This window comes from Rhododendron vialii, chromosome 12a (assembly GCF_030253575.1).
Source record: "Rhododendron vialii isolate Sample 1 chromosome 12a, ASM3025357v1".
Taxonomy (NCBI): domain Eukaryota; kingdom Viridiplantae; phylum Streptophyta; class Magnoliopsida; order Ericales; family Ericaceae; genus Rhododendron; species Rhododendron vialii.
The window spans coordinates 22,261,290-22,333,378 of record NC_080568.1 but is presented as its reverse complement, the minus strand read 5'-3'; the positions used below and the strand labels follow the sequence as shown (position 1 = coordinate 22,333,378).

General features: G+C 38.1%; 2 protein-coding genes across 2 annotated transcripts; both read right to left on the bottom strand.

Moving 5' to 3' along the window:
* Window positions 1-34,634: 34,634 nt before the first annotated feature.
* Window positions 34,635-38,304, bottom strand: LOC131311710 (uncharacterized). The gene is made up of 4 exons (XM_058339265.1): window positions 37,020-38,304; window positions 36,728-36,922; window positions 35,620-35,711; window positions 34,635-35,508 (listed from the first exon to the last, which is right to left on the bottom strand). The coding sequence occupies exons 1-4, from the start codon at window positions 37,845-37,847 to the stop codon at window positions 34,854-34,856; spliced, it is 1,770 nt and encodes a 589-aa protein (XP_058195248.1). The 5' UTR covers window positions 37,848-38,304; the 3' UTR covers window positions 34,635-34,853.
* Window positions 38,305-53,538: 15,234 nt separating this feature from the next.
* LOC131309570 (uncharacterized) lies at window positions 53,539-56,506 on the bottom strand. The gene is made up of 3 exons (XM_058336186.1): window positions 55,393-56,506; window positions 54,156-55,120; window positions 53,539-53,661 (listed from the first exon to the last, which is right to left on the bottom strand). Exons 1-3 carry the CDS (start codon window positions 56,504-56,506, stop codon window positions 53,539-53,541), a joined length of 2,202 nt encoding a protein of 733 aa, XP_058192169.1.
* Window positions 56,507-72,089: the final 15,583 nt, after the last annotated feature.

Sequence of the window (72,089 nt, the reverse complement as noted above, 5' to 3'; positions counted from 1 at the left end):
TAAACCAATCTAGCGCACTATCATGCAAAGATGCTGGGAATACATGAAAAAGACTCACTTCATCGCTAGCAAAAGCTTTCTCAAGGTCATGAACATGCATAAAAGGATTTTCTGAGACCAAACCATAAAATATAGGAAGTGACTGTTTGGGATATACTTGTTCACTCTACTAGCCATCGTGAAGGACTTATTCAAGCTCTTTCCCACCTGAAAGTTCCCTCCAATATAACCCCTGATGATCTCGTGGCACTCATCAAGACCATACCCATCAAGCATGCTATAACTTTTACCGATCGAGATTTGCCTGCCGAAGGAATAGACCACAACAGGCCACTCCATGTTACTTTGAAATGCCATGGTAAATGGGTCCCGGTGATTCTAATCGACAATGGATCAGCCACCAATGTTTGCCTGCTCCATGTTGCTTACTGCTTGGGGTACAAAAATAAGGATTTCTCAGTTTGAGCATATGATAACACTCGTCGAGATGTAGTCGGGACCCTTGTGCTTCCATTGACCTTCGGATCTTACCAAACTGAGGTAGAATTTCATGTAGTAAGCATCCCTGCTTCCTTCAACTTGTTGTTAGGAAGACCTTGGCTACATCGACCAGATATCATGGCTGTGCCTTCCACTCTCCATCAGAAAATCCGTTTAGGACCTGAGACAAGAATGCTCTCTATTCACGGAGACTTTGGGATCCGCACACCTACTGAAGATAATGCCCCACTTTTGGAAATCTAGCATGGGGAAGAAGACATTGCTCTGGGAGGCTTTTTGTTGGATACTTCCTGTCACGCCCTCGATTTTCAACATAAATAATAATCATTTTTCGATAAATAGAATAATAACTAAAGTATCGATAATACCCAAATGACATATCTTTCCCTGTTCTCAAAGTTAAATTTAAAAGTTATAATCCTGGCTCGAGGCCCCAAGTTACCAAAATACCAAAATAGAATTACAATTTACAATAATCACTCTTTCAAAAATTTCTTTTAAGTCAAATGCAGAATGTTGCCGCTTTTATACCTTCAAAACATATGATCAACAAGCACGAGATGCACGCCATGCCAATTTCTTTGCTTTGTACCTGAAAATGATAGGTTGAGCTACACTAGCCCAGTAGGAAAATCTATACTCAAGTTATATGAAAACACGATGAAGCATGCAACTAGAGTGAATGAATTTTAACAAACGAACGTGAGATATAGGAGTTATCACTACGAACAAACGGACTAAGACTAGAGAATCCTGGACGTCGTACAGATGTCCCTAACCATTCATACATCAACTAAAAGCAACTTTTAACCTCGTATCAATCCAACAAATTACACAATAGTTCAACCATCTAATAATTTTCCGAATGAATGTCACAAACCACCTTCTCATTTCATACCATCTACCATAGAGCCTCATTTCATAAAACTTTTCCATTTGAATTTCCAAAACAATTTCGAGAAAACACATGACCACCACGGGTCAAGCTCCGTTGATTCGAGTTTGAAATACCGGAATCCGTTGATTTTTGCCCAAATACCAGATCCGTTGATTCGCTCAAGAATACCGGAGGATTTTTATCCAAAATCTTCTTTTCAAAACTTGAATTTCTTTCTTTAAAATAAACCTTGATAGAGTCAACTATTAATTCACTTTTTCAACAGCCACAATCTCAAACAACCAACAGTACAAACATCAACACAAACTTCCAAGTCAATCATAATTCATTTCATCATGTGAGACATTCAACTGTGTTACCACCCCTTGCGTCACAGTGAATTCTCTCCACCCGGGTTTCCGCATTACCACATCTTGCGTTGCGGGCCCTCTAGAGTCTCCGCATTACCACACCTTGCGTTGTAGGACCATCAATTTAGAATTCACAAATCACGTAAACGTAAAAGCATTATCAATCCGTATATAAGCGAACATCACTTTCCAAACTCACAGTCGTTCTTACATCATTATCCATGTATACCAAACTCATAAGCACACCCATTGCATATTGATAAATACTTTAAGCCCACGTTATTCATCAAAGTCTATCACGACGCCCTACGTCACGTATCGAATCCACAAAGACTCTACGACACACCACCCACTAGGTTCCTAATGGAAAACATATAGAACGAGGACACGAGTCACAATACTACCCATAGGGTCACTAGACAAACTCACGTCTACTCGTAACATTCACCACTTATCCCCTTATAGCCCACGGTACTCCAATCAATCTTACGGTATATTCTCCAACCTACGAAACTAATATTATACTCTAATGAGTGCTAAGAGACAAGATCGAACAACGAGCCATTAAGACACAAGCAACCATACTCAAGAGTGACTTAAATATATTCTAATCATATAGGGAGTCATAACACGGAACGAAAATAACCTTAGGAGTAGCCGCAAACATCGACCGACTGACACACCTCTACTCAAATGGTCATAACTTTCCGTGTACTAAGAGTTTAAAGGTGATTCTGGTGGCAAACGAAAGTTAACTTCAAGACCTTCGAATCGATATAAAATTATCATGAAACGGACATCGGATGAGGAAGTTATGGCCGTTTGAAATTGACTGAAACTCAGAAAACGGGAAGAAATTTCCAGATTCGATCGAAACACCAAAACCCAACCTCAAGCACGAAACAAAGCACAATCTAGGTACATAAACATCACATAATCGTATAACAAGAGTAAGAAATCCCTACCACAATGGATTTTGAGCAAAACCCTAAGTAACCCAAGCTTGAAACACCAAGATCTAGCTCCTCCAAAGCTACAATACGAGACCTAGGTCCAAGATTTCTCAAGATCAAGAGAAATAAGTGAGGTTCAACAAGTGATTGAGAGGAGAGAGAGAGAAATTCGAAAATGATGGAGTTCTTACCTCTTTGAGCGCAATAACCTTGATTCCGGATGAAATTAGGATGAACAACCCATAGATCTAGCTTGAAGATTTTGAGGTGTTTGATGTGGAAATCCAAGAATTTGGGTGAGAGATTGAAGAGAGAAGGTAGAGGGGCGATTTTAGGGCTTGGTTCGTGGCCTTGGAGTGAAAAAATAACATAAGAGGTCTATTTATAGTGTCTGAATCGCGTGCTGAAAATCAGAAATTTTTGCCTGATGTACCGGTACTGGTAAACCACGGTACATGTACACCGCGGACAGATTTGAAAATTTTTGCCAGCGTTCATCGAATCCAACCCCGATCACTACCAACACTTCCAAACATCATTTTAACACCGAAACTCAAAATTTACTATTCTTCGAATGTACGATACACAACGGTAGGCGTAAATCCGTACTCCCACATTAATAAACATATAACCTAGTTAAAATACGATCTTCCATTTATTTAAACGACTAAAGAAAATAAAAATAAAAAAATTACGAGTCTATACACTTCCAATGCTGTCTTTTTGGTCAGGATTGATGATAATTTTGTCATTAGCAATGTCGCCATAAAGATAATGAAAAAAATGTCCTACATGCTAGGTTTGGGATTGGGAAAGACCTGCAAGGACCTACAAAATTTGAAGCCCGTGGAACTCTGATGCGCACTACTGGCCTTGGCTATTTGACCTCAAACAGCAGTAAGGTGAAAAAGGGGGATAGACTGGAAGACTACTTTGTTAAGGAGAAAGCAAAACAAGTTTACTAGGGTCAGCCAGAACCGTTTTGGGGTAAGGAAACTAATACTCTACTACCAGGGTTCGAGATATTCGCCAACGATGTTTGGCCGGAAAGTGAAGAAGAATTCGAGGTTGCCAAGGAACAAAAGAAACCAATTAATTGGATTGAGGTCTTTAACATGGGGAGTCTAGCGGTCCTATTCAAGGAGGACGAACCAACGGGTACAGTCATGGAAGCTGAAGCATTGATGCTGAGACAGGAGGTCCTCGAAGACCCAACTTCGCTCATTATGGATGCAACAGGAGATTACAAAAACTGGACTTCATACCAAGTGCAATGTGCCTAGGGTCTGATTCTGAGTCCGAGTCTAAATCTGAGTCTTTCGAGTCTATTGAGTCTGAGTTGGTGCCTCTTGGCCCCACTCCTCATGGTCTGTACTTTGAATTTGAGTTTACCCGTGTGTATGGTGCCCCTGAGGCCTTTGCTAATGATGAAATAAATGAATCTAATTCCACTTACTTCATTGATTTTGTAATAAATTGTGTCAACCTTGATGATGAATGGATCGATTTCGATGGGGACATCCCTAAAGAAATCCGATCGCTAGTCGAAAGGGAAGGTGAAAGGCATGCTCAGCCTGCAAAAGAAGAAGTTGTTTTAATAAATTTGAGAGATGAAGGGAATCCCCGGATGATTCAAATCGGTTCCGCGCTATCCATAGAAGAGCGTCAAGCTCTTACAAGTTTGCTGAAAGAATTTGAGGATGTTTTCGCATGGCCGCATGCTAACATGCCCGGAATCGATCCCTCAATTGTGGAACACAGGATTCCCCTTCATCTTGATGCAAAACCTATAAAGCAAAAGTTGAGGCGTATGAGACCTGATTGGGTGCTTAAAATAAAAGAAGAAGTCACTAAACAAATTAATGTAGGATTTCTAATGGTAACTGAATACCCTCAGTAGGTCGCCAACATCGTTCCGGTCCCTAAAAAGGATGGTAGAATTAGGGTCTGTGTTGATTTCAAGGACGTAACTAAGGCAAGCCTGAAGAATGACTTCCCACTACCGCACATTGATATACTGGTCGACAACACCGCCGGGCATGCTTTGCTTTCTTTCATGGATGGTTTTTTGGGATATAACCAAATCCTCATGGCCCCAGAAGATCGGGGGAAAACCACGTTTATCACTGAATGGGGAACCTATTGCTATCGGATGATGCCTTTTGGGCTAAAGAATGCAGGATCCACTTATCAACGAGCCGCTACGTTCTTACTGCACGACATGATCCACAAGGAAGTAGAGGTTTACGTTGATGACATGATCGTTAAGGCCAAGGAGCGAGAAAGGCACCTACCTGCACTCAGGAAATTCTTTGAGAGGATCAGAAAGTACCGGATGTGCCTTAACTTGGCCAAATGCACGTTTGGAGTCACAGGCGAAAAAATGCTTAGATTCATAATTACCACCCGAGGTATCGAGGTCGATCTGTCCAAGATCAAGGCTATTCTAGAAATGGAGCCGGCGCGGTCCGAAAAAGATGTAAGGAGCCTCCTTGGCAAGGTGCAGTTTATTAGTCGGTTCATTGCCAAACTAACTTCGACCTGCGAACCCATCGTCCGCCTGCTAAAGAAAGGTGTGTCATTCATATGGGACGACAAGTGCCAAAAAGCTTTTGAAGCGATTCGGACTTATCTGCAAAATCCACCGGTATTAATGCCCCCTATATCGGGAAAACCTTTGATCCTATACTTGTCGGTCACTCTGTCTTCTATGGGGTGTATGTTGGCACAGGAAGGATACGATGGGGTTGAAAGGGCTATCTACTATCTGAGCAAGAAGATGGTCGGATGTGAGGAGCGTTATACTCCGTTGGAAAAGACCTGCTGGGCACTCGTCTGGGCTTCCAAAAAGTTAAGACACTATATGCTAGCCTATCCAGTAAGACTAATTTCTCGAATGAATCCTCTCAAGTACCTGTTCGAGAAACCGGCCCTTACGGGAAGGATAGCATGATGGCTACTGATGTTATCAGAATTTGAATTAAAGTATGTCACCAGGAAGTCCGTAAAAGGAAGAGTTGTTGCTGACTTCTTAGCCGACTGCCCAATTGAAGGAGGTGAAGATGCTGAGTTTAAGTTTCCTGACGAAGACATAATGACTCTAGCTAAAGATGTTTTGAAGTTGTACTTCGACGGGGCTGCTATTCAGAAAGGGTTTGGAGTTGGTGTGTTGCTAATAGCACCCAATAGGTCTCACATTCCGCTCACGTTCAAGCTAAATTTTGAGATCACTAACAATCAAGCAGAGTACGAGGCTTGCATTGTAGGTATGGAAGCAGCAATCGGTATAGAGAAATTGGAAGTGGTAGGAGATTCCAACCTGGTAGTGTCATAGGCCAATGGTGACTGGAAAGTCAAAGAAGAAAAACTAAAGCCGTATCATCAAGACCTTGAGGATCTCATCCCTCATTTCAACAAGGTAACTTTTACTCATGTACCAAGACTCAAGAATCAATTTGCGGATGCCTTAACAACGCTGGCATCCATGGTTGAAATTCCTATTGGTGTGAAGTTGAGGCCAATTGTGATCAAACAAAGGGACACACCAGTATACCAGCATGTCATGGTCGTTGATGAGCCTAAAGACGATCACCCTTGGTATTATGACATTTGGAGATTCGTGGAAAGAGGAAAGTACCCCATTGAAGCAAGCAAGAAATACAAAGTCGCTCTCCAGAGAATGATAGCTTAGTACATCATTTGCAGAGGAAATCTATACCGGAGGTCACACTGCGGCATGCACAAGTTATGCATCCATGGTGCAGAGACAAAAAGGGTAATGGAAGAAATCCATGAAGGTGTGTGTGGTCCTCACATGAACGGCATGATGCTCGCCAAGAAGATCCTCAGGCAGGGATATTTCTGGTCCACCATGGAAACAGAATGTGTGGAATATGTACGACGATATCACAAATGCCAGATTCATGCTAACCTCATGCATGTTCCACCATCCGAACTGCATCAAATGACCTCGCCATGGCCTTTCTCAGTATGAGGAATCGACATCATCGGAAGGATTGTGCCAGCGGAGTCTAACGGTCACAAATGCATTTTGGTGGCCATTGATTACTTCACAAAATGGGTAGAAGCTGCTTCTTATGCCACTTTAACCGCAGTACAAGTTACTCACTTCATCAAGCAAAATGTCATCTACTGGTATGGAGTTCCTTAGGCGTTCGTGTCCGACAATGGGGTTCATTTCAAGGGACGAGCCAGGGAAGTTTTGGATGAGTTCGAGATCTAAGTGCATAAGTCAACAACCTACCAGCCACAGACCAACGGAGCCGTGGAAGCAGCTAACAAAACAATCAAAGCCATTCTGGAAAAGACTATTCAATCCGCAAGAGATTGGCATGAGCAGTTGCCGCTAGCTTTATGGGGGTATCGCACGTCCGTACGTACGCCAACAGGGGCAACCCCTTACTCTTTGGTCTATGGTATGGAAGCTGTACTTCCCATCGAGTTAGAAGTTCCATCTCTTCGGACTATGATCGAGTGTGAGGTCCAAGAGGTAGAATGGTTAAGCAATCGATTTGAAGAGCTCATGTTGTTTGACAAACGCCGGTTGAGGGCTCTCTATCATATTCAAGGGTATCCAAGGAGAATTGCCCGTGCGTTCAATAAAAAGGTGAAGCATAGGGACTTGTCAGAAGGCGATATGGTTTTAAAGGAAATCCGAGCACCAGTTTACAATCCACGTGGAAAGTTTTGACCAAAGTGGCCCGGGCTATACATCATCAAGACCATCCTGTTTGGAGGAGCTACACAGCTCATTGACTTGGACGGGAATGAATTCTCAACTCTAGTCAACTTGGATCAGCTTAAGCGCTATTATCCCTGAGAGAAGCTCGCTGGGCTTAAAATCGCAAAGGCGGGCAGTCCCAGGCAAAAATTAGAGCAAAAGCCTGCTAGGTTGAAAACCCGCAAGGGCATCCTAGGCAAAAATTAAGGCATTTAAAGGATGAGCCCGCTAAGCTAAAAACCCGAAAGGGCGGTACTAGGCAAAATTTAGAGCACAAAAGGAGAGTGTCAAAATCAGAGCGAACCCTATCCTAAACTACGTCATGACATGATTCCTTTGCTATAAGGATACGTAGGCAGCCTTATTCTGAGGCCCGGTCACGATCAATCAAAATAAAAATCCAGGTTGTGAAAGTTCACAGCACTGAATCAAAGAGAGGGAAACCCTCCGCGACTCATTTTATTACGATAACTGCTTCTACTACATAAGGCTGAGCATGACTTTCGAAAACAAAAAATGCAACATGATGAAAGCAGGTCCACAATTTACTCCATAGTCAGGGTAATAGGATTGAGTCAGTTTCCTTAAGCCCCAACCCTTGCAGCAATATCCCTCATGAGCCACTTTCGGTAGCTCCCGTGAACCATCACAGATGGGTAAGGATGCGCATCGGTCACCACGCAAGTCCCCCATAAATGCTGATAGATGCAAAGAAAGAAGTGACGAAAGAGGGGCAAAATGACATCTACCACTACCTCTGCAGGGGCCTCTTGTCTAAGGCCAAGCTAACGCTGAATCAGGTAGGGAATATAGAAAGTGAAAGCCTCCAAACCTGCAAGGACGACCCACTGGGGGCCCATAAAATGCACTGTCATAGGTGGAAAGTCTAGCCACGGGCACCTCCAAGAAATGGTCTCAGCTCGCAGGCGCCTAAAAAAGTTAGCCCACTCAGGAACTCGGTTGTTCGCAAACTCAAAGCATCATAGGGAGAGTAGTCTAGCCTCGCATGCCCAATTGCCAGGAGGGATGGTCAACACGTTCGCCTTATCGCAAAGCCAAATCTGTAAAAAGAGAGGAAAACGAGTAAGAAACCATAGAAAGCTAAACCGAGTACCGAGGTAAAATGAGAATATGAGGAAAATTCAAAAATTAAAGCTGAGTGAGAAGCCAACTTGTAGGAGAAAAGAACTACCCCCAAAAGTATTAGTCTCTCCAAAGCAAACCTTGTCCAAAACCATCAGTGTCTCAGCCAAGACCATTGGAATCACGTCCTTTCGAGCCTCAATCTGAACGGCAATGCTAACCAATGCCAAGTTAGCATGGCCAGCAGAGGGCATTAGAAGGTAAGCTGCAAGTAGGCACATGCAAAGGGTAGTCATGTGCTGAGTTTGATAGGTTATGTCTGCAAGATCACCGGGAGGAGAGAACATCTCAATGAGCCACATCACGCTGAGATGACCATCGCTGACTAAGTAGCGGGCAGCACCGCCACTCAATCCAAGGACCGCAGCCAAGACCTTGTAGATGCTCTCACGTACAGGAGGGATGAAGACTTCTCTCTAGCTGAAGCCGCCAAGGTAGGCACGAAACTCCTCCAGAGTAGGACAAAACTCTTGCTTGCCAAAACAAAATGTAGGGGGAAGAAAGCAGTTGGTACTTAGAACGACACCTGAATGCTACGGCTACTCGTGCTGTTTCACCGGAACCTTAATTCGTCGTTAGATCTTTAATCTGCAAAACAGACAAGGGGTGAGCGCACCTTTGCCCCTCGTGGCAAAGGCCCTCCGATGCCTAAGTTAGTATCACGTACTAGCAAAAAAACCCTAAATCTCAATAGGAAATATTGTACGAAAGCAATGTATTGCGTACCTTTTACCTCTAGGTTTACCTCATATTTATAGATTCTTGGATACTTGTTGCCTAAGTATCCGTGTTGCCCTAGGTTTCCTACTTCGTATAGGAAACCAGAATATCGTGCATTCTCTTTCCTTTATCTGTCCATTACCTTAATTCATTAAGGACTCTTTTCCATAGCTGGCCGAACGTTCCACTCTCATTGGGTATGTATTCTAGATCCCATATTCTTGAGATCCCATCTTTAACGGAATAACACTGTTTCTGGACTCTTCCAGAGTGTCCTTCTTGCCTTAGCACCTGATTGGAGTTCTTTCACTGTTAGGCTCTCTCGTAGCCGAACAGGTTGCCCAGACCAGCTACTTCACATGTAACTGGTCCTGTATTAACTATTTGGACCAATGTCATTGTATGTCTCTATCTGCCGAACAGATAGCTTGGACCAATGACTTCTCATGCCACTTGTCCTTATCGTCGATCACCGCTCATGATGGTTCATATCACCCGTGATTCCACGTACCATGTATTCGGCCGTTTGATTGTACTTGTTCGGGAATACCTCCCTACAATCACTCCCCAGCTTTGCTTGTTGTCGCTGTTTAGAGGTTACAGGTAAAGCTAAAATCAGACCTTGAGCCGAGCTCTTTGAGTCCTGTGTAAATATAATATCCAAACCCATTGATGTTTTTTGGCGATTTTATCATCATGCCGTCTTGAGGAAAGGACTCCACGTGGCGTATTTCGTACACTTTACATTTAATCCATTCTGCCGTTTCATGAACGGCGTCAGAACGGCCATCCGTTCAAACCTTTCTTTCCCCGTTACTTTTCATGTAACGGCGCGAGAGGAGACGTTTCGTCTCCGTTCCTTTTCACTCTAAACCCCTAAAAGGGATATTTTTGGGTTTCACCCAAAACTCGAATTCTCTCTTTCTCTCTCTAAAACCAGGCGAAATCTACCCGCCTTACGTCCGCCATCGCCGTCGCCTACAAACTCGATTGCGTCCTAGGGAATCTTCACAATATCTTTGTAAGATCCTCATTCTTACTTCATTTTTTCATTCCATTCTCAGATCTCATCACCTTTGCACTTCACGATTACTTGGGCTTTGGTTGCTTGTGAGTTATGACTTGAATATTTTCGATGGCTTGATTAGAGGAGACTTATGCCCATGTGAGCTTAGAGCCTACCTTTTCTTGGAGTGGTGTCAAATGAACTCTTGTTTATCGCGAAAAATCAAATTTGTTGTTGATATCATTATTTTTATTGTCAAGTGTTGGGAATGTTTCGTAATGCCTACTTATCTCTTGGGTTTGGAAATTGCATGGTTGTATTGCCCATTGGAGAGGATTGTAGGTCATCTTTGCTATTTTGAGCCGATTCATTTCTTTTTTTCATACATTTATCGATCACTTGTGAGCCTATTTGACCTTCTTGCATAATAACCATTCTCTTATTGACCTTCACCATCTATATTGTGTCTTCAGAAGGGTTAGTTAATGATGTGAATGTGATTTTTTTAGGAAAAAAGGGCATGAATTGAGTGAAAAATTATGCTTGATTGATGGGTGATCTTTTCTATTATTGAAAAAAAAGAAAAAAAAAACAAAAAGGGAAGACACCAACTTATTTTGAAAAGGAAAAACACTTGTTCTTAATATGGGATTGTGTTAAAGGTACGAAAGAGAGATGTGATGAAGTTAAAAAGAAGGAAAAAAATTTAAAAAGGGAGGGCACGCATCATTATATTTGCCCTAGAGCCCTGCTATCTGCAAAGACGATTTGTAGAGAACCACGCAAAGAAAAATGCATTTGGCTCCATTTCGGGTCCCAAAAAAATCTAGAAAAATATCCATAAATTTTTGAAAGTTCGCCCCTACGAATCCAAAAGTAATATTTACCGATATCCGCTGGAGCTAATTTTTTAGAGGGCCCCATAAAATAATATTCAAAAATTTATGGATATTTTTCTAGATTTTTTCGGGACCTGAGATGGGGCCAAACGCGTTTTTCTCTGCGTGATTATCTGCAAATCGTCTCTGCTGTTAGAATTTTTGATTTGCCCTATGTGAGTTGTGGTTAGCCTATTCTCGGACATTTCAATGTTTTACCCCAATCTTGAAATACTTTCCCTACTCTAACGTTATCACCGGAATTGAAGTTCTATTTGATCCTAGGGGCAATGAGTTGTGGATTGATGGATAGAGAAGGTTCCAATACTTGTCATTCCATTCATGAGATCGTATGTCCATTGTAAAAAGCTTTCTTTTCGTGTCATCATGTTCGTAGTATTTTGCTTTCATTTACATAACCTCCAACCGCACATATTGAAAGTATATAATATGCACCTTGTTTCGAGTGATTTCATATGTTGAGTGCACAACACGGTGAGATTTGAAGTCGAGAGTCGGTCCGGAGACAACTTTTAGTTATTTTTCACTTGTAACCGAAGCTCTTGTTCACACACGCTAAGTTTGGGTGCAATGACTTATTTTTTTAACTTGATGGTATCTAGAACTGCTGCCCGTTATCTCTTTACGATGGCTTCATGTTCTTTGTTTGAGGAATCGTTAAGCTGTCTTACGGTTTTTCAGATTTTATGTGAAAGAATTCTTGGTATTTTGGGGGTGATCACTGCTGAAAATCTTCTCGAGATTTCACTCGTCCTACCGGGGCCGTTGGCGGGTTTAAAAGAACTATCGGTTTTAATTTATTTTCTTTAGTTGCGTTTTATTTTATTTGCTAGGGATTAGCAAAGTGTAAGTTAGGGGTGTGATAGGCGCGTAAATGTTCACATATGTGCTCCCTAATTTATCATTGTTAAGTCTATTTGTATTATTTCTTAGAGCTTAATGCTTGATTTTTGTGGTGTAGGTATTTTGAAGAATATATTAGAATACATTCCAGGTAATGGCTAAAGCTACAAGAATTGGTCCTTAAAAATGTTTTAACTGTGGACGTGATTGTGAAGTCGTAATTGGTAGCAGAAGAATAGAAGTCATTCACGTTTTTATGGTGGGCCTAAAGGGCTACTATTCATTACATATTATTTTGACTTAGTCTTGGACTAAGTAAAAGAATTAGGCCTAATGGGCATGGCCCACAACTTTGACTGGAGGAGGAAAATAGGGTATATTCAAGGAACAACTTATACGGAGTAAAAGAAAAGAAGAAGCTGCGCACAGAGGCATCATTATTCCTACATACGAAACAGAAAATGGAGGGGAAACAGAAGAAAAGAAAGGGAGAAACAGAAAACGGGGAACGGGGCTGCCGGCTGCCGAGACTTTTGTTCTGTTTCATTTTCTTCCGAGTCTTTTCCCCCTTCAAGTTTTCGAAACTTTGTTCAATTACTTTCACTCCAGTAATTCGTTTTAATTTCAGTTCTTTATAAAAGTTATTCGTTTGTGTTTTTTTAGTTTTAATTTCTTGTTTATTTTTCATCTCGCATAATAGAAGCATGTTTCAACTAGAGTTTCTCTTGTTTCTTACTTAATAATGAATGAGTAGTCGTATAGGTAGGATCGCGGGGTGATTAACACACCGTGGCTGGTTCAGACGCGTTCTGCTCCTATTTCGAAATAAAAATATATATGAAAAACAATTATAGGTTTGTAAAATACTTCTTGTAGACGAACCTGAGCATTGTCGGAGCCTATGTGAACGGTGAATGGGGGTCCAAAACTCATTCTCGGATATGCATGGGTAAACGGCGACCATAAGGGTTTGAATCTTGCGGGGTATCTTTTTCAATCTAAAATCAAACGTTTTAAAGAACACCGATTGGAGCAGATGAGTCCGGGCCGGTTGTGAGTGTTATGAACACTACGACCGTACCTTTTTTTTAATTATTTAAAAAATACAATCAATTTCTAGATTTTAGTTAATCTCAATCAATCGACAAGGAAAGGCTACCTAAGAGCCTATTTAAATTATAACAACCCGAGTTTTTAAGTCAGCACGTATCACCGTCTTTGTGGATTTCACTCCGGTCTTACTGGATATTGTGCTATGTCAGTTTCAGCCTTACGCTTGGGGCAACCCCTTATTTTAGGACTAGAAATTCTTCAAGTATTTTTGGCACCGTTGCCAGGGATGGTAATGTGTGTTAAGAATTCGGGTAGTTATATTTTTATTTGTTTTCTTTTTAGTTTCTTTAGTTGTTTTGAGTCATCATAGGTAGAAGTAGGCAATCCTCCATCATACCAAAGCAATTACCTCTAGCCTTTTTATTTTATTTTATATTGTTGAAAAGACAAAAAAAAATGGCCCATTTTGCAAGGTGCTATGGAGATTATGCAAAACAATTTCATTGTTCAGTGTCACTTCCTATATTATATGGTTTGGCCCTAGAAAATCATTTTTCGCATATTGGTAACCTTGAGAAAGCTTTTGCTAGCGATGAACTGACTTTTTTACATGTATTCCCAACATCTTTGCATGGTAATGCTCCAGATTGGTTTAATTTTTTGAGTCCAAGATCGACATGGAGTTAGATTGGAATACAATTTTTCAAAACTTTAACTAGCTCCCTCATATGAGACTCATATTCTTCTACAAGAACTGTCACATTTCTATCAACAAGATGATGAGTCTTTTTCGCAGTGTTTGGAGCGATTTAAAAATTTTGTATTCTCTTGGTCGAGTTTTAATTATGAGCTTGGCAGTCTTTTGACTACCTTTTTCCGTGGTTTAAATCCTAAGACATGCTAGGTTGATTTTAGGTCCACTAACGAATTCCTGGATAAAAACGCTGAAAAGGCTTGGGATTACCTAGCCCAAAAGCCCCAATTTAGTGAGTTGACTGAAAGTTCTGAGGATACCAATTCTGATGCGAGGGAAAAAGAGGAAATAGAGCCACTTGTCATTAGTGAAGGCTATATGCCTTTTGAGGAGTCATTGCCAATAGTTACACTGAATAATCTAACATTCTTCGCTCCAGACGGTCTCACCCCTCGTACTGAGTCTCCACTTTCACAAGAGTTTTTAATTATAGAACTGATTGATTTTCTTGGTGTTGATCAATTTAATTTAGTTTATCATCCCTATCTTGTAGATTTTTTCAACAATTTAAAAATTGATCTAGTTTGGGCTGTACACTTGGTGGTACTTAAATGTCTAAAACGAATTCGGCAAATGCGCTACTCAAAGTATTGTATCTTATGGCATGGCCGAGTTCAATTCTTGATAAAAGGTAGGGATCATTTTGTTCTTTATATTGTTAGATTCAATCAAAAAAAAGGAAATTTTTTTGAAAATAATAAATGGTGGAATACTTTTTTTTTGCATGAGACTTGAAGGCTGTTGAGATTGGCTCTTGGTTGATTGAGTTCGAGATGTGATAGTCATTGTTTTGATATGGTGGTGGCACAATAGTTTTTTTTGCTAGATTGTCGCGAAGAATTGGTCATGGCATTTATTTCCAGCACCTTTGCACTTCACGCTTATTTGGGCTTTGGTTGCTTGTGAGTTATGACTTGAATATTTTCGATGGCTTGATTAGAGGAGACTTATGCCTATGTGAGCTTAGAGCCTACCTTTTCTTGGAGTGGTGTCAAATAAACTCTTGTTTATCAAGAAAGATCAAATTTGTTATTGATCTCATTATTTTTCACTACAACACGAATGGGCTATAGCGAGGAAATATGGTGAGGAAAATGAATTTTCTTGCTAAAAGTATATTATTTGCGAGGAAATTCAATTCCGTCGCCTTTTCTAGCGAGGAAAGTAGTTTTCCTCGCAAAAAGGTTACATTTGGCGAGGAAAACAGATTTTCCTCGCCAAATGTAACCTTTTTGCGAGAAAATATTTTTCCTCGCCAAATGTAACTTTTTGATGAGAAAATATTTCGTCACCTTTTTTAGGATTCATTTTTTGTATATATAAGTTATTATTAATTATATTCCCATGTATTTTGTAATATCACGACGGTATGACATAATAAACTATACCATTACGAAATTTATTAAAATAAAAAAGTGTTAAAAGGGAACAAATAGTTTTCATCACCAATCGCATTGAATTGGTGAAGAAACCTCGTATTGTCACTTTTCTATTCTAATTAGCAATGAAAGATATCTTGAAGTGTAGGTATCGATGATTTTTTTCCATAATAGTGAAAAACTCAACAGAAGATAAAGTTAAAAACATCTTAAATTACTGATGTTGTATTTAAAATATCTCAAAGTCGGATCATCACAATTCTGTTTTCAGAACATCTACATAAAAATGCACTATTTCACAAAAAATACATTATTTCATATGTATTATGCATTCATGCTGTAATTTTTTTTTCCCCCGTAAACAGTTTGTTGATTTTTATTTAAACCAACTTAGGTAATTGTAATGGCATTCCTTTATAACCAGATAAATATGTTAAGTATTAATTTCAAATGCAATTTTGTAAGTATCATAGATACTTTTATTTATACATATACATATTTTGTGTGTGTGTGTGTGTGTGTGTGTGTGAGAGAGAGAGAGAGAGAGAGAGAGAGGGGCAATTTAAAATTTTAAAAAATTTATTAAAGATTAAAAATTTTAAAAAGTATCGTCTTTAGTGCTTTTAGGATGATCTTATATGAATATTTATAAATTTTGTTCATATTATTATAGCGATGATGAAAAAAATTACAAGTCTATAATACCCTTTGTATTTGGCAAAAAAGAAGGTCAAACTCACTTTTAAAATTAGAAAATGAGAGTGCTGCTTCTTGTTATTCATAATCTGATATTAAAATATTAGTACTAAGTACAAAAAAAATTTACCCTGAAAATAACAAATAGTGGTTGAGATTCACTGTGATATATAGGGTCCCACACATCAAACTGAATCACAACCACTAGTTGCACTTTTCGGGGCACTCTGAGGTAAATTTTCTTTGTCCCTAACTTTTCGTTGAAATATATCTCAAGCTTATGACGACAAAATTAATCTCATTCCATAAAAGTTAGGATTATCCCATAAAAAAATGCGAATAATAACACATATTATTAGTTCTTCAAAAGTTGTTAGGTAAAATTGTTGTGCTGGCAAAAAATTAACTTGTTCAAATAAAGTTTAGACACTATAAAACTACAAAAAGTAGAAAGGCCAAAATTAATGTTGAAAAAATTAATTTGGAGTGGTGAAAGAGATAATACATAAATAAAGTTTCACCAATTTCATAGAAAGTACAGTGTAGCGTGGTTGGTAGTTGCTTCGCGTCTTATGGGAGATGTCCAAGGTTCGAGTACAAGAAGCTGCAAAAAGCGTGGAGAGAACTTCTGTTTTGGGATTCTTTTTGTTTAGCAAGGAAAAAATTTCCTCGCCTATTGATAAATTCGTAGCCTATTTGACGACAAATGATATTTGCGAGGAAAACATTTAGCGAGGAAAAAATTCCTCGCAACACATCAAATTAGGCGAGGAATTTATTTTCCTTGCTAATACTTTTTGCGACAATGTTTTAGCGAGGAAAACTGGCGACAAAATTTTTCCGCGCTAATACATTTTGCGAGGAAATCGGGTGCTTTTGTGAGGAAACTAAATCCTCGCTACAGCCCTTTCGTGTTGTAGTGTTTATTGTCAAGTGTTGGGAATGTTTCATAATGCCTACTTATCTCTTGGGTTTGGAAATTGCATAGTTGTATTGCCCATTGGAGAGGATTGGAGGTCATCTTTGCTATTTTGAGCTGGTTCGTTTCTTTTTTTCATACATTTATCACTTGTGAGCCTATTTGACCTTCTTGCATAACAATCATTCTCTTGTTGAGCTTCACCATCTATATTGTGTTTTGAAAATGGTTAGTTAATGATGTGAATGTGAATTTTTGAGGAAAAAGAGAAAATGAGTGGAGTGAAAAATTATGCTTGATTGATGGGTGATCTTTTCTATTAAAGAAAAAAAAAGTCAAAAAAAAAAAAAGCAAAAAGGAAAGACACCAATTTATTGTGAAAAGGAAAAACACGTGTTCTTAATATGGGATTGTGTTAAAGGTCGGAAAGAGAGATGTGATAGAGTTAAAAAGAAGGAAAAAATTTTAAAAAAGGGGGCCACGCATCATTATATTTGCCCTATGTGAGTTGTGGTTACCCTATTCTCGGACATTTCAATGTTTTACCCCAATCTTGAAATACTTTTCCTACTCTAACGTTATTACCGGAATTGAAGTTCTATTTGATCCTAGGGGCAATGAGTTGTGGATTGATGGATAGAGAAGGTTCCAATACTTGTCATTCCATTCATGAGATCGTGTGTCCACTATAAAAAGCTTTTTTTCGTGTCATCATTCGCGGAGTATTTTGCTTTCATTTACATTACCTCCAACCGCACATATTGAAAGTATATAATATGCACCTTGTTTCGAGTGATTTCATATGTTGAGTGCATAACACAATGAGATTTGAAGTCGAGAGTCGGTCCGGAGATAACTTTTAGTTATTTTTCACTTGTAACCGAAGCTCTTGTTCACACACGCTATGTTTAGGTGCAATGACTTATTTTTCTGACTTGATGGTATCTAGAACGAATTCAGCAAATGTACTACTCGAAGTATCTTATCTTGTGGCATGGCCTGAAACGACCCGCTCTAGTTGGATTAGCATAAATTGACTCAATAGAAGCTAAGTATCAACAATAATAAGATTCATTCCATAAACGCAAGACAAAGTCGACTAAGTAGATTACATCCGGCTTTCAAGATAAAATTAACAAAGAGAGCTATACAAGATGAGTTGTATCCACATATGTCACAACAACTGTCCAAAAATTTATATCACAAAATGTAGTATGCCAAAAGGACACCAAGTCGACCCTCATCCCAACCCCTACAGCCTGTCAGACTAGTAGTGGACCAAAAATCTACTTAAGTTACCTGAAAAGGGGAGTGAGTGTTACTGCTTCATTCAAACGGAAAGCATAAAAAAAAAGGTTTATAAGAGCAAACATGGATCGAGTAATGCTTCTAATCATACTTCGCAAGAAACATACTATTTTTCACAAACAATTAAGTAAGCAACAATATTTCAAGAAGTCATAGGGTTGCTTCCCTCGCAATCAGGAGTTATGACGGTACCGTGACCCTGTGAACAGGGTACATCCAACATTTTATACCATGTTTGTGTACAGCAAACAGACAATTTATACCCTTCTTGTGTACATCAAGAAGAAAACAAATCCAACCAACATTACAACTATGGCATGCTCTTGAAATGAAAACATGTTTCAAGCAACTTGATCCATATCCACAATCGTCAAAATATTTCAACATTTGCAGAAAAAGTAAAAGGTTAATATTAGCTAGCCACTTCAATGAAACAACACACTCACATTAGAGATCCAAAAAGACAAAAGCGAAAAGCCTCCTTCTCAACCTTGAGGTGGAGACTCGTCCCCCGATCCTAGAATATGAATGACACTACACTTAGTATAACTCATGCTCCAACTTATGTTATAATGCAAGTAAAATGCATCAACAAGTCTAACATAAGTTTCTATTTTTAATCTCCATCCATAGTATGAAACTGAATGAGACCAATGCAATAAAAATGATGGATGATGTGTTTCAATGCTCCAAAGATGATTCAATGAGGTTAGATACAAGAATTCCCAAGAATAAAGCTTAATCCATGGCCAACGAGTACTGTTTTGACCATATACAATACATAATCATGAATTTTAAGAATGTCGCTTAAACCGTAGAAAAGTAAACTTCTTCCTCTTCGAATTGGCAAGTCATTCATCAAAAACGGAGTTCGGGTAACCTTACTACAGCCTCGCGATTATAACTTAACATAATACTAAAACTGGTGTAGAGACAAATTTTGGATCAGCTTTAACAGCAAATCTGTTATTGCTCAAGCATAACCACAGTGCACGGGTTGCACCGATGGAAATCTCTACATGTTTAGTTTTTAGAAAAGCAAGCAGAATGTGTTTTCGAGTCTTGAGCTAGGAGATATGATTGTTTTCCCAACTTGTGTCGGTGCAGTCAGCACTGTGAGTTTCACAGCAGCAGTTTGGTGCACGATTTTTAACTTCTTCCCTTCTTTGAAATAAATTCTGAAAATTTTACACAATAAGCTAGACATGTATATCCATCTCCAGTAAAAATACCAGAAAATTACAAGGTCGGAAAATTTGAGAGAAAAATTCGTTAAGAACATGACAGATTCAATCATGTTCAAGCTCTAATTGACATGCCCATAAGCCAAACGAATTTGTTAGGATAAAATCCATTCTCCTATGACCTATTAGAGCTTAAACTACATGAATATGCAGGTATATACATGTTTGATCAATACCCGAAACATAAATTAGGTGTAAGATACGGTTTACCTTCAATTAGTTTCCCCAATTCCTCTTCTTCTTCTCCTTCTCCTTCTCCTTCTCTCTCTCTCTCTCTCTCTCTCTCTCTCTCTCTCTCTCTCTCTCTCTCTCTCTCTCTCTCTCTCTCTCTCTCCGTTATACAGTAAAAGGGTGGGACGGAGTAAACGATGAAATACCGTAGAAGGTTTATTAGGGAAGAATTATCCCATGAGGTTGGGTGTATGGGTTCAAAAGGGCCATTACTCATCTTCACCCTTCATTCCACCTATCAAGACCAATCCCTTTTAATTAATGTAATTAAACCCTCAAATTTAATGATGTATTGCTAAACAATTAATGAATGATATGTGAATGATAACACAACACGTGTATCAAATAGCATGACCAAAGCAACATAAAGTTAAATGTCATATGCGATGCACATGCATGTTCGGAACAGGTGTTATATGGTCGAGTTCAATTCTTGATAAAATTTGTAGAATGGAATGCTATGTTCATTGTCTTAGCTCTCGTTGGCATGATAAATGTTCGGTACCCGAGTTTGGCTGCTTGCACATAATTTTTTTTTTGTCTGGTATAGCTACCCGTTTCTCGTTTGAGAAATGGGGAGAAAAGTAGTACTCGCGTCTTTCACATGAAGAAAGTGGATGTTTTTTTGTCTTTCATTTTATTTCTTGCCTTATTTATTTCTTTTAGTTTTTTTTCTTGCTGTCTTGGATGTTGACATTTTGCATGTTGTTCAAACCAAGGTTGGAGGATCACCCTCTCTCTATAGCTTACTCTGCTTAGCCCCTCCTTTTCGAGGTGATATCTCTCCTCTCTTTTACGTTTCTGTCTTATCTTTATTTTTCACGCTTTCAATGCGGACATTGAATAGTTTAAGTTGGGGGGAGGGATCATTTTGTTCTTTATTTTGTTATTTGTTCTTTATTTTGTTAGATTCAATAAAAAAAAGGCAAAATTTTTGGAAATAAAGAATGGTGGAATACCTTTTTTTGCATGAGACTAGAAGGCTATTGAGATTGGCTCTTGATTGATTGAGTTCGAGATGTGACAGTCATTGTTTTGATATTGTGGTGGCATAGTAGTTTTTTTTTTTTTGCAAGCTTGTCGCGAAGAATTGGTCATGACATTTATTTCCAGCACCTTTGCACTTCACGCTTATTTGGGCTTTGGTTGCTTGTGAGTTATGACTTGAATATTTTCAATGACTTGATTAGTGGAGACTTATGCCCATGTGAGCTTAGAGCCTACCTTTTCTTGGAGTGGTGTCAAATGAACTCTTGTTTGTCACGAAAGAGCAAATTTGTTGTTGATCTCATTATTTTTATTGTTACGTGTTGGGAATATTTCATACTGCCAACTTATCTCTTGGGTTTGGAAATTGTATAGTTGTATTATCCCTTGGAGAGGATTATAGGCCATATTTGCTATTTTGAGCCGGTTCATTTCTTTCTTTCATACATTTATCCCTTGTGAGCCTATTTGACCTTCTTGCATAATAACCACTTGTTGAGCTTCACCATTTATATTGTGTCTTGAGAAGGGTTAGTTAATGATGTGAATGTGAATTTTTGAGGAAAAAAAGGGGATGAATGGAGTGAAAAATTATGCTTGATTGATGGGTGATCTTTTCTATTAAAGAAAAAAAAAGGAAAAAAAAAAAAGCAAAAAGGGAAGACACCAACTTATTCTGAAAAGGAGAAATACTTGTTCTTAATATGGGATTGGGTTAAAGGTAGGAAAGAAAGATGTGATGAAGTTAAAAAGAAAGAAAAAAATTTTAAAAAGGGGGCACGCATCATTGTATTTGCCCTATTGGAGTTGTGGTTAGCCTATTCTCAGACATTTCAATGTTTTACCCTAACTTTGAAATACTTTTGCTACTCTAACGTTATCACCAAAATTGAAGTTCTATTTGATCCTAGGGGCAATGGGTTGTAGATTGATGGATAGAAAAGGTTCCAATACTTGTCATTCCGTTCATGAGATCGTGTGTCCACTATAAAGAGCTTTCTTTTTACGTCATCATGTGCGGAGTATTTTGTTTTCATTTGCATACCTTCCAAACACACATATTGAGAGTATATAATATGCATCTTGTTTCGAGTGATTTCATTTGTTGAGTGCATGACACTGTGAGAGAAGTAGAGGCTCGGTTCGGAGAGAACTTTTAGTTATTTTTTTCACTTGTAACTGAAGTTCTTGTTCACACACGCTAAGTTTAGGTGCAATGACTTATTTTTCTGACTTGATGGTATCTAAAACTGATTATGCCCGTTATCTCTTTACGATGGCTTCATGTTCTTTGTTTGAGGTATCATTGAGCTATCTTACGGTTTTTCGGATTTCATATGAAAGGATTCTTGGTGTTTTGTGGGTGATCACTGCTGAAAATCCTCATGAGATTTCATTTGTTTTCTTTAGTTGCATTTTATTTTCCTTTCTTGGGACTAGCAAAGTGTAAGTTAGGGGGTGTGATAGGCGCGTAAATATTTACATACGTTGTAACGCCCCCAATTTTTTGGGTACGTTAAATGAACAATTTTATTGAAACTTCAAAAATGGAGTCTGGCTCTTATTACATCATAATTCTCATAAGAGTACTTTTAATACACAAGGGAGGTATCTAAGGTTCCTAACTATAGCTCCGCCTGCTCCTCCATCCTTGCCAGCTCTTCGGCTCCAAAAGCCTCCAAGGTGTACAGCTTACCTTGCTCATCTACAAAGTCTGACACATTATACCAGCATCGCCACCAGTATAATATGTCAGGGTCACCAAAGGTAACACCATGAGCTATGAAAGCTCAGCAGAACAATCTCATACCCGCTAACCCATGACTTACAAACAATAGGTCATATACAACAGACAGTAACAATAACACATTCACATTTGCTATTCAAACTATTGTTGGTATCCATGATTTTCTGAGTTTCTCCTACGCAACTCATCGTAGACCGTGTAACCATTTTTCATATACCGATCAACATTTCCAAAATCATTTTTCAACACACCCAACCTTGGTTCCGCCGTTCTGGGTTTCTGAGTATCCTCACAATGGTTCCGCCACACCAGGTTCCCATTGGCACAGAAAACTTTGCATTGGCTCCTCTCCGCGGATTACCAAGCCATATTACCAATGAGACTACCACGTCCGGCCCCATTGGCAATCTTCACAATGGGCTACCAAGTCCGGCCACATTATGGTTTTCACAATCCACGCAATGGGCTACCAAGTCCGGCCACATTGCGAGTTTTCATCCATACAACAAGCTACCAAGTCCGGTCACATCGCGATTTCCACACACACAATGGGCTACCAAGTCCCGCCACATTGCGGTTTCAAACATACTTTACCATTAACACACCTTAGGTGTCATGTTTCTACTTTCTCGTTTTTCGTGTCTCGTTTTCATGCATTGACTCCGCGGTAGGATTTCATATGTAACCATGAATCATTCATTGAAATCTTTAAACTAACAAGATCATCCAACTCAACATTATACCACTAGTAATACAAGCAATTGATGTATGCATGCTCATAGTCATCCTAAGATCAAAATACGAATACTTCTAAATAAGCGATAAGGTTCTATCTTTCAAAAACCGTTCTTTCTTCTTTCGTGGAAAGTTCTAAACAACACATGTTTATTGAAGTAAAGGTTCATTATTCAACATGTTCATATCACCATTAGCAAAATGAATTTGTTAACCATCATGCATTCTAAACATAATAATCGATAGATAACCTTATCTACTTAAAAATACTTCAAGTTATACTTTGAACTAAAGAGTAAGGACATTCTACTTTCTAACATACGGTTCTATACGTAGAGTTGGTGAACAAAGAATCCTACATATACTTAGAGATAGAGGATAAGATGATTCTACCTTACTTCTTGGAGATAGGGCGGCTACGGAAAGTACGTCGGTGATCGGGCGGAGTAACCTCCTACGGAATGCTTACGATAGCTTCGAAAGAGAAAGGTTCTCTCGAAACTAAGTCTTGACTACACTACTTAAGCCCTTTAGGATAGAGGGGGGGTGGTTTTGGAAGTAGCTTTCAAGAACTTCAATGAAAGAACAAGAAACTTGGACTTTTGAACTAAGAACACTTAGAATTTCAAGAGAGAAGTTGGAGCATATGGAGAAGGTGTGAGAAATGACTTGGAATGGCTTGCTATTTATAGGCCAAGGCCTCTCTCTCTCCCTCTCCCTCTCCCTCTCCCTCTCCCTCTCCCCTCCGAACTCTCTCTCTCTCTCTTTGTATCTCACTTTTTTTTATTTTATTCAACTTGTCATGCTATCTTTGAAAGATCAAGACCTAGTTCTAGGCTTGCATGGCTAGATTTGGTACTTTGGATTTGATTATGGAAGATTTGAAGGAGGAAATGAAGGGTTGTACAAGATTTGGTGATTAAAAGAACATAAAAGGACAAAGGAAGATAGATTTTGTTTGAAAGAAGTAAACAACCCAAGATTTGAAAGGATGTAAGAAGATCAAGTCAAGGTACACGAAATCTCCCTCTCTTCCTCTCTCCTTCTCTCTCTCTCCCTCCTCTCTCTTAGCCATCTCTCTCTCTCTCTCTCTCTCTCTCTCTCTCTCTCTCTAGTACATATATATATACTCTTCTAAGAACAAATATATATATAAAATGTACTTAAAGTACTAAGGGATTTCAAAGCCAAGATTTTCTAATAAAAAAATTCTAATATGCACATGGTACTTTATAATAATATAAGTGTGTGTGTATATATATATATATATATATATATATATATATATATATATATATATATATATAAAAGTCCAAGTACACAAATATATATGTATTAGTATGTACCATGCAATCTATGAAGATCCCAAGTATCCAATAAAAAATTATAAGATTAAAATTCTCTATTAAACTAATCCATCTTTATGAGATATTTTTCACATAATATCATTAATTTCTTTGTAAACAGGTGAGGAGACGAATTCAAAAAATATTTCATGACCATCCACCTGAGCAGTTATACCAGCCGTGCTGGTTTTCATTGGCAGTAACATTGCCAAAAAAGGAGTTCGAAGAATTAACTCCTGTTGAAGATTTCTTATGCAAAGAAAAGTTGTTTCTAAGCAAACACCTTTATTACAGATGTAAACATTATTCAGTTTGTATTTAATTATCATTTTCGCTCCACTAGCATTAGTGAGGCTTTGAGAGGTTTTCTCGAAATATTGAGTTGGAATTATTCCTTCTTGAATACAATTCATGTCAGCTCCACTATCTACTAGTGCAATAATATCATTGATTATATATTCCCTGTGGATCACCAAATTGACCTTAATGTGCCATTTTTGGTAAATCACCTTATTAATAGAATTCAAATAGGCCAAATCATCCACTTTGCTTGATTCGCCTCTATTTTCTAAGACAACCAATCTCGTCTTCATATCATAAAATTCTTGAGCAGCTTTATTCTGAAAAGTTTTTAACAACTTAATTTCTGCTTTCAGAGTGTTGATTTCACTCTTTAGTTCAGGAATAGTAACAGGTTTAAAATTATCCACCTGCTCCAATTTGTCAAGAACAGTTTTTAGGCTGTAATTTTCATTAGGAAGCTGAGGTTTTTCATCCTCTTCCTCCTTTATCATCTTAAGTTGAGGATCATCAATCTGATCAATGACCTCTAGAAGACCCTGTTGTTTCTCAGTGAGAACATTAACACTGAGACCATTCATTTCAACTATTGCCTTCCAATAGTCATCAGAAGTAGAACACTAAATACCACTACAATCGCAATTATTAGTGATTTCTTCCTCTTCTGAAGTAGAAGGGGTATCTTCATTTTCAGGGAGATCATTAATTTGATCTTCTGAATCAGAATCACTGGAATCAATTAAAAGTTTGTAAAGAGTCTGCTTTAACCCTTCATCTAATTGAAGTTCATCTAATTTCTTTTTAGTCTTACATTTATTCGCATAATGTCCTATTTTGCCACATTTAAAACATTTGGCAGTGACCTTCTTGTCACCCCATTTATTTTTCTGCTTCCTAGCAGTATTCTTATTTTTTGAGCTTGATTGCTCATCCCTATCCTTCTGTTTCTTTTTTCCGTACTTCTTTTTAGAATATTTTCGAGTAGTCTTGTTACTACTCTTATTCTTTTGAGGTTTTTGATATTGGGGTAAATCATAACCAAACTGGTCACAAAATTGTCCTAACTCCTGTTTTCCAGTTAGGTTTTGTTTTTTCAATTGGTTATGCAACTTTATGTCATTACACAAAGTCAAACCTTCCTGGATAATGATAGATATAAGTTGTCCATAAGTATATCTATCATAATCAATAGTTAAACCATTATTTTGGTCTCGCAATTTTTTCCTTATTTTCTCTGCAAAGAAATAAGGTAATCCATCAACAAATTTTGACTTCCAATGCTCACTATTAGCATCAATTCTTTGCATTACCTTTGCAAGGAATACGTCTTTATACCAACGGAAATGTGTTAACGTTGGGCATTTCAAATTTTGAAGTAGTTCTCTACTTCTTTCACATTGGTTGTCCCAATGACCAACAAAGTGCAAAATTATTGACTGGACAAGAGTATAAACTGCATCTTGTTTTACCTGACCAGCTTCATTAGTTTTTACTGCATTTAATATTTCTTGTCACTGGTTAGAGGTAAGGACATTGTCCCACCAACCTTTAATCATACCAGTGAATCCTACTGTGATCCATCCAGCAACTTCTTTATCTTCATTCTTATTATTAGTACAAATTGTGCTAAACATCATCATTTGGTGTAAAACACTAAAAATTTGATATTCAGTCATGCCATCTATGTTCCATTCATAGATAGTCCTACCACTATAAGACATCTGTTTTTGAAAACCAGACTCTTCATATAACATATCTTGTGGAGTAGGTCTAGGATAATAATACCTATCAGCTCCTCCATAAGGGAATTTTTGAGGATATTGGATTTTATTAATAGTCTCAGATTGAGATTGAAGAAGAGAATTTTCTAATTCCATAACTTCCTGGTGAGACATCTCATGTTCATCAGCAATAACATTAAGAGTTAGACCCTTAAACCTCTTCTGTGATTCCTTAAGTAAGTCAGAATTTTTATTAGGGTCAGTGAGATTAAAACCAGTTATTGGTAAAGGTGGCCGAATATTTGACGGTGAGATACCATCCTCAGTATTATTGACCTTGGGACTCATCTGTTTAATATCTTCCCTAGATTGAGCTATTTGCTCTTCTATTCTGATCAATTGATCACCGATAGTATTAAGGCAAGCATTAGTGTGATTGTTCTGTTTATAAACTTTTCCATTTGGATCTGTGCTAGTTGGTTTAACAAAAGCAGCAGTCTCCAATGGTGAATCAGACTCAGAATTGCCCTCTATCGACAAAGGTATTGTAGGAGGATGTACTGCTCGAATAACAGTACCTGTCATAGACCTCCAATTCCTATGATAGTCTTGTATTGCATTTATGGATCTATCACATTCAATCCAATACCTTCCATAAAACCATTGAGTAAAAGGTATAATTTTTTGTTGGCGTTCCAACCAATCGTAAAATTCCTTTTTGAATTTTTGTAATTGATTAGAATTATATTTTTTGAAATACCAACTCCTAAATTTCTGATATTTAGGTTGTTGGAATTCTTTATTGATTTCCTGTCTAAGCTCAGGTCCTATTATCATTATTAATAGTAAATGCCATTTCGCTAGAAGTAGGCAATTCTACTGTATGATCATTTGGAGCATAAACTCCATGAGGTATTTGATTTTGAGATATTCTTATCCCAACCAAATTCTCATCGTCCATCGGATGATGAGATTATGGTATCTCAGATGTCGAATGTCGACTAGTATTAGGCATGCTAACTCTATAAGGAGCCTGACCATTTCTAGAACTCAGACTTCTCGTGAATTGATTAGTTTGTGAATTTCTAAAATTTAAAAATACAGTACCATCATTGTCTTGAACTATTTGTTCAATCCTATTGATAATGGGTCTAGGAGGGACAGCATTTGGTATAGTCCAGCTGTCAGGGAAAGTAATTTCCTCCCAATTGATCAACCTATTAGTAGCAACATTAGATGTCAACGTATTGGATTCAATTAGAACCGTTTCATCTGCAGGTCGCATCATTCGCACCCTAGGATTCATAGTATTCAAGACCTTATAATAGATTCTATAAATCACAGCAATAACTTCAGATCCAGGCAAGAAATCATAACCTCTAGTCTGGATTCTACAATTCAAGGCTTCTCCTACGTTTCTATCAGTAAGAGACAAAGATAAATCAGGAAAAGCATTAAAATAAACAGGACCATGACTTAAACTGGTCTCAATTGCCCCCATAATTGAAGATCTCCAATTATTACACCTACCATCACGCAAAGTAACTTGCAAACAGGTGTCCATTCCAAGTAAAGTTAAAGGTTTAAGGGCAATTTGCACTAAACCAATATGAACATATCTATAATTACGCATATGAGCAAGTAGATCAGTACGATCCATAAGATTTATTATCTTATCATTGGATTCCAAGCTTTCTGTTCGTTCAACAGTTTTTACTGCCATACTACTTTTTAATTCAAACATCCCATGCCTGTATATGGCTGAAGGGCGTACTGGAGGGATGGTCCAATGATTTAATTGTTCTTGCACATTTGCATATTCAATTAATTCAGAGTTCTTTATTCTTTCATTATCAGAATGAAATAGTCTTCTCATTGAGTTATGATTGTGTTAGTGCTCACATAATCCATTTTATCAAATCCAGCCTTTTTTTTTTTTTTTTAAGAAAACATTCCTGATAGCACGTCTGTCAACGATTTACCAGAGCAAGGCCAAATCACCCTTCTCGGGTCCTCATGGCCGGACAAATCCGAACGCGACTTTGGGTGACGTCCCACTACCTTGAATGTTATCTTACATTTTCAAAATTTTATTGTAAAAGACTTTATTATGATATCATGGCTTATGTTTGCACTAACAACTAAAATTAAGCCATTATGGCTCTGATACCAAATATGTACCGGAAGATTAAAAGAAACAGTACTAAGGATCAAAAGAAACTAACCTTATTATTAAGGGAAAGAGACTGCAGATATTACAAGAGGGAGAGGGAGACAGAGAGCTTGGTTTTTTGAGAGAGAGGGCAAAACCAAAAACCTGTCTAACAAAAGAAAGACGCGTCCTTTATATAGAGGACTCTACAGGACTACAAACAGTAGAATAAAACTATGGATATAATTGCCGGGTGCACAAACTGGGCCCCGTTGCACAAAAATCTCCACCGAAAGCTGAAAACCACTCTATTATTGAGTGCACTTGAAATTACTCCATAATTGAGTTCTTCTGTTGGAACTTTGAAATCAAGCTCCCATTATTGAGACTTTAAGTAAAGGCATCCATTATTGATCCCGCTTTTCTTTGCCTTTTCGTGACTGTGTTGCCATAATTTCAACCATACTGTCCCAAAAGTCTCCCAATGTGGGCTCATTCTGATCTTCCTCATAAGGGTCTTGAGATTCGCCAGCGAGACAAGTGAAAGGATTATTGTCGGCTTCATTGCTTGTAGTTGATGTCATGGATGCATCATCTGTGACTTGATTAACAGATTGTAAAAATTGGTCCTTCATAAACTCCATTGTTTTGACTACAATTTCATCATCAGTTAATGATGGATTTTTTGTTTTTAATTGAGCAGAAATTTCCAGAAAAGGATTCTTGATTGAAGGTTTCTCCCTTTGTTGGACCTGCTTTGCCAATTCTTGGTTTTTCAACTTAATTGTCAGCATCTGCTCATCCATGTGAAGCCCTTTCCACCATTTGTGCTGAAAAAATCTTTCCAATATTGGAAAGCCAAATTTATCTGAGGCGACTTGAATATCCCATCGCCAGATCCACGGTGTTCCACAAGTTGCCATGGCTTGAAGGAATAATTTTCCTTCCGGAATATTGGGTCCCCATAATTGAGACGGTAAATTCATAAAGGACTCCATTTCCTTTTGTAACTCTTGAGGCAAATAACTTGGCTGTGGTCCAAATTTATTCCACCAAGAAATAAACCAATTTGGAAACTCATAGTGCCCAATAGATTGTGGGCATATTTTAAAAAACCATGAATGTTTCCTCTTTGGATTTTGGTAATAAAAAGCTTTTGTCCAAGCCTCAATATAATCCCAATAATTATATTGGACTGTTGACATTCCATGCTCATTTTTTATGGACAAAGATTTTGCCCTTTGTGGGTGAATTCCCCATTTATGTACTGGAATAACCATCTTTATTATGGCTTTGCTATAACTTATAGGCCCATTCTTTTGGCCTACCTTCTCAAAAGTATGAGTAAATTCCACAGATCCTGATTGGATCAACATTGCCTCATAAAAAGACCGATATTTGCCTTCAGGAACTGGATAGCTCATTATATCCATATATCGGGACTTTATTTCCCACGGATCATCCTTCCATTGTTCATCCTGGGATTCCAGGATCATAATTGTCTCAGTTATTTCTGAGGTTTTGAAAACTTCTTCAGATTGAACAACCTCCGCCATTGAAGGTGATGAATTTGAGACTGAGGCTGAATTGGCCTCCTGTAAAGATGGAAATTGTAATTGTTTAGCCTTCAAGTAGGCTTCTACATCTGCTTGGGTCACCCTTGGACGACCCCTGCCACGAAGAGAATTCCCTCGACCACGTCCTCTATCTGGTGGTCTGTTCATCTGCAAAATTAAGCAGTGGACAAGATTGTTAAAGGTCCAAAGGATTCCACTAGGGTTTGGAGGGCTCATAAGGTTCAAGAAGGTTTAAAAGGCCCATCTAAGGTTAGGAGAACATAACTAAGTGAATTGGTAGTTAGGTTCCTCTAACTAATTGGTTAGAATCTAACTATACTTGCCAAATAGAATCTCTAGCCAAGAAATATATTTTAAAAGACTAAAATCCAATTATGACGGATTATTAGAAATACAAAAGGAATTTTGGAAGCGAATCCAAGTACTAAAAACATTCAAATTTTTAACGAAATTTTTACTTACTAAAAATCAGGGTTGTTACATACGTGCCTCTTAATTTATCATTGCTAAGTCTATTTGTATTATTTCTTGGAGCTTAATGCATGATTTTTGTGTTGCAGGTATTTTGAAGAATATTTTTGAATACATTCCAGGTCATGGCTAGAGTTACAAGAATTGGGCCTTAAAATGTTCCAACTGTGCACCTGATTGTGAAGGAGTAATTGGTAGAAGAAGAATAGAACTGATTGTGAAGGAGTAATTGGTAGAAGAAGAATAGAAGTTATATACGTTTTTATGGTGGGCCCAATGGACTACTATTCATTACATTTTATTTTGACTTAGTCTTGGACTAAGTAAAAGAATTAGGCCTAATGGGCATGGCCCACAACTTTGACTGGAGGAGGAAATTAGGGTATATTCAGGGAACAACTTCTAAAAGAAAAAAAGAAACTGCGCACAGAGGCATCATTATTTCCACGTACAAAAAAGAAAAAGGAGGCGAAACAGAAGAAAAAATAGGGAGAAACAGAAAACGGAGAACGGGGCTGCCGGCTGCCGAGACTTTTGTTCTGTTTAGTTTTCTTCCGAGTCTTTTCCCCCTTCGTGTTTAGTAACTTTGTTCAATTACTTGCACTCCGGTAATTTGTTTTAATTTCAGTTCTTTATAAAAGTTATTCGTTTGTATTTTTTTAGTATTAATTTCTTGTTTATTTTTTATCTCACGTAATAAAAGCATATTTCAAACTAGGGTTTTTTTTGTTTCTTACTTAATAATGAATGAGTAGTCGTATAGGTAGGATCGTGGGGTGATTAGCACACCGTGGCCAGTTCGGATGCATTCTGCTCCTATTTCGAAATAAAAAAAATGTAGGAAAAACAATTTTAGGTTGGTAAAATATTTCCCGTAGATGAACTTGGGCATTGTCGAAACCCATGTGAACAGGGAAATGAGGGTCCAAAAGTCATTCTCCACCACGCATGGGTAAACGACGATCATAAGGGTTCACATCTTGCGGGGTATCTTTTTCAGTCTAAAATCAAACGTTTTAAAAAACACCGATTGGAGCAGATGAGTCTTGGCCGGTTGCGAGTACTATGAACCCTACGACTGTACATTTTTTTAATTATTTAAAATGTACAATTAATTTCTAAATTTTAGTTATAATCTCAATCAATTGACGAGTGGTGGCTACCTAAGAGCCCATTTAAATTATAACAACCCGAGTTTTTAAGTCAACACACATCACCGTCTTTGTGGATTCGACTTTGGTCTTACCGGATATTGTGCTACGTCAGTTTCAGCCCTATACTTGGGGCAACCCATTATTTTAGGATTAGGAATTCGCCAAGCAATCATCCTTACTTTGACTGAGAGGAGCTCGATAGAGTAGCTTATCCTTGCGAATGAGCTTGATGGAATAGTTGTAATTGGGATGAAATCCTAACCATCTTCTGGAGATGATCGGACGCCGGTTTTGAGATTTGGGGGTATGAGGCCAGTAACTGGATTATGAAGCTTGAAGTGAGAGAACTATGACGCGGAGCCGGTTGCAGTCATAAGGCAAGAGCCTAAGGGTTTCAGCTTGGAGCTTTGAAGTGAGTCGGAGCACAGAGCTTGAAGTGATAGAACCAAGGCGCGGGACCGGTTATAATCATAAAGCTGAAGGTCTGAGCACGGAGCTTTTCCATTTTCCATAAATTTTGGCATAGAGCCTGCATCGATCACAAGGCAAAAGTCTGAGGGGTCGAAGCTTTAGAGCTTGAAGTGATGGAACCGAGACGTAGAACTGGCTAAGAATCAGTGCATAGAGCTTGAAGTGATTAAACTGAGATATAGAGCCAGTTGCAGTCATAAAGTGAGGGCTTGAGGAGTTAGAGCACAGAGCTTGATAGAACCGAAGCGCGGAGCTAGTATGAAGTTGAAGGTCTGAGCACGGAGCTTTTCCATCTTCCATAATTGGAGTAGAGCCAGAGGATCGAGGCACTGGACCGATCAATAAAACCGAGGCGTGGAGCCAGTTGATTATAGGATTGACCTGTTTTCATGAGTGAGAGAAAGATGCAAAATATAATGTGATGATAATGGTTAGATATGATAATGGATATGGTGATGTAATTGATGTAGACTCGATGTGACAATGGTGATGCAATTGATGCTGATGTGCACGGGCCCGTGCGTGTGTGTTTATTTTAAACGTAGAGCTTCTTTCAAGTTCAAGACTTGAGCATTCAGAGCGTAGAGCTTGAGCATTCGAAGGTTAGAGTCTAAGCACTCAAAGTGCAGGCTTTGAGCATCTAGTACGTAGTGGTTGAGCATTCAAGCGTAGAGCTTGAGCATTCAAGTATAGAACTTGAGCATCCAGTACACCGGAAATGGCTTGATTTGAGCAATTTTTTATTGAACCGTTTAATGAAATATGCTCCGATCAAGCCCTTCTTAGTCTTTTTTTTTTTTTGCTGATTTATCACGGGGACCCTTAAAATCACATTCTAATTACTTTGAACGACTCAGATCATCTAAATTTGCTCGGGAATGTGAGGTCCGCATGGTATTACCGTAAAGGATCCCTTACTGGATCCTTACTGATATATATATATATATATATAGATTCAATCAGGTAAGGGCGCCCTTACCTTGTTAAGGTAAGGACCTCCCATTTTCCGATTGAATTTCGATGATACGAGCCGCTCAATGTGTTTAGAACGTGATTTTAAGGGTACTCGCAAGAAATCGGCAAAAAAAATGATCGGGAAGGGCTTTATCCGAACAGTTTTTGTTTGTTTTTTATTGAACGGTTCAAATAAAAACTGTTCGAATGAAGCCCTTCCTAATATTTTTTTTTGCTGATTTCTCGCGGGTACCCTTAAAATCACGTTCTGAACACATTGAGCGGCTCGGATCATCGAAATTCGATCTGGAAAAGGGAGAAAAAGGGAAGCCAGGTAAAGGCGCCCTTACCTGAAGGGGACTGTGTATATATATATATATATATATATATATATATATATATATAGAGGAATTTTCAAGTGAGGGATCCCTCATTTTGTTAAAATGAGAGACTTTCATTTTCCGATCAAATTTTGAAAATCCGAACCGTTCAATGTGTGCAGAACGTAATTTTAAGGGTCCCACGAGAAATCAGCAAAAAAAATGACCGGGAAGGGCGTCATCCGAGCAGTTTTTTTTGAACCGTTCAATGAAAACTGCTCGGATGAAGCCCTTCCCGGTCATTTTTTTGCTGATTTCTCGCGGGGACCCTTAAAATCACGTTCTGATCACTTTGAGCGGCTCGGATCATCGAAATTCAATCGGGAAGGAGAGTCCCTCATTTTATTAAAATGAGGGATCCCTCACCGGAACCTAACTCTCTCTCTCTCTCTCTCTCTCTCTCTCTCTCTCTCTCTCTCTCTCTCTCTCTCTCTCTCTCTATATATATATATATATGTATATATATATATATATATGTATGCATTTATATATACACGTGGCATGTCCCCCGCCGTGCCCATATCTCCATTTTTTTAGAATTGCCGTATCGCGTGTTCGTATCTTCATTGTTTTAGATTTGTCGTATCGCGTCTCCGTATCCATATCCGTGCTTCATAGATTGTGAGCTATATAATACGCAGACCTAACCTAATAGATGCCACTCGAGTTGAAGTGTCGCACTAACTACTGGGAGAGGAATTGCAAGAATGGCTTCCAACGAAAAGGCAATTTAGATTTCAGCTTGTTAGATTTTGAATCTAACGAAAAGGCGATCTAAATGGATATATCAACATACATATCTTTTCTTTGTGTGTGTCATCCTTGGATTAATGTGTCACATGTACTACACAAAAAGAACAATTGAGTACATTATTGCTCTTCAATTTTTTCCAACATACGGAAAACAAAACATAACATTTATTTGGTCATATCAATTTATATATTTTCATATCGAATGGATGTGCTGCAATAATGTACTCAATTGTTAAGACAAAGCTGTATTTCAAGATAAGCAACATAAACTTGTCACTCAATAAAATAAGCCTACAATAAGATTTATAGTACATGGATAAAATTCCAAACAACCATTTGACATCACAAAATTTCACCATAATCTCCAAAGAATTAAACAATAGCAAGCAAGCCACAATTTTTCACACCACTGCACTGACTAAACACAATCTGCTACAATATGACCCTAACATTATATTTGCCCCCATTCAAGGATTCTTCATCTTGATCCTTAACTTCCTGGCCACCTGCGCCGCTCTAGGATGCACAGGCCTTTTGCTAGAATCACATTGTTCGACTTCCACCCAGTTGATAACCTTCAATATGAGCGACTGAGGAACTTTTTGCGCATCTCCCTCTACTCTCCCCTTCGTTTTCTTCAGACCCGTCTCCAAAGCTTTCTCAAGAAATTCCATGAACCAGTTTCCCGCTTCGGTCTCAATCTGCCTCCCCAACTTGATCGTATTCCCAAGGCCGCAGCAAGTAGCTGGTTTCTTGTTTTCATCGTTTTCGGAAGAGGGAGGAGTGGGCACCACCTTGAGACATGATGATCTCATGTGCTTCCCTAAGATTGTCTTCTGATCACTTCGTTCAGGAAACACTGCGATTGATTTGTAGAGTACATTTCTTCTTTTGGATGATGCTTTCGGGTCCAAGGAGTTGTGAGGGAGTTCATTTAAGATGGAGGAGTCTTCTTCGGGTTGTTTTGTGTTCGCGGTTTGGGCCATTTCAGTTGCTGTTGCTGCTTGAATGGACACCATTTCAGCTACTGCTTGCACAATTTGGGTATGGAAATCCAGAAACTGATCGAAACAGGCTGCCGGTGCATCTGATTTCGCAGTTTTGCTTAAGTTCGAAAACATCCTAAAAGAAGTCAATCATGTTAATTTATGAACGAAGCATTTATATAAGTACTACTTGAAAGAGTAACAATCAAGTTTTGGAAAAAAAATTGGAGGAAGGAAGGTATTGTACTTGAGGGACCGGACTAGATTTTCAGTGGCTGAAGCATCTCTTAGTGCTTGAAGGGCAACTTTTTGTGCTGTTTCTCTCTGCTGCATTGCTTCCTATAGTACCACAGAGAATTTATAGACAAAAATGGTCATAATCAAACATAAGTTTCAAACAAAGTCATGTACAACGGGAAATAATTACTTACTAGAAAATAAGAACTTTAGTGGAACGGAGTCTTAGTAGATTCAAGGAGTGAAGCATTGATGTTTGTCCAGTGGAAGTTAATAACATACAGTGCAACAAGACAGAATGAAAAGAGGGAGGCAGTGACTGGGGAATTTTTCAAGGTGCAAAACTAAAATATTGAAGTGAAAATTGAAATTCAAGTTGTACGTAAAGGTGATATATTTTAAACATCTAATGGGACCATCAAAATTATTCTAAAACCATCAGCAATGATATTGTTTTTGATTGGGAGTGTTTGCCAAGTTTACGTCTAACTATTTGCGAGCTGCGGATAAGGTGTCTTGGAGTGTGCTAATGCATTACGAAGTGTAATGGACCTTGGTAGGCTTCATCGACATCTCATCACCATATTCTTAACCGCTTTTTGGTAAGAGCCCTTCTCCAAACTAGTGGCCATGGTATCCAAACAGTTTAATTTTTTCATGAATGTCCACTTCTTAGTGAAATCTAAAATATACACAGTTCAAATCATTACGATGAGATTTCGATAGAGCCCTCCAAGATATAGCACAACCCCTTATTGTATGACTACACACAAGGGCCCTTTCCCCTGTGATTTTCACCTTTCATACCTCACCTATATTCAACACTCCCGAAGTACCATGTGACATTTTCACGTGATTCTCTTGACAAATCAGGTAACGATAAATCTTGTGGGTGAGACATAAAAACACACCATGGGCTAGAATACTACGTAAGAGGAGCTGCATAATACCACATAGAATTTCGGGAGTACCAAATAAGTAGTCCCTATTCACACTCCTTAACAATTACTATCATAGAAAGAGAAGGCATATAAACAGAATCCAATTCACATGTTATTCACCCTCCTTAACAATTACTATCATAGAAAGAGAAGGCATATAAACAGAATCCAATTCACCTTTCCCAACATGCTTAGCTTTCCAGGCAAATTCATTGCCAGACTTTTGTTGTCGCTACCGGACTGAGACTCCGGTTGCGAAACAACCACCACCCTTGAATTTGCTGAATTCTGTGCATCCCCAGCCCCCATTTTCAGAGAAGCTGCCGCTCTCGCATTGCGCAAGCTCGGCGGTGGAGTCACACTTTTCTTCTCCTGAAATAGAACAAACGAAAGAGAAAAGGCTCCTCAAAACTTCTATCAAGGAAGAAATTGTCAAAAAAGGAATAGCAAAGAGGCAAAATGTACCTACAGCTGTGTTGTAGGGACTCCTAGGGATCCTCGGCTCTCGATCGCAAACACTCTTGCTCCTCGGAAACTTCGACACAGACGGAGTCACACAGCTTTTCCTAACCAAAGCAGGACTGGTCGAATCCCCCTTCGAATCCACCAGTTTAGCCAAAAGCCCTCCCCCAAATGAAGACCTAATAACAGACCCACCACCACTTGAGCTTCCGTCTTTCACAGCCCTGCCTCTTATCATCGGCGAACCTGGAAAAATACCGCCGAATCTCCCCGAATTAGTCCTCTCTTTTATCGGTGTACTACACTGATCAAAGTCCAAAGGAACAGGCTTTAAGCTCGAAGGTGAGGAATTAGAAACAAGAACAGAAACAGAGTCCCCTGTTCCAACCTGCCCTGTTCCCCATGACCCTCTTCTTGGAGCGGAGTTATATGAAATGGGTTTCTGCTCACTTCTCTCTCCTCTCTCTCTCAAACCCATCAACGGCTCCGGCGTGCCCACCAACGGGTGACGGCCGGGTAGTGGCTTGGCGCCCTTAACGACCGGAACAGGCGACCCGGGTTCGAACTTGTCCACGTAGATGAACTGACCCAGCTGCATTTTGTTGCTCAAAACAAGGTCATCTTGTTCGAAGGGCAGACTGACGTAGATTGAGTGGGAAGAATCCGAAACCTTGACGTAAAACCCGTGTTTCGGCCACAGATTCTTCTCGTCAAGATCCGCGGGGACGATGTCGGTGACCTGTAATAGTGAGCTGCGGTGTTCGGTTGTCGGCTTAACCCCTGAATTCATTCCGTTCAGTAACTTAAGTAGAACCCCAGGTGCTAATGTTGCCATGGCCGTTCAGAGATTTAACTCGGAAAAGTGTTTGGGTACCCAGAAATCTGAATTGGTAATGATAATTTACCAAGAAGGAATCAAGAAATGTATCAAGAAAGAGATTTTGATCAACAAGTCAATAGTAGTTGATAATGCAAGAAAAGACGGAGAGGAATTCAGATTCTCAAGACTCGGGTTCTATGAGATTTTCATGGTGTGGAGAAAGATTGGGTTATGTGGTGAGAGGGTACGGCGGTGGTTGGAGGTGAAAAGGGGAGAGAGAGAGAGAGAGAGTGAGTGTTGTGCGGCTGTGAGGGGGTGTTGGTAACGGCTAGTACGAAGAGGAAAAGACTTTAAAATTCAGAATATTCGAACGTTGGGGGCAACGGTCATATCTGTGGTGCGTCGTCCGTGAAATGATTTTTTTGAATTAACGGAAATAGAAATTAATACGAGCAGACGGTAGCTCTCGTGTTGCTTGTGATAGAAATAAGGACGGAGCGTTTTTTTAGAGCAATTTGATACCGCATTTTGACATTTCTTAAACACAAGTGCGGTGGTCCTTATACAAATGTATTTGTGAAGTCCACCACACTTGTGTCTATGATTAAACGTATGGTGTCAAAATGCGGTATCACGATACTTTTTCTTTTTTCATGGCCTTTTTATTTATTAGTACTAACTTCCAATTGACGGGTCCCTTTCAAACTATGCGTGTAGGTCTCATTTCAAATGTCTAAAATAATTGAACTTTTTGCTAATTTCCAATAATATTAAAGAAAATGATTTCACACTTTTTTTATTCACTGGCACTCTCTTTTTGTCTTGCATTCACGTGAAATTAATAACTTACTCTTACCTCTTGAGTTATTTTTTCCATATGAAAGGCAATTTGATACTTTCACGCGAATAAAAGACCCAAAAAAAAAAGTGTCCATGGATGAAAAGAGTCTTAAAATCATTTCCTTAATATTAAAAATCAAGTTTAAGAAGATGAAATTTTTCTTGGAATTGAAATAGAATTTAATGTGCCGGGTTTGGTTGGTTGCCCGAAGAGCCATTTGATCTGATCAATTGCATAATGCGCACGCGCACTAGTAGTTTTCACCTAATTTTTATCATTCTGTGGACAAACTACCTTGCCCCCATGGGGTTCCTTTCTCTTTGATGTATAGGCATTTTTTTGCCTCTCAAATTAATAAAACCTTCTCCCTTTTGTCAAAAAAAAAAAAAAAGATATGAAAACACAAAAACTTAAATTCATGCCAAAAGACAAAAGAATTAGTGCAATTATAAAAATGATGGGGCAAAAATTAATTATATTTTCGCATTTCAATCTTACTTTAATTTGATTATTCATGTCTGGAATGAAGAGTGGGAGCTACAAAAAGCTATATTTTCTTTGGTTTGAGCTATCTATTGGTTGTTTAAAGCTATGCTAAACTTGGTTCGGATTAAATCGAGAATTCCTTTTTGAGGTTTTAATTCAGGCTTAATTCTTCTAAGTTAAAAGATATAATATCTTTCTTTGTTTTCATTTATACTATACATTACCTTTGGCAAAATGAAAAAATTGGCATTTACATTGCAGTAAAGGGTTGATTTCTATGGATCGGAAGTTTAAAAGGGCACAATTACTCTGATAAAACAGTAATACGGGAGAGATTACATTATTCAACAGCGAAATTTGAACTTTTGGCATGCATCACGGGTGAGAAGACAAATTTCTTCCATCAAAGCCATGTATTGTAAGCATGTAAATTAATTGCAACTTTATTTGGACGAAAGAGCTGTGGATTCATACATAAACAAAATAATTAAGCTACACGTACTTGATTATCACAAAATCGATCTAACAATTTGGTTGTTAAATCTAAGATCTACACTATTTGATATAACATTGTATGTCAAATAGGCTTTGTGAAGAAGCATAGTCGTATTAGAGTATTTATTAATTGATCTGGATATATTTTGTGTTTGCTTACTTATTTATCATGAATTAAATGTGAATGCCTTTGTCTTTACCGCCAAAAGTAAAAGGCAATAATATCAGGAGGAAATATACAATCATAACTTTAGCCTAGCAAGACGTACGATTGTATAGCTCAGTCTAGCTACCTGATGATATTCTTTGAAAACCATTTACCCACTTAATTCATTGTTGCTTAACCTGGACGCTGGGTACTTATAACATACCACTTATGAAGGGAGGCAATGCCAATACCTTTCTTAGGGTGCAAACTACTTGATCACAGCATCGAGTGTAGGGGATATATTGGTTTGTTAAGCCATCTCGAATAGTTGGTTAACTGCAAGTTAGAGTCAAACTAGTTATTAGTTAATAGGCTTGGCATGTACACACACGTATGAGTGGATGGAACTCTTGTGGTCGCGGCTCGGAACTTGGAAATTTCTCTTCCCTCCTAAGTGCAAGCGACGAAGTGGCACGGTGTGAAAAATTCAGAGTAAAGTGGAAGTGGTGAAAAATGGGTGCGGGGATGTCGATTCTCTGCTTAGATTGTTGTTTTGTCATAGGTAGCACTGGTGTCTTGCTGAGATAGATTGGTAATTTGGTAGTATACGAATGAATGTCGATACTGCTTGATAGCTTGAAGTAGACTATTACAGGACCATTAACTTTGGGATGAGACAGTAGACTAATTTAAAATTTGCAATTGAGGTGTTCATTCTTATTGAAGTTCTTCAATTATTTTTCTGAACAGCAAAAGAATAATTTCATTAAGCTTTGAACAAACCGCATACAAAGACCAGAGGGAACAAGGATATAACGGAATCAAAACCAAGGGCAAACATCCGTTTTCGGGCATATCTCTCTTACTTTGTTGCTTTTACCTTCATCTTTTTCTCTGAAATTGTACTTCTACATGAAATTTTGGGCTTCCAGCTTCATTTCCCTTCCATCACACATTTAGCCCATGCAATGATCTCTTTTGATCCACAGCTCAATTTGATGTAGACGATCCAATCTACCATGGAACTTCTCAATAACTTTCATTTTGTTTCAACTGTGGGCTTTTTCACACATGCTAGTTCGGAAAGCCCGATCCAGCCCTCCATTGTGGGTCATTTGCAGATTAAAAAACAAAAATTAGCACACAAAAGAAGAAAAGAAAAAAAGAACAGAGAACATGTATGATACTCGGATTGATCTCTTATCAATCCTTGCGCTACAATAACATATGATTGTCATGAGGTAGGGTGTCATCCTAGTTGGAATGTTACTTACACGTTGCGATGCTATCTTTTCTTGCCCTACATGATGTACGCCATTACCATGATTAATAAAATTCCTTCTTTCGCCATTCAAAAAAATAATAATGTTTTACCGGTTGGAAACTTAGGAATCCTCACTGGACGGTTTGTTAGGATGTTTTGTGAGGCTTTTTTTGGATCTATTTTTATGATTAAAACTGCTCATTAGTTAGAGTTTGTAGAGACAATCAATTATTTCAAAATTATGTTGATTCGATATAGATAAATATGATTTAGCAATATGCTAATGTTGAGAAAATTAGGTTGGCAAACTAAATCGAAATCTATGATCCCATAACTAAGGTGTACTAATTGATATCAGTACAATTTTTCAAAACTGAACATCTGAGATCATTGAAGCGAGGATAGGAAGAATCAAAATAAAATTCCTTTCGGTGCCCTCCAACTGAGTCTTGTGTACTTTCCACCTCCTAGTTACTAAACATTGTTACAACGTTCAGCCACTGCCACAGGCCCACAAGGCAATTTCGTTCTTTACATTGAGAAAGATATATGTACATATATCCATTTTTTTCTTTCCCAGTCCTCAACCTCCCTACCCTTTTCTCTCTCCCTCCTGTCCTCTGTTTCCACCGTTTTTTCTCTTATGCGCCTCGTCTCTGGCTTGCCGGCCGGCCGCCGGTCTCCACTGTTGGGCTTAATGGCGAGGGTGGCTCTACGGCTGAAGGAGGTGCAGATCGATGGTCTCCTGCCGTTCAATTTCCCCTGGGTATGCTTGGTTTCTGACTTAACAGCAAAGTGGAGATCATGCAACGAGCTTTGGTTTGACCGCGGTTGGGCTCAGTCAGGTTTGGGTGGTCGCCGGTGGTGGTGGTTTGGTTGCTCGGAGGATTCGGTTGGCGGCTGGGGGAGGCAGTGACTGTTGTTTAGGGTTAGGGTTTGGTTTTGGGCCTTTTGGGTGGGCTTGGCTCATACTTTGTATGGGTTTTGGCTGTTTTGGGCTTATATTTTCATATCTTGGCATTATTTGCCCTTTTTTGTATTGTATGAGATTGATCTAGGCATATTAAGGCCCTTAGGTGTTTGGGTGTTTCGTCCTTGGATTGTAGGGATTTGCACTCTTTAGGTGTTTGTCTAACATTTGGTTGGATCCCCTTCCCCTCTCCCTTAACTTGATGTACCCATTGTCAAATTTTCCCAAATTAATAATATTTTTTCCATTTCAAAAAAAAATGATAGCATGTAGATTTCTTTTAACATATGATGAAAAAAAGAGGGGTAAAAAACTAACAGAAAGTTTATGCACACAATTTTAAAACATAATTTCGGATATAATTATGTCCGAAATCGTTCAATACATGCGAGCTCATATCTATCAATCGATCGCAGACGCAGTTGTATTCGAAGTTGTGTTTAAATGCCAAGTTCTTCGACATAAAGGAGATAAAGAAGGTCGGTAACCAACCTTGACGCAAGTGTACGTGGGATATTGACCATATCCCATATCTGACTTTTAGGCTAATCAAGGTGTTGTTGGTTTCATCCCTGATTCTTCTGACAAGTAATGTCCTTTTTGAGTACTAAAACAGTAAAACTTGCAAGGGAAAAGTTAAGTCCTGAATTTCGCCATAAATTGGGAGAGGGACCAATTTCTGCGGAACACAGTACGTAGTGGTCGTGTAGTTATTAGTTAACGCATGACACCGACCATTTTGTTGGTGAGTCGAGTGGTTCATTTTACGGTAAAGATTGAGGTACAGCAAAGCCTGTACAGTATCCGTGTATGGATGGTTTTTGCACCCGTTTCGGGTTCTGTAAAGGGTGATCGGAGCCGCTTATTTTGTTTAAAACACGTTGTTTAGGGTCTTTGTAAAAATCTATCTCAATTTGATATCGGTAAAGGCGTTTACGAATCATCAAACTTTGCTTCAGAATTTAGGCGGCTCCGATCATCTTTGCGGGACCCGACACAGACGCAAAAACCATCTGTACTCTACTGTTGTATAACTTTTGTTGTACCGTTAGCAACTCTCTTCATTTTATAGGTTCTGGTAGCTATATCGTTCACGCTTTTGACAAGAAAAAAAAATATCGTTCTCGCAAAAAATTAGATTAGTTAGATATCGGTAACAAAAAGTGCTTGAAATAAAAAGATTAGTACTTCATTTATTAGAGCCCAAACAAAAAATACACGGTCATGGGGTATACCGTACCGAGATCAAACCAAATACACTACAGGATTACAAACAAAGATTCCCGACTACACATCTGCCATACATCTCTGGCCTTGCCTGAACCAAACATAAACAAAACAAATTAAGGGTATGTTCCAGTTCTATTAACTAAAATAAATACTTATTTTTTTGTTTAATGTGATGTATTATGAGATAATGATCTGTTTCGTAAAACAAAAAATAAGTACTTAAATAATAAGAATCTTAAAGGAAAATGGCCTAAACCAACACACCAGAGAACAGCATCTGCACAAAAGCACCAAACAGACAGACCATATTACAACAAATTGCATGAACACCTTAACAATTTAGCCAGTATCACTCCACTAGGTAAATTCCAGGCACCACAGATAGCCTTATTCCTTTGAGAGTGCTTAATTTATTACCTGGAGAGAAATTGGCAGCTGTAAGAGTGAAAAAGTATGCATGATTGGTAATTCATAGGGATATCAATGACTGATTAACCTGTTCGAATTTTTTGCTAAGATAACTTACGACCCACAAAATTTTAATTAATGAATGAATTAAACCGTGTACAAGTTAGCCTCAATTTTGCTATAACACGAGGATATACAGACCCATATATGCATGCGGAAGTTCACCTTTAGTAGATCTATGGACGGATAAATTTGAAAACTTAAAAAACAAACTAGTTAATAACTTAACACTCCGACCCTTCTAGTGTGGTTCGTTCGTTATTCTCCCTTCTAAGAGAGAGGAATTGAGGTTGAGGCCTCATGAAAGAGGTGTTTGACTCTTGTTTTAACCAGCCCCTCGCCCTCCGAGTTGAGTTTTACTCACCCTCCACTTAAGAGGGTGAACATTACCTTTTTTCCTATTGATTGAAATGATGTAGACCCCAACACAAACACTACTAGAAAGTTTCCGATAGATGACGAAAAATGTGGTGACGAAATTTACTATTTTACTATAGAGGATGAAACAAAAAAATTTTCGTCACCAAAAGTTACTATAGGTGACAAAAAATTTATTTTTTGTCACCAAAAGTGACTTTCGGAGACAAGTTATAGGTGACGAAATTTACTATTTCAATCATCACCTATAGGTTGTCTCCAAAAGTCACTTTTGGTGACGTCACCTATAATAATTTTTGATGACAAAAATTTTGTTGTTTCCTGAGCTATAGTAAAACAGTAAATTTTGTCACCTATCGAAAAATTTTTAGTAGTGAAAGTGATGTCACGCTTACCAAAAAATGTATTGCATATTAAGCATGACATCACTTTGTGGTGGAGTCCACACTATTTTAACCAATAAGAAAAAGGATAATGTTCACCTTTTTTTAAAAAGGATGAACAAAATTGCACTCCTCACCCTCCTGTCATCCTATCGTATGGCTAAAAAATAACTTAATACTTATCTTCCATTTTTTTTTTTTTTTTTTGAAATCAGTCAATTCATTAAATCATACCCGAAGGCAAAGATTACATTGCAATAACAGGAGTGCACCAAACAACCTAATCCGAGACACGAGTACTGCATTAAGCACAATAGGCTACAGACTCAAGAACACCCTGCAAAAGCACCCGGCACAAGTGTCGGCCTAAGAATCCCATCCGGGACTAGGCAGAGAGATACCAAAACAGGATCCCAGCACAAACCAGTAAACAATAAGCACAAATGTAATCACACAACAACAGAATACAAGCGAAAACAAATATCTGCTCCCAATGACATGCCTCAAGGGCTGTCAGCCGGAACTGGACCGGGAAACCCAATCCAGAGCTATGGAGTCCTCTGGGGAGGATCCGAGGCAAACCTCCGCTGTCACGCAAGGCTCCGGGCGTGAAGGCCGAGGCAACGCCGATGAAGAACTCCGGCAGGCCCAACACGCCCACGGCGGCCAAAGACCAATTACTTCCTCTCGTTCTGGACCTGCTGTTGACCACCAACCAAAACAAAGGGAAACAGCCAACTAAACAAACCGGAACAGATCTCGGAAAACCCCAACACAGCCACCACCTACCACCACTGCCGCTGCCGGGAGAAACCCCAATACCCATCCACGATTGCGCTGAACCACCGCAACCCTCTACTCCGGCTGGACCACCCAAACCCTAACTAAAATTATTCACACACAGATATTATTTATCTTCCATTGAGTGCATGGCATTAAGTTTTGGCCAAAAAGTAAATTTAATTTGGTGGATCAAATTTTATTAGGAAAATGGCAGTTGGCGAATTTGTAATATATGGGTCAAAATACAGTCACTTTCGAGAGGATGCGGCAAATCTGAATTAGAATGGAGTCTCAATCCGACTACCCATTTATGCATTCATTCCAAGAAAATTAATTGTCTGATTTTTGGAGTTTTTCCTTTATAAATATGGGGACGGAATTAATGCATGTCGTGCTACAAGTCAAACAGACAGAGATGAAGAAGAGGAAAGAAATCATGAGGGAAAAGATGATCAAGCAACTATAAACCAGTTGTCCCAAGTATTATTATTTTTATTTAAACCTCCAATTTAAGATAATCATGGTGGATTTTAACCTGAAATGCCAAACTCATTATCAACTCTTATGTTCTCGATTTTCATTCTACTAGAACAATGCTAACAACATAACTGTATTCTTAGCTGTTCGATGGACACAGGTGTGCATGCATCGAATGGTTTCGGGTGCATTTCTGGCCCAAGATTTTGTTCTAAAGTTTTTTTTGAGTCAATTGATAGGATGATATTCATTGATAACAAAGGAATAACAACAAAAGGGCAGCCATCTCAAAAGAGGGAATATAGCAACCACAATGGAGGCCTAAACACCACGCAGAACATTCAGGATCTCACACAACCTAATGCGCAAAACAGATGGAGAACATCTCCGATCAACGCAACAATAGCCAAGCAACCAACAAAAAACCTATGTTAGGGGTTAGAAAGCCCCCTCAACGGGGGAGAAAACAAAAAGAACCAAAAAAACATCAACAAAATAAAAAACCTACAATAGATCATCACATCTAAATCCTGCCTCCCATAAACGCAGACAGAACGGAACCACAATCACCACAGCAGCCACACCCCCACCGTACAGCACCATCAACCGCTATCTCTGTCCCAAAAAACTATGCCCCTGTCAGGGCTCGGACCTATGCGACGACCATAACGACAAGAACGGATAACGTCAATGGAACTGCAGGACGATCGAAAAGAAGAGCACATTACGCTTTTTAATTATTCTCTTTGAGACGCAAAAATATGGATTCATGATATGTGGGTATATGTCATTGTTGACAATTAAGCTAGACCTCCTCTTAATTTCTTGTTCAATTAAACGGTAAACCACCGACATAAGCAAGGTTTTCAAGTTTTTGGAGATCAAGTTGGCAAGATTAATTAATTAAAGTGTTAAGTGCGGTTTTGATTAATTAATTAATTCATTCAGGACTATATGAGATGACAATGAAATCTTCCATATTCTTCGCAATGGATGTCATGTCATTTAAGATTAAACTAATAGTACTCTTAATCCACCAAAGTGTTAGTGCTGCATTGTTTTAATCTTTAACCCTTAGATAAAGATTGCCCATATAGTATTTTTATCTCTTGTTTAATGGGTAACTTTCACTAGTGTCTTATCATTGTACTTTTTTTTTTTTTTGAACAGACTTTCATTGTTATCATTGTACTTTCTGTTGGAACTCTTTGTAAAATGCCGTTGGGCTGTTCATGAACGGTCTGATTTCCTTTGATGAAATATATAACAAAAAAAGTTTAACAAGTCAGGGCCCAGCGGGTATCGGCTTTGGAGCATGAGCGGTCTGATTTTCTCAGTCGTTATTTTCAACACAACTATAGATTCTACTTTCTAGCTAGCTATTTGCACAAGCTGCTGCTGCGCCTTTCATGAATTAATGGATAATTTTCGTCGGTTGATGATAGAAAGGGAAAATACTATGCACAATACCCCCAAAATGTTACTGTAATATCGGAGGGGAGCTGAAAGTAATATTCTCGAAAGCACGCGGGTTTCTCACTTCTCAGCCATTCTCATTATTTTCTTAAAGAGAGCTTCGGCCAGAGGTCCATAGTATAGAGACTAATACTATAATAAGGACATGAATAATTTTGGTACTGCCACCAGGACAATTGGACCCGGTTTCCAAATATAATCTTGTTTTGAAACAAAAGCGGGCACTCTTTTCCCCACTCTATTCGATCAAAAACGTTTCCAGAAGAAAAGAGAGAGAGAGAGAGAGAGAGAGAGAACGGTTCACGATCATCGTCGTTGCCGTTGTCATCGTCGCCATCCTTCGTCTTCTGCCACAGTCGTCGTTGCCGTTGTCGTCGTCGTCGTCGTCGTCGTCCCCTTCAACGTCGTTATCAGCATCTTCCTTCGACTGGTTCGTTCTGCAAATTTACGTTTTGTAATGGTTCTTTGTTCTGCACATTTACGTTTTGTTTCTCTGTTTCTACACATTTAGGGACTACGAACTGCTTTCTTCCAAAAAATTTAGTTTTTGTTCCACATGTTGTTATGGTTTATTTAGGGTTTCTTTGCTACTGATTATGTTTTATTTACGGTTTGTAGTCCATTGGTTAGAGCTTCTTTATAATTTTGCAAGATCAGTACTCTGCATTTTATTTGTTCTTACAAATCACTTGACAAATGTTGTTATCTGTTACATACTCTGCGTTTGTAGTCCATTGGTTAGGGTTTCTTTGCTACTGATTATGGTTTATTTAGTGTTTGTAGTCCATTGGTTAGAGCTTCTTTGTAATTTTGCAAGATCAGTACTCTGCATTTTTTTTGTTCTTACAAATCACATGACAAATGTTGTCATCTGTTGCATACTCTGCGTTTGTAGTCCATTGGTTAGGGTTTCCTTACTACTGGTTATGGTTTATTTAGGGTTTGTAGCCATTGGTTAGAGCTTCTTTGTAATTTTGCAAGATCAGTACTCTGCATTTTGTTTGTTCTTACAAATCACTTGACAAATGTTGTTATCTGTTGCATACTCTGCATTTGTTGCCCATTCTTAGTGTATTGGTACTCATAGCACTGAATCCAGAATGATAACGACATTTGTCTGTTTTATTGAGGAACATCCATAAAACACAAGTTGACTGATGTCTCTCTTGTCTGTTTTATTGAGGAACATCCATAGAACACAAGTTGGCAGATGTCATTATTTGTTCATCTCTGTGCTATACCATATTTGAAGATTCTTACATATAACAACATTATCCGGTGATTTTGTTCAAATTTTCTGCTATTTTGTTACAGGAAATGGTGAAAACAAAGAACTCTAATAAAGAATTGGTACTTGTAGTAGATACTATGAAACCATTGCAAGTTATTTTGCCTCCAGATAGGATGAGAATGAAGAAGACACCACGGAAAAAAACAGCAGTACAGAGTCCAAAAAAGATAGCAGAAAAAGATGAAGTTAAACAGCCTGCCTCTCGAAAGAGAACAAGAACAATAGAAAATGAAGAAGAAGATGAAGCAGAAAAAGATGAAGTTAAATAGTCTGCCTCTCGAAAGAGAACAAGAACAATAGAAGATGAAGTTAAACAGAGTCCAACAAAGCGAATGACAAGATCTGTCACACAACAAGAGAGAGATTCTCATAAAATGGACAAGAAAGAGAAGAAGAATGACAAGAAAAAGGGACTTAGCCTTGTTAAACAGAAGAAAAACGACAATAAAAAGAAGGACAAAAAGAAGAATATACAAGAAGAAGAAGTAGAGGATGAGGACGAGGAAAAGGAAGAAGAAGAAGAAGAACAAGTTCACAAGCCAACGAAAAAGGAAGCCAATCAAAAATCTAGGTATGGTTTATGACTAGAATACTACAGATGATGAAATCTGTCATACTACAACATATGGTTACTTTGTGATAATCTGCATATATGTATTCATTCATATACTAACCAAAAACTTTGAAACTCATGCAGGTCTAGTCCAAAGACGAAGCGACTTAGCCCTATTAAACGGAAGAAGAATGACAAGAAAGAGAAGGACAATGTGAAGAAGAACGACAACAACAAGAAGAAGAAGAAGAAGAAGAGGAAGAAGAAGAAGAACAAGAACAAGAAGAACAAGAACAAGAACAAGAAGAAGAAGAAGATACTGATGATGATGATGAAGAAGAAGAAGAAGAAGAAGATCTTCACAAGTCAAAGAAAAAGGCTGCCCATCACAAATCTAGGTATGGTTTATGACTAGAATACTACAACATATGGTTACTGAATCCATTCAAATACTGAATAAAATTTACAAATTACTTTGTGATAATTTGCATATATGTATCCATTCATATACTGAATTAAAATTTGAAACTTATGTAGGTGTAGTCCAAAGACACGCGGTAAGAAACAGAAGCAACAGAGGCAAGTGGCAAAAAGGACAGCAGTGAAGACGCAAAAGAAAAAGGGGAAGAAAAAGGTCAAGAAAGAGGTCAAGGAAGAGGTTAAACCTAAGCCTAAACAAATTCAGTACAGATAATCTAAAAATTTCGACATTTGTCTGTTTTGTTGGCAACATTCATATAAAATAACGACATCTGTCCTATACCAACATCTTCCTGTTATTTTGTTCAAATTTCACACAGGTCGAGTTTTCAAAGTTTTGTGAAACTCTTGAAGGACATAAAGTTCACAACTCTCCAGAAAGAGAAGATAAGAAAAACGCCATTTGCTAATCTTATATTTGCTCTGGTTGATGAGAGCTTGACTGAGGCGTACCTGAGGAAAAGCGACCTGCATGCTCTTTCGCTGATAAGACGATACGAGGGATCGGGAGGGAGGTTCAACCTAGGAACTAAATCAGTCAAGATAACAGCACAAGAGTTTGCACTTGTATTCGGCATCCCGTATGGGCCCAACCGAATTAAACCAACAACAAAACCGAGGATGCCAGAAACAAGGTTTGCTAATGAAATCTGTGTTCGAGGAGGTAGGATAATGACGAATTCAAGTCTGAAAGAATACTTCCAAAAAGCTGTGAAGAAAAAGGATGAAGAAAGTGCAAACGACGTAGCACGTGTGCTAACACTGTATCTTATCTCGACAGTGTTTCTCCCAAGCACAGCTTCAAGGGTGAGCTGGAATTTAATCGAGTTCATTGAAGACTTGGATAAGATCAGCTCCTATGACTGGGCAACATTCTTTACGGATGAGCTCATAAGGCAACTGAACGACAATATGAAAACACCGGCATCAACCGGGGGCTGCATATCAGGGCTCCTGGTAAAATTCTACCCTCTTATGATATCAACTTTTTATCTGTGATAAACTGCCTATATATATACTGGAAGATGTGGTTATCTTTCATAATCTGCCTACATGTATACTAGAAGATGTGGATATCATTGGTCTTCTCCCTATTTTGTGTATTTAAACTAATTTGTATTTTTCATGAAATACAGTATTGGTTCTGTGAGCACGTGAAATTGGTAAGCCAAGGAGATCCAACAAACTTCCCGAGGTTCGTCAAGTGAAGGCTTACCGACCTTAGTGTTGGTTTGGCAAATAACCCGTTGGATGTTCTTGATCCGTTAATCGTGAACGACTCAAAGTTGGAGGCAACGGAATTGGAGAAAGAGATGCTCGGATTTGTTGAGGTGCCGGAAGATGATCATGTGAAGCCAGAAGATGGTGATGACCCAGACCATGATGATGCAAATACAGAGCTTCAAAAAGAAAATGAAATCCTCCGAGAAAAAATCAAAAGGTTGACCGAGGAGAATGAGCAAATCAAAAGGTTGACCGAGGAGAATGAGCAAAAAGATGCTACAATTGCCCAGCTTCAGAAAAGAATTTCGGAGCTTCAAGACGAGACATATGAGGAAACAGTTGCTGAACTCAATTTTGAAGTGGAGACTGCTCATGTTGAGAGGAATTTTTTTGTGAAAGAGGTTGAGTATAAGGAAGTTGAGATCTGCAGCGTGCTCGTAGAGAACGACATTATAGCTGAAAAGCTAGAAAGAGCAGAGGGAACCATTGACGACATAGAGACACATATTATTACCCAACAATTCAAGGTAATATAACCTAATCTTATTTCTAAAACACATCTTAGTTTATATGCTTCCGGTTTTTTTTTCCCTTTATCTTTCCACAGAACCACACAGATAACCTAATCTTATTTCTTTATTTTGGAAAATAGACAAGTGAAAGTGTGGAAGAAGAAGAAGAAGAAAAAGAAGAAGAATGTGGTCCTGAGCATCAAATGGTACCGGATGAAGAAGTGGAAAGGACAACTATTGAAGCTTTCACGGGTGTACTAGCTGAAAACAGTCCAAAACCAACCAAGAAAAAGAGGAAACAGGTGGACCCTTCATCTCTTGTACAGAACGTGAAAAATGAGACAAGAATAGAGAAGAGGGAGGATGGTTTCATCTATGAAGACCTCAAGAAGGTAAAGAAGAATAAACAGGAGGAGGTGGATGATGTGATACCAAAATGGAAAGTTGAAAAAACAAAATTGGGTAAATGGCTGGAAGAAGAAGACAAAGCGTTGCTGAATCTGTTCTATGACCTAAACCAGGGGCAAGTGAAGTAAGTAAAGATACACTTATTTCATTAATTCCCGATTCCATTCTCTTTGTATAATTCTTTCCTTTTGACATCACAGTGAAGAAGTCTGGACAGACAACGAAACAACTTATACCATAACTTTCAAATCAATAATAAAGCTTTTGGATGAACTAGACATGGGGAACGAGGTAATAGACGGGTACACATCAATGCTGAAAAGGGAGCAGGAAGTTAAACAACTGATGCAAGGAAACAGTGCGTTCTTCACATCCACCTGCTGGGTAAGTACATTGCCCTTTGCCCATAACAAAACACTGTTATGTTCACACTGTTTTGATGTCATTATTTGTTCATGTCTGTGCTATACCAGAAATGCAGATTTTCACATATGTCTGTGTTTATCTAACTAACATATTTTATTCCCACAGACACTTATCACAATGGCAAACCAGTCCCCCAAAAAGTTTCTCATTGATAGCAAACTTGAACAACTCTACAACGAATTACATGACAGGAGCTTAGATTACTTTCGGTACCTTGTTTTCCCGATGAACTCTTCAGGAAATAAGACGAACAAAAACAGTTCATATCATTGGATTCTGCTTGTTTATGATATGCAAGAGCAGGAATGGAAGCATTATAATTCATTGAAACCAAGAAAGAAGGAGAAATCAGGCGACCCTTACCTTAAAGATGCTGCAATAGTGGTAAAAAACCTTCACCTCTCTCTTATTTGCTTATTTAATCGCTTATAATCAATGACTGCAACTAACATAAAAAATTTACTTTGAAAAAATAGAAAGATGCTGTTGAGAAATTCATGAAGCAATTGGAAGAAAGAAGGAGTAGTCAGCCACAATTCAACTTGCTAACTCCCATAGAGTCAATCTTTAAAGATGGTGCTCAACTAAGAACAGTGCAAGAAGCACCACAACAGAATATTGATTCGTAAGCTTCAATCAAACTTTCCATAGTTAAGCATATGACGACATCTATTGCAATTTACTAAACTCTATCTCTTGAATATATGCAGGGTTGATTGTGGACCTGTTGTTTGTTATGTCATCAAAAAGATTGCAGAGCTTGAAGAAATACCACAAAAGATTGAAAAAGAAGATGTTTCAGCTTTTAGAGTGCATTTGGTCCACAAAATTTTACATGATGAGCCAAGATCATGGACGAAAGAAACGTGTCAAGACAAAAAACTAGCTCACGATTTTACTTCTGATCAGTAGAGAAATCTGGATTCAGCACTGGTTTAAGAGCAAATTCTCCTCTTTTGTTTAGGAACACAAAATGTGTTAGTGGTTAGTTTAACACTTTGTAGATGGCAGAACAGTGTGTAGGTTGTTGGTTTGACAGTTTGTAAGTGATTCGTTTGACAAATGTGTTAGTGGTTGGTTTAACACTTTGTAGATGGCAGAACAGTGTATATCTTGTTGGTTTGACAGTTTGTAAGTGATTCGTTTGACAGTTTGTAACTGGTGACAATCTGGATTTTGATAGTTACATAAAACTTTCATTTTGGCTATGATTGTTGATTGTGGTTGTTGGCTATGATTGTTAACTGTGATGACAAAAAGGCCCGGTGTGGATTTATTTGTGAATTTCTATTATGAATGGTAATTTAGGATGAGAAATGCCCGGAGTAGGCTGATATACACTGTTGTTTGTTGCTGTTTTTATTAGTTTAAGACGCAAGGCGTCAGGCTAGGCCATAAAGCAACGAAACCCTGTCAATTTTTTCCCTTGTTTGCTGCACATTTTCTGGGCTTGGCTTCTTGAGTTGCCATGCTTTCCAAAAATGACATTAATATTGGTACATTTGCTGGATACCTAAGCTGCTGCTGATTTGGAAACTGAAATATGTACATTTGTGTTCATAACACTGATGTGAATGTGCAAACAGATGATGAAATCTGTCATATTCTGTTCGGCTAGGCCATAAAGCAAGGAAACCATGTCAATTTTTTTTCTTGTTTGCTGCACATTTTCTGGGCTTGGCTTCTTGAGTTGCCATGCTTTCCAAAAATGACATTAATATTGGTACATTTGTGTTCATAACATTGATGTGAATGTGCAAACAGATGATGAAATCTGTCATATTCTGTTCTCTGTATTTTGGCAACAAAACATACAGGACTGAAAAACTGTGAAAATTAGTACGCTTTATTACACCAACAAAATCTTATCTATCATGCTAACAATCAATATCCTAAGAACAAGTTCAAATCGAACGAATCAAATAATACTCAGCAATATCCTAAGAACAAGTTCACTCAATTGGCTCTTTACATCTCTTCCTATTGTGGTTTCCCAACTTTCCACACCTCCCACACCTTATTTGTCTCACCTTCTCCCCCTTTGATCGAATTCTTTGAACCTTAGGTCTACCCCGCGGCCTTCTTGTCTTAGGAGGAAGAACTACACGGTTCTCTTTTGTCACTTCTGGAGCTCCGAGAGTGGGAATAGGATTTATCATACTCTCATACGACAATCGGAAAGCTTCAACGATGTAAAAAGGATCTATGTAGTTTGAAACTTGGAGGCCAACCTTTTGAATAGCCGTCACTGCATGCACACAAGGAAAACCGTTCAACTGCCATCGACAACATGTGCACGTCCGTCTCTGAACATTAACTACAACTGTCGGAAGGGAGAACACTTCAAAAACATCTTCACTTGCCTTTGCCACAGTCCACGACCGACCTTTGTTGAAACTTGTGACCAACTTCTTATCCATTTCAGGACACACGATGCCATTCCACTTCCATGACTGTTGCCTCCTATCACACATTTGCTCCATCAATTTAACCCTTATCGTGTCAATTGCATTCAAAATTGGCAAATGACGGGCTTCCAAAATCCATTTGTTGAAAGATTCAGCTGGATTTGAACACATGTCCCCATATCTTCTACCTTCAAAATATGCATTTGCCCACTTGTCAAGTGGCAACGATTCAACAAAATCCTTAGCTTTTGGACCACCAACATTGCACAGTTCTTTAAAAGCTTCCTCATAATCAGAAATCGATGGTGCATATGCACAATAAGAAAACAACTCGACTACTCTGTCCCTAAAACCATTAGACAATCTGCCCTTAAACTTGTCCCTCAAATTACACTTCAGATGCTGCAAACAATACGCATGATATCCATTGGGAAAAACCTCTGGAATACCTTTCAAAAGCCCAGAATGACGATCTGTTATGAATGTTATTGGACGAGATGACAGAATTGTTGACAACTTTCTCAAAAACCAAAGCCAATTCTCGTCAGTTTCAGAATCAGCAATGCCAAAAGCCACTGGAAACAGTCCTAATCCAAAAAAAAAGAAACAAGCAACATTAATCTACATTAATATATTCATGGTATAACATAATCAATGCAAATTAGTCCTTTGTATCTTAGAATCTAAGGAAAAATACAACGTTATCTGTATTTATTTATTAATCTGCTATGACTGTATATCAACAGAAAATAATAGATGTTGTTATCTATATTAAACTTGTCTCCCAATCTTCCAAATAACATAACATAAACAGAAAACCAATATTGAATAGACAAGAAGACGAATAAAAATAACTAACCTTGATCGCCATCTTTTCCTATAGCTCCGAAAAGGGTTCCAATGTACCTCCCCTTCAAAAAAGTCCCATCAAGCGCTAACAAAGGACGGCAGTAATTGAAGCCTTTGATACACGCATCAAATGCTACAAAAATCCTTCTAAAACAATTAGTTTTGTCACAATACTCAACATCAATAACACTTCCTGGGTTTTTCTCCTTCGCTACCTCAGCATACCACCTTAGTAGGTCAAAAGACAATGCATAATCTCCATATAGCTCATCACCTGCCTTCTCAACCCCAAACCAAGCATGGTGATAACTGATTTTACTCCCATAATACTTCTCAAAAAATTTCACTGCTTCTATTGGTGCATAGTTTGTCTTAGTTCGAACTTCCTCCCTAATCTGTTTAGCAACCAACTTTGAACTCATCCGAGGATTCTTCGAACTAGCAAAAACACCAACACAACTTTGATTCTTCTCAAACTCCCTTATACAAAAGAAACTGTTAGATCTCTCAATGGTTGCATGAATAAACCATTGACAACCAGATTCTATATGTTTTTTTGAACATTCCGCCGTTACTCTAGTCTTGTCATTCTTCAAAAACTTATATACAAATCCGACTTCAATAGCATACATTGCCAGACAATCCCTAAATTCTTTTACTCCGCCTCTAAACTCTTGGCCAACATGAGTAATCAACTTAGCCCAACCAGCAGAAAGACGGACAGTCTCGTGGTGCTGACAAAACCTCTCAAGTGGATCTTCTTCTACTTCATGCATAGTACTACTTTGACCAACTTCAAAACTTCTTCGACATTCAACACTTTCAACAATAATACTCCGATTATTATGATCAGCACAAGAAGAAAGCACTTCAACAACTACATCAATGCAACTAACCCCATACGCACCAGCCAATGCAAACATATTTACAAAATCAGCATCATTATCTAGAACGCAATTGTCATGTCCATCTACAGCATACAAAAGTTGAAAACTAGAGGTTTCCAAATTTGGCCACTTCTTAACCAGACTACGGACAACATCGTCAAAGCAGAAATCTCTTCTAACTGAAACGACAAGAGTTTTTGAACCATATTTGCACAGAAGAACAATAGAAGATTCCATACTGAAAATTTAACACCCTCTGCAAGCAAAAAATGCAAAACAAATATCATTATCTGTCCTATTAATCTGCTCTAAAACACTGAAAAACAAAATATCATTGTCGACATAGATCTGTTCTATCCATTCAGTTCACAAACCGCACAAATGCACACACACTCAAAAGCTGACTTGTAAATTGGATTATCAAATAAACGAGAGAGAGAGAGAGAGAGAGAGAGAGAGAGAGAGAGATCACAGTGAGAAACCTTCGGCTACAATTCAAACCTTCCAATCGCAGTGGGAAATCTTCGTCAGATCACAGTGAGAAACCTTCGACAGCAATTCAAACCTAAATCTCCAAACCAAACCAAACGAGAGAGAGAGAGAGAGAGAGAGAGAGAGAGAGAGAGAGCTCAACAATTGAAACCATGAGAGCGAGACAGAGGAAGCATTGATCGTGAATTTGGTGGATCGTGAATTTGGTCGTCCCCAAATTCACGACAGTGACGACAGCGAGAACTCTTCTCTCTTCTCAGAGTTTAAATCTGGCCTTTATATACTAAGGGTAGTTTGGTCCGTTAATGGACCTAAGGCTGCATACAAGTGACTATAATGGATCCGCAACCTGTTAAAAGAATTACCCGGACTAGAAGGCCCAATAAGTCTAGACTGTGGACTCTAGCCCAATTTTCTGTTTCTTAAAACCAAATATATATATATATAGTTAGGTTCCGGTGAGGGATCCCTCATTTTATTAAAATGCGGGACTCCCCTTCCCGATTGAATTTCAATGATCCGAGCCGCTCAAAGTGATCAGAACGTGATTTTAAGGGTCCATCAAAGAAATCAGCAAAAAAAATGACCAGGAAGGGCTTCATCCGAGCAGTTTTCATTGAACGGTTCAAAAAGAACTGCTCGGATGACGCCCTTTCCGGTCATTTTTTTTGCTGATTTCTCGCGGGGACCCTTGAAATTACGTTCTGCACACATTGAACGGTTCGGATTTTCAAAATTTAATCGGGAAATGAAAGTCCCTCATTTTGTTAAACTGAGGGATCCCTCACTTTGTTAAAATGAGGGATCCCTCACTTGAAAATTCCTCTATATATATATATATATATATAATGTAGGGAAAGACTACAATACATACCCTTTATTTGAGTGTGTATCATATGCACCCCCAAAATGTTATGAATTATAGAAAAAATGTTACGAATCGTATTTTTAAAAAGTTTGACCCTATCATCGTAGTTTCACTGTTGCATATGTTTTTACTAAATTTTTTTTTTATGGTAAATTTCACTCAAACCTCCTGAGGTATCTGACAATGACAGAAAGTACCCCTCAGTTTTCAAAAATGACAGAAACCTCCCTTATTTCACAGTTTGGGTTTCATTCCGTTAGTTCCGTTAGTGAAATGGACGGAAAATGTACGAAAAATGAAATTTTCAATTTTATTTAGTTCTACAGTTATCTTAGGGCTCTTATTGAACATCCTAGAGCAAAAAATTAATTATGACCCTTTAGGATAAAATGATCAGAAAAATAAGATCTTCGTACCGATTCAAACGGATTAAAAATTGAAGCACTTAAGTATATTCTCTTCATTTGATTCTATGGCTCTCTCAGGGCTCTCATTGAAAGCCTTGGGGCCAAAAATTAACTATGATCATTTAGGATAAAATGATAAAAAAATAAAAATCTTCGCACCGATTCAAATGAATTAAAAATTAGAGCACTTAAGTATCTCCTATTCGTTTAGTTCTACAGCTATCTTAAGGCTCTCATTGAAAATCTTAGAACTAAAAATTAATTATTGCAGTTTAGGATAAAATAATCAGAAAAATAAGATTTTCGCATCGATTCAAATGGATTGAAAATTGAAGCACTTAAGTATTTGCTCTTCATTGAAAGCCCTAAAATCAAATAAAGAGCAAAATTTTAAATGCTCCAAATTTTAATTCGTTAGAATCGGTACGAAGATTTTATTTTTTTAATTATTTTATCCTAAATGGTCATAATTAATTTTTGACTCTAGGACTTTCAATGAGAACCATAAGATAGCTGTAGAACTAAATAAAATTGAAGATTTCATTTTCTGTACATTTTCGTACATTTTCCGTCCACTTTACTAACGGAACTAACGGAATGAAACCCAAATTGTGAAATAGGGGAGGTTTCTGTCATTTTTGAAAATTGAGGGATACTTTCTGTCATTGTCAGATACCTCAGGGGGTCCGAGTGAAATTTGCCCTTTTTTATGGGCTTTTTCCTAAATGCTTTAAAACTGTAATGCAGATTGGAGGGAAGATTAAGCCTACTCTGATATTTTTTTGGTTGCGCTGTAACGCCCCGATTTCTCAAGAGATTTCGGAAGCATTAACCCAAAAATACATTGAATTTTACAAACTATTAGGCCCCTATTTATCCTTATACAAAAATTACAATTTCAAAATAATACGAAAATCTATGTACATTTGTTTAATAAAAGTAACTCCAGAGTGACTCTAGTTTTGACACGAATTCCAAGCAACGTTGGTCCAGACTTTGTTCCAGGGAGTCCCACTTGTATCAACTGCTCCACTGTGAAATCCTGCACACTCTGGGAAATTGAACGCCAAAGCAAACGATTTGTCAGGATACAAACGTATCCTGAGTGATAATTCACCAAGTAGAAATCCTAAAACCCAATACCACAATATGCAAATCAAAAATAAAATAATTCATAATACACAAACGGTACAGAATAATAACACATCGTCTTTTTCTTTACTATCCATCATCTTACATGTAATCTAAGGATCATCTCCGCGAGATCCTTTCCTCCCACATCCACTAACTACAATCGTCTTATGGGTTCACCATTCCTCTTGCTTATCCTGCATCAGGGTCCTAGGTGAGCGCATCTAAGTTATGTACCGAGTATGTTCTCACTTAAGACCATAACAGGAGGATCGAGTCATCCCATGACGTATCGTACATTAGGGTCGGACATCCACTACCCCACGCTAACTATAACCGTCTCATGGGACCCATTCTCTTCCTCAAAGAGAAACTTCCCATGACGTATCATACATTAACGTCTCACTAACTATAACCGTCTCATGGGACCCATTCTCTTTCTCGAAGAGAAACTTCCCATGACGTATCATACGTTAGCGTCTCACTAACTATAACCGTCTCATGGGACCCATTCTCTTCCTCGAAGAGAAACTTCTCATGACATATCATACGTTAGTGTCACAACACCGGACCCCGCAGGTAACCCATTTCAACACAGGGCCCCATAGGTTACCCTTGCCATCGCCATGGCTCAATTCACAATCCACACAGTACTCACACTTTCAACACTTTATCATTTTTCATTTACTTATCATCGTCTACATGATTCACTACTCGTAACCACCCCGGGAACCTATTTGTCCAATCTACAGCCACAACAAAATATCGCATTGTTCAACATTTCAACTAAAAGTACTAACAACACATAACCATGCGATAAAATTAATCCTGTCATAGAATTAATCATGCGAGTAACAAAATAATATTCAGTCAAATAATTAATTACTACACTTAAAATTAAGTCTATTTCTCTCATTTAGAAATTTTATAAAATATTTCTACTATTTAAACATTTTCTTTAACTCTCATATTATTTATAGATTTTACAAACTAATTTTTTTATTGAAAAATACTTATTGCTAAATTTACTATTTACTAACTATATTAAATATTAATATGAGATTTTTATAACAACAAAATTATGAGAGGCTATTCTAGTTAATATTTATTAGAGTTAAAGATTAACTAATATATAATCTAAAATATTTCTTGTTTACAATCTAAATAAATTTTTACTAGTAAAATATTCTTGTTAGTATTTCATAAATATTTATCTACCCTAATAATTTATTAAACATGTAAACGTCCACTCAAATACAAATCAACAATGCATCATCAATAATAATTTCACAATCAAACACTTGTTAAACGATCATAAATTTTCACAGGGTATAACACTAATCATTCTAGCACCACCGGACTAAATTTTAATATAAATAGGGCTAAAAATAAATTGACAATTTAATAGCAGGTCATCATCTTCAATAAACTTTAAATCTAAGTAACTCCATTAAAATGCAGATAAAAGTTTCGGATTTTCGGAAAACTACCTCAAACGCGATTCTAAATCCGGATAAGTGTTGTACGGTGTCCGTAGATCGCCATGGTGGTTCTGAAATCTCGAGGCAGCGTCCGGCGGCACTCCGACAGGGCCGCAGCAGCGGTGTGCCCACGAAACTCATGGTGTGCACACACCTATGGCCACAACTCTCTCTCTCTCTCTCTAGACTCAACAATAAAATTGGGAGTAAAATAATATACTGGTGTTCAATTTTCGAATTTATATAGGTATGTATAATGAGAGAGAATAAGGTAGTAAGAAGGAGAGAGGATAAATGTAGAAGTGGTGGAATGAGAAAGGAGAGTGAAGGGGAGGGATACTAATAATGATAAAATGATAGGGGACAAGTGCCACATTTGGGGGGGTTTTCAATTCTAATGTATGTGGACGCATGTATGTATAAGGTGAGAATGTATCTGGACGCATGTATGTATAGGATGATAGAGAAGTGGAGAGTTAGTTTGAATAGAGTTCTACTTAGGGTTTAGATAGAAAAGATAAGAGATGAATATGAATCACTGATTCCCTGTATATCTAAAGTTTAAATACATATCTTATACAATAGTGCAAATAATATCAATTGTACACAAAAAAATTTATTTTAATTATTCAATCCAATTAATTATTGAATTAGGAATTTAACAGTATAAATTTGTATTAAAAAAATTGGGTCAAAAATCCGGGTCGTTACATGCGCAATCTCCAAAAAAAGATTTTCAACCTTTCTTTTCCTATGTAGGATCTTGAAAGTATAGCGCAAGGATATTCATCAAGCCCACTGGTTGGCTAGGAGAGCTCTTTCATCCTTTCTGGAGCAACCGGCCGTGCGCGGCCAATTACATTAGGATAACATATTTTGGATAAGCTAGTTCTGTTTTTGTCTATTCCTTTGTAGCTCTTGTTTGTTTCTGGTTTTGTATCATGTAATTATTAGGACCGGAGGGACACCACGCACACAATCCACACACATATTTCAGAGAAAAACTCCCTTTGATATATATATTCACACAAGATACACAAAAATGAAAAAACTCTCTGGGAACCACATACCAGTTCCTCTCCGGGAAGCCACAGATTGGCTCCTCACACTCGCCTCACCATCTCCCTCACATTATGTCATGCACCAACCCTAATAGGATTTACAAGCTATATGAGTCCCTTTTAGATAAGGGCGTCCTCATTTTAAATAAAATGCGGATGTCCTATTTTCTCATCTTTTATGATCAAATTTCGATGATCCGAGCGGCTCAATGTGTTCAGAACGTAATTTTAAGGATACTCGCGCGAAATCAACAAAAAAATGACCGGAAAGGGCTTGATTTGAGCAGTTTTTATTTGAACCGTTCGATAAAATACAAACAAAAACTGCTCGGATCAAGCCCTTTTCGGTCTTTTTTTTGTTGATTTCTCATGAGTACCCTTAAAATCACATTCTGAACATATGGAGCGGCTCGGATCATCACAAATTGGTCGGGAAAGGGACGTCGTTAACTTAATACGGTAAGGGTGCCCTTCTTGAAGTTTTGTATGTATATATACACACACAATCAAGTTCCTATCTGGGTGCCCTGACCGGAGCATAGGTCTGGACCACCATCAGCCGTTGGATCATGTTTTTAATAGTCCATATTTTAATGAAACTTTTTCGGAAAAAAATTAATTGTGACTGGTCATAAACCTTCCGCAGATCCGGACCATTGAAAACACAATCCAAAGGCTGAGATCAAAAGTCCGGACCTAACACTAAATTAGGGCATCCTAACCTGATCCTCAGTGTATATATATATATACAGTCCATCTCTTATGAAGGGGTCCTCATTTTTAGTTAAAATGCGAATCTTTCCATTTCTCCCATTATCCGATCGAATTTCGAATATTCGAGCAATGTGACAAATAAGTTTCTGATAAGGTGCATTTATGGTCAGCAACATTTAAATATGTAGGGCATAGATATACTGAATTGACTCCTCACCGAAAATGCTAGTATAAATGAAGGAATAATAATGACTGGCTTGGGTCTGAAGATCCATGCCAAAAATATGAAATGAACAGAGGAGTCGGATATATAGTAGGGATTGAAACTGAATTGAAGCCACTGGGGATAGGGCTACTAGCCTTCGCTAGTTACCAACACCATTGATTTCGGGTTTATCGTGTTTTCAATGTTCTCTCAGGCTCCAACTCCAAGATTTTATTACTCCATTTTTTTAGTTACCAAACAATAAATAAAACTCCAAGATTTATGTGCCTCCAAAAGCTAGCTTGGTGCAAGTTGGAGGTTCAGGTCTGTGAGACGATCGGCGAATGTGGTAGCTGATATGCTGGCACGTATTTTGAGAAACATAATTTCGTCCATGTGTTATTTCATGATATTTGTTATTTTGCCATGCTGTAACGATAAACACAGCATTTCCAAGGTTTTAATAATAACAAATTTGGAAATATTAGTTACCAAAATAACAGGAAAAAAAAAAAACAATTGGGAAATTTTTCGGTGTGCATTTATCGTGATGTCATTAAGGAACAGGAATAGTCTCGGATATTTTTAAGCCCTACAAAATCTTATTGTACTAAAGGGAGTTGACTTCTACACTCCCATTTTTACCACATACACTCTTTTTTTTATCACATATACTACTTTTTTGTTCTTATTCATGTGAATTTACCTTTTTATTTTTTCATAAGTTCACTTCTTAACACATTAAGGACAATAGAACAAATTTACACCAAATAAAGATAAAAAAATAAAGTGAATACATAAGGTAAAAAAGAAAAGTGTAGAAGTCAATTTCAAAAGGCAAAACAGAAAAAATGACAAAAAATGGAAATAAATCCAAGCGGTTAGTTGAGACTTGATAGCATTGTTCGCCAATAGCAGCCTTTTGCTTTGGTATCCCAAGAACGGTTTGGAGAATTGTCAAAAAAAAATGAGAATTGATATTCACGCTCCAAGATTTACTGCAGGCGCTCCACCTTTTTGTTTTTACACTGTGATGTTGTCAGCAACATCACAGTGTAAAAACAAAATATACACTGATGTTGCCAGCAACATCACAGTATAAAAACAAAAAGGTGGAGCGCCTGCAGTAAGTCTTGGAGCGCGAAAATCAGTTCCCAAAATAATTTCTTACGCCCAAAGAGCAAATCATTACTTGATTAATTCGAGATGATCCAAACTCTTTTTTAAAGTACTATCTCATACAGATCGTTTTTTAAGATGTTCTTATTATTTTACCCTTGTAGTTATTCACACCTTTTGCAGAATTCACATTTCCTAGAATTTACATCCCTTTCAGAATTCACACATTTTTTAAGAATTCACCCATTTCAGAATTTACACTCCCAAAATTCTTGAGGTGTGAATTCTTGGTGTGAATTTTGGGTAAATTCTGGGTGAATTCTTGGTATGAATTCCAGGTGAATTAGGGTGTGAATTGTTGGTATGAATTATGGGTGTGAATTTTGAATTCTTGGTGTGAATCCCCCAAAAATCCAAGAATTCACACCACAAAAAAAAAAGAGGCCATCACCTCGTTCTGCTTTCTCTTAAAATTTTTTTTTTTTAAAAAGCTAATTTTAAATTTAAATTTAACGAAAATGAAAAATAATTTTTCAATTTTTTTTGCACCGTTTAAAATATCTTAATGAGATCTATTAAACAAAATTCATATTAGTAGAAAAATTATTTGCGTCAACACATAATTTTTGACCTCAAAATTACATTCTTTTTTCCACAACCTTTTTTTTTTTCAAAAGTGGAACATAATATACTCCGTAAGTTCTCATCACTATTTCTCATAAAAAGAAGATTTACAAAGAGAAAGTGAGAGAGGGAGAGGGAGAGGGAGAGACAGAGAGGGGCCATCATCTTCTTTCTTTTTCCTTTTCTGCAACGCAACTCTGCTGCTGCTACTTCTTCTTCGTCAAAAACACGCTAGTTTCACGTACTAGCGTCGAACTACCCGTGTGGTGGCCACACAGCTCCATTTTTTACGGGTCCGGTATCAATCTATTCGTATCGTCGAGATGCACGAGACTCATGTATCAATTTGAGTCTTGGATCAGATTTTCGTTTCCGCAGTTTTGGAAAGCAGCTCTTCGAGCGGCGTGTGAGGGCCACACCGGGATCTTTCCGGCGACGGAAAGGCTTCTCAAGAATCGTCTTGATGAGACGTTGTTGTTTTTCTGGTGTCGAAGTTGATTTTCGATCACTTCTTCACGCCGACGAAAAACAACTCTACTTCGACGCCGAGTCGCCAACGCCCGCAACGAAGAACAACTCTCCTTCGTTCCTTACAGGTATACCCGCACGTCGACGACCAAGTGAGAAGTGAGGCGAACTCCGGCAACCACGCTGTACAGCGGCAGAAGGTCTGAACTCCAGCGACGGAGGAGATGAAAGGATTCTAGGGATTCTCTACTTCGTTCCATGCTGTACGACGAAGGATTTGAGCGGGTGAAGATGAAAACGGGGGTTAATTTGGATAGATCACTTAAAACAGGACTTGTGCGGAAAGAGTGCGTCCGGGGTGAGACTGGACGGACACGCGGGGACAAAACAGGCCGGCTGATAAGAACCCATGGAACTTCTCAATAGCTTTCATTTTGTTCCAACCGTGGGCTTTTTTACTCATACTAGTCAGGAAAGCCCGATCCAGCCCTCCATTTGGGGGTCATTTGCCGATTAAAAAACTAAAATTACTACACACACAAAAAAAAAAAAGAAAAAAAGGACAGAGAACACGTATGATACTCGGGTAAAATGTTTTACCGGTTGGAAACTTGGAATCCTCACTGGACCGTTTGTTAGGATGTTTTGTGAGGCCTTTTTCGGATCTATTTTCGTGATTAAAACTGCTCATTAGTTAGAGTTTGTAGAGACAATCAATTATTTGAAAATTATGTTGATTCCATATAGATAAATATGATTTAGAAATATGCTAATGTTGGAAAAATTAAGTTGGCAAACTAAATCAAAATCTTTGATCTCATAACTAATGGGTACTAATTGATATTTGATCAGTACAATTTTCCAAAAATGGATCATTGAAGCGGGGATAGGAAGAATCAATAAATTTCCTTTTGGTGCCCTCCAACTGAGTCTTGTGTACTTTCCACCTCCTAGTTACAAAACATTGATAGAACATTCAGCCACTGCCACAAGGAAATTTCGTTTTTTACATTCCATTTTTTTCTTTCCCAGTCCTCAACCTCCCTACCCTTTTCTCTCTCCCTCCTGTCCTCAGTTTCCGCCATTTTTTCTCTTCTGTGCCTCCTCTCTGGCTCGCAGGCCGCCTACCGGTCTCCACTGTTGGGCTTATCAGCGAGGGTGGCTCTGTGGCTGAAAGAGGTGCAGATCGATGGTCTCCCACCGTCCATTTCCCCTGGGTATGCTCGATTTCCGACTTAACAGCGAAGTGGAGATCATGAGATCGACGAGCTTTGGTTTGACCGCGGTTGGGCTCAGTCAGGTATGGGTGGTCGTTGGTGGTGTTAGTAATTTATTTTAATCAACGGGTATCTGTAATCTTAACGTGGGGAGATTAATAAGTATTTAATATAATGGAGCTCGTAATATAATTGAGATAAAGACAGAAGTGCAATTATAATTCTGTAGTGGGGTGAATTATAATTAGTGAAATAAGAAATAGAATCCTGGTTCCTCTGGCAAGTAATGTCCTGTTGAGGAGTATAAAACTTGCAAGGGAAAAGTTGAGTCCTGAATTTCGCCATAAATTGGGAGGGGGACCATTTTGTTGGTGAGTATTGGTTCATTTTATAGGTGCTGGTATCTATATCGTTCACATTTTTTACCAAAAAAAAAAAGGGCAAATTTTCGTAATCGTCCCTCTAGTATTACAGTTGTTTCAATTTCGTCCCTCTAGTTTCAGTTGTCTCATTTTCATCTTGTAGTTTGTTTTACGTTTCAAATTGCTAAAATCGTTAACACCGTTAATGAAACTAACGGAAAAATATGATTAAAAAATTAAGTGCTCCAATTTTCAATCCGGTTGAACCGGTGTGAAGATCTTATTTTTTTGATCATTTTATCCTAGATGGTTATAATGAATTTTTGGCTCTAAAACCTTTTAACGAGCACCCGAAGACTCCTTATTTAGTTAGGCATCGGTAACAAAAAGTGCTTAAAATAAAAAGTTTAGTACTTCATTAATTTATTAGAGCCCAAACAAAGAATACACAGTCATGGGGTATACCGTATACCCGATATCAAACCAAATACAGGATTACAAACAAGGTTTCTCTACTACACACCTGCTATACATCACTGGCCTTGCCTGAACCAAAAACAAACAAAACAAATTAAGGGTATGTTTCTCTAACTAAAATAAGTACTTATTTTTTGAATTTAAATATGATGTATTATGATAAAATGATTTGTTTCTTAAAGCAAAAAATAAGTACTTAAATAATAAGAACTTTAAAGAAACTTAAGGAGCCTAAACCATCACACTACTAGTGAACAATGCACATTTTTTCTTTTATCTATTCATATCTCTTTTCAGGGGTGTGCAAAAAACCGTGACCCGGCGAACCCGACCCGACCCGAAGGGTCTCGGGTGGGGCCGAACATGTAGTTCGGTCGGGTACGGGTTCATTTTTTTGTAAAAAATCAGTTTTCGGTTCGGGGCTAAGGGTGCTGTTTTTCTTACCCGACCAGACCAAAACCGACCAATTCATATAGATTTACTTCAGTTTTAGTCGGACCCGACCCGACTAAAAAATCGGGCACGCGAACGGTTATTCCCACTTGTTCGGTTCGGGTTCGGGTTCGGGTTCGGGGCCGAACCCAACCCGCCCGACCCGTGCACTCCCCTATCTCTTTCAATATTGTACCAATAGGTCCAATACAATCTATTTTACATATTCTCAATTAAAATATTAGTATTTCATTTCCAAAAAAATAATAAACAATGCATTGCTAGAGAGAGAGACGCCCAGGAAAACAATAAACAAATACATGACTTGTGTACAATGCATAGCTACCTTTAGCCAAGAACAGTAGAAAATGCGGGATTCCCAAAGTGATAGCTAAGCTGCTGCATGATTGTTTTTGGTGTCAAATTCTTTACTTCACCTATTTTTATGTATATACCGAATCTGATGTGATTGCTCTAACAATTTAGCCAGTATCACTCCACTAGGTAAATTCCAGGCACCACAGATAGCCTTATTCCTTTGAGAGTGCTTAATTTATTACCTGGAGAGAAATTGGCAGCTGTAAGAGTGAAAAAGTATGGATGATTGGTAATTCATAGGGATATCAATGACTGATTAACCTGTTCGATTTTTTGCTAAGATAACTTACGACCCACAAAATTTTAATTAATGAATGAATTAAACCGTGTACAAGTTAGCCTCAATTTTGCTATAACACGAGGATATTCAGACCCACATGCATGCGGAAGTTCACCTTTAGTAGATCTATGGACGGATAAATTTGAAAACTAAAAAAACCAAACTAGTTAATAACTTAACACTCCGGCCCTTTTAGTGTGGTTCGTTCGTTATTCTCCCTTCTAAGAGAGAGGAATTGCAGTTGAGGCCTCACGAAAGAGGTGTTTGACTCCTGTTTTAACCAGCCCCTTGCCCTCCGAGTTGAGTTTTACTCACCTTCCACTTAAGAGGGTGAACATTACCTTTTTTCCTATTCATTGAAATGGTGTGGAACCCAATACAAACACTACTAGAAAATTTCCGATAGATGACGAAAAATGTGGTGACCAAATTTACTGTTTTACTATAGAGGACGAAACAACAAAATTTTCGTCACCAAAAGTTACTATAGGTGACAACAAAATTCATTTTTTGTCACCAAAAGTGACTTTCAGAGAGAAGTTATAGGTGACGAAATTTACTATTTCAATCGTCGCCTATAGGTTGTCTCCGAAAGTCACTTTTGGTGACGAAAGACAAATTTTTCGTCACCTATAATAACTTTTGATGACAAATTTTGTTGTTTCGTGAGCTATAGTAAAACAATAAATTTCGTCACCTATCGGAAATTTTCTAGTAGTGAAAGTAATGTCATACTTACTAAAAAATGTATTACATATTAAGCATGACATCACTTTGTGGTGGGGTCCACACTATTTTAACCAATAAGAGAAAGGGTAATGTTCACCTTCTTTTAAAAAGGGTGAACAAAATTGCACTCCTCACCCTCCTGTCATCCTATCGTATGGCTAAAAAATAACTTAATACTTATCTTCCATTGAGTGCATGGCATTAAGTTTTGGCCAAAAAGTAAATTTAATTTGGTGGATCAAATTTTATTAGGAAAATGGCAGTTGGCGAATTTGTAATATATGGGTCAAAATACAGTCACTTTCGAGAGGATGCGGCAAATCTGAATTAGAATGGAGTCTCAATCCGATTACCCATTTATGCATTCATTCCAAGAAAATTAATTGTCTGATTTTTGGGGTTTTTCCTTTATAAAGATGGGGACGGAATTAATGCATGTAGTGCTAGAAGTCAAAAAAGACCTAAATTGACCACTTGCGTGCTCTAATCCATTTTGCATAAATAATTAGCCAGAGATGAAGAAGAGGAAATAAATCATGAGGGAAAAGATGATTAAAGCAACTGTAAACCAGTTGTCCCAAGTATTATTATTTTTATTTAAACCTCCAATTTAAGATAATCATGGTGGATTTTAACCTGAAATGCCAAACTCATTAACAACTCTTATGTTCTCGATTATCATTCTAGAACAATGCTAAACAACACAACTGTATTTTTAGCAGTTCGATGGACAAGGGTGCGCATGCATCAACGGTTTCGGGTGCATTTCTGGCCCAAGATTGTGTTCTAAAGTTTTTTTTTTTTTTTTTGTTGTCAATTGATAGGATGATATTCAATTTTTTTTTTTTTTTGATAAGTCAAAGAATGATATTCATTATTAACAAATGAATAACAACAAAAGGGCAGCCATCCCAAAAGAGGGAATATAGCAACCACAATGGAGACCTAAACACCACGAAGAACATTCAGGACCTCACACAACCTAATGCGCAAAACAGATGGAGAACATCTCCGATCGGCGCAACAATAGCCAAGCAACCAACAAAAAACCTACATAGGGGTTAGGAGAGCCCCCCCTCAATGGGGGAGAAAACAGAAAGAACCGAAAAAACATCAACAAAATAAAAAACGTACAGCAGATCATCACACTTAAATCCATCCGCCCATAAACGCAAACAGAACGGAACCACAATCACCACACAGCAGCCACACCCCCACCGTACAATACCACCAACTACTATCTCCGTCTCAAAAAACTACGCCCCTATCAGGGCTCGAACCTATGCAACGGCCATAACGACAAGAACGGGGCCAGCCAGATAACGTCAATGAAACTGCAGGACGATCGAAAAGAAGAGCACATCACGCTTTTTAATTATAGTCTCCTTGAGAACGCAAAAATATGGATTCATGATATGTGGGTATATGTCACTGTTGACAATTAAGCTATACCTACTCGATCTTTCTTGTTCAATTAAACGGTAATTAAACCACCGACATAAGCAAGGTTTTCAAGTTTTTGGAGATCAAGTTGGCAAGATTAATTAATTAGAGTGTTAAGTGCGGTTTTGATTAATTAATTAATTCAGGACTATATGAGATGGCAATGAAATCTTCCATATTCTTCGCAATGGATGTCATGTCATTTAAGATTAAACTAACAGTACTCTTAATCCACCAAAGTGTTAGTGCTGCATTATTTTAATCATTAACCCTTAGATAAAGATTGCCCATATAGTATTTTTATCTCTTGTTTAATGGGTTGCTTTCACTAGTGTCTAATCATTGTATTTTCTGTTGGAACTCTTTGTAAAATGCCGTTGGGCTGTTCATGAACGGTCTGATTTCCTTTGATGAAATATATAACAAAATAAGTTTAACAAGTCGGGGCCCAGCGGGTATCGGCTTTGGAGCATGAGCGGTCTGATTTTTTCAGTCGTTGTTTTCAACACAACTATAGATTCTACGAGTACTTTCTAGCTAGCTATTTGCACAAGCTGCTGCTGCGCCTTTCATGAATTAATGGATAATTTTCGTCGGTTTATGATAAAAAGGGAAAAAACTATGCACAATCTGATACCCCCAAAATGTTAATGCAATGCTTTCTCCGTCCCTAAATATGTATTTGGCGCAAACCTAGACCTTATAAACGATGCATGTTTTTCATTAAAAAAATTTAATTTTGTTAATGAAACAAATGCATCTTTTGTAAGACATAGATTTGCATACCGAACACTTATTTAGAGACGGATAGAATATAAAGGGGAGCTGAAGTAATATTTTCAAAAGCGCGCGGGTTTCTGACTTCTCAGCCATTCTCGTTATTTTCTTAAAACCAAATCTATATATATGTATAGTAATTTATTGGTATTCAAAGTTTGACCATATCATCGTAGTTTCACTGTTGCATATGTTTTTACTAAATGCTGCTTCTTTTTTTTATGGGCTTTTACTGTTATGCAGATTGGAAGGAAGATTAAGCGCGCGGGCTTTTATTGATTTTTTTTTTTGTTGCCACACCCTTTTTTGATAATGTCACATCCTGCAAGTGTACTTTTTGGTACAAAAATACACTTGCAGGTTATCAAAAAATGGTGTGGCAAAAATATTTCCCTTTGGATAAAGCTAATGTTGTTTTTGTCTATTCCTATGTAGCTCTTGTTTGTTTCTGGTTTTGTATCATGTAACTATTAGGACGGGAGGGACACAACCCACACATATTTCAGAGAAAAACTCCATTTGATATATATATTCACACAAGATACACAAAAATGAAAAAACTCTCCAGGAATCACACCAGTTCCTCTCCGGAAAGCCACAAATTGGTTCCCCACACTCGCCTCACTATCTCCCTCACATTATGTCACGCACCAACCCAAATAGGATTTACAAGCTGTATGAGAGTCCCCTTTAGGTAAGGGCATCTTCATTTTAAATAAAATGCAGACGTTTCCTTTTCTCATCTTTCACGATCAAATTTCGATGATCCGAGCGGCTCAATGTGTTCAGAACATGATTTTAAGGGTACTCAATAAAAATCAGCAAAAAAATGCTGGAAGGGGCTTGATTTGAGAAGTTTTTATTTGAACCGTTCGATAAAATACAAACAAAAACTGCTCGGATCAAGCCCTTTCCGGTCTTTTTTTTGTTGATTTCTCGCGGGTACCCTTAAAATCACGTTCTGAACATATTGAGCGGCTCGGATCAACGCAATTTGGTTGGAAAAGGGACGTCCTTAACTTAATACGGTAAGGGTGCCCTTCTTGAAGTTTTGTATGTGTGTGTGTGTGTATATATACACACACACACACAGTCAGGTTCCTATCAAGGTGCACTGACCGAAGCTTAGGTATGGTCCACCACTCAGCCGTTGAA

What these genes read in the sequence shown, in the direction of transcription:
- LOC131311710 (XM_058339265.1), bottom strand. Translation starts at nt 37,847, where the DNA reads ATGGCAACATTAGCACCTGGGGTTCTACTTAAGTTACTGAACGGAATG. An exon ending in GGAGTCCCTACAACACAGCT is followed by an intron (nt 36,923 to 37,019) that starts GTAGGTACATTT and finishes GTTCTATTTCAG; the next exon opens with GAGAAGAAAAGTGTGACTCC. An exon ending in AATCTAGTCCGGTCCCTCAA is followed by an intron (nt 35,509 to 35,619) that starts GTACAATACCTT and finishes GACTTCTTTTAG; the next exon opens with GATGTTTTCGAACTTAAGCA.
- LOC131309570 (XM_058336186.1), bottom strand. Translation starts at nt 56,506, where the DNA reads ATGGAATCTTCTATTGTTCTTCTGTGCAAATATGGTTCAAAAACTCTT. An exon ending in AGGAAAAGATGGCGATCAAG is followed by an intron (nt 55,121 to 55,392) that starts GTTAGTTATTTT and finishes TTTTTGGATTAG; the next exon opens with GACTGTTTCCAGTGGCTTTT. An exon ending in TTCGATCAAAGGGGGAGAAG is followed by an intron (nt 53,662 to 54,155) that starts GTGAGACAAATA and finishes TACATATTTCAG; the next exon opens with TTTCCAAATCAGCAGCAGCT.